This window comes from Cucumis melo, chromosome 1 (assembly GCF_025177605.1).
Source record: "Cucumis melo cultivar AY chromosome 1, USDA_Cmelo_AY_1.0, whole genome shotgun sequence".
In the NCBI taxonomy this organism is placed as follows: Eukaryota; Viridiplantae; Streptophyta; class Magnoliopsida; order Cucurbitales; family Cucurbitaceae; genus Cucumis; species Cucumis melo.
This window is the reverse complement of record NC_066857.1, coordinates 17,028,950-17,100,387: the sequence shown is the minus strand read 5'-3', so window position 1 is coordinate 17,100,387 and position 71,438 is coordinate 17,028,950. Positions and strand designations below refer to the sequence as shown.

At 34.6% G+C, this 71,438-nt stretch overlaps 5 protein-coding genes and 1 long non-coding RNA gene across 11 annotated transcripts in view; all 6 read left to right on the top strand.

Moving 5' to 3' along the window:
* Positions 1-14,012: 14,012 nt before the first annotated feature.
* LOC103490335 (bZIP transcription factor 29-like) lies at positions 14,013-18,655 on the top strand. Of its 3 annotated transcripts, none has more exons than XM_008449808.3 (5): positions 14,013-14,282; positions 14,429-15,826; positions 15,911-16,043; positions 16,140-16,224; positions 18,124-18,655. In XM_008449808.3, exons 2-5 carry the CDS (start codon positions 14,553-14,555, stop codon positions 18,324-18,326), a joined length of 1,695 nt encoding a protein of 564 aa, XP_008448030.1. In that variant the 5' UTR covers positions 14,013-14,282; positions 14,429-14,552; the 3' UTR covers positions 18,327-18,655. The 3 variants fall into 3 exon arrangements, with proteins under 3 accessions (XP_008448030.1, XP_050946580.1, XP_008448029.1); XM_051090623.1 differs by having other exon boundaries at positions 16,692-18,655; XM_008449807.3 differs by having other exon boundaries at positions 14,013-15,826.
* Positions 18,656-26,037: 7,382 nt separating this feature from the next.
* LOC103490334 (bZIP transcription factor 29) lies at positions 26,038-29,722 on the top strand. Of its 2 annotated transcripts, none has more exons than XM_008449805.3 (5): positions 26,038-26,357; positions 26,515-27,886; positions 27,970-28,102; positions 28,201-28,285; positions 29,202-29,722. In XM_008449805.3, the coding sequence occupies exons 2-5, from the start codon at positions 26,604-26,606 to the stop codon at positions 29,405-29,407; spliced, it is 1,707 nt and encodes a 568-aa protein (XP_008448027.1). In that variant the 5' UTR covers positions 26,038-26,357; positions 26,515-26,603; the 3' UTR covers positions 29,408-29,722. The 2 variants fall into 2 exon arrangements, with proteins under 2 accessions (XP_008448027.1, XP_008448028.1); XM_008449806.3 differs by having other exon boundaries at positions 26,041-26,357; positions 26,584-27,886.
* Positions 29,723-32,299: 2,577 nt separating this feature from the next.
* LOC103490332 (tRNA-dihydrouridine(47) synthase [NAD(P)(+)]-like) lies at positions 32,300-43,465 on the top strand. 2 transcript variants are annotated; one of them, XM_008449803.3, is made up of 10 exons: positions 32,300-32,693; positions 32,910-33,026; positions 33,138-33,374; positions 33,601-33,850; positions 33,972-34,228; positions 34,592-34,864; positions 41,090-41,371; positions 42,149-42,269; positions 42,825-42,994; positions 43,090-43,465. In XM_008449803.3, exons 1-10 carry the CDS (start codon positions 32,424-32,426, stop codon positions 43,186-43,188), a joined length of 2,076 nt encoding a protein of 691 aa, XP_008448025.1. In that variant the 5' UTR covers positions 32,300-32,423; the 3' UTR covers positions 43,189-43,465. The 2 variants fall into 2 exon arrangements, with proteins under 2 accessions (XP_008448025.1, XP_008448026.1); XM_008449804.3 differs by lacking the exons at positions 42,149-42,269; positions 42,825-42,994; positions 43,090-43,465 and adding an exon at positions 41,937-42,109 and having other exon boundaries at positions 32,317-32,693.
* A 2,443-nt stretch (positions 43,466-45,908) lies between these two features.
* On the top strand, positions 45,909-47,695 carry LOC127151178 (uncharacterized). The gene is made up of 5 exons (XM_051090603.1): positions 45,909-46,211; positions 46,300-46,365; positions 46,444-46,833; positions 46,921-47,016; positions 47,108-47,695. Exons 1-5 carry the CDS (start codon positions 45,909-45,911, stop codon positions 47,651-47,653), a joined length of 1,401 nt encoding a protein of 466 aa, XP_050946560.1. The 3' UTR covers positions 47,654-47,695.
* Positions 47,696-56,585: 8,890 nt separating this feature from the next.
* LOC103490331 (pentatricopeptide repeat-containing protein At2g36730) lies at positions 56,586-59,368 on the top strand. 2 transcript variants are annotated; one of them, XM_051090600.1, is made up of 2 exons: positions 56,591-58,429; positions 59,132-59,368. In XM_051090600.1, exons 1-2 carry the CDS (start codon positions 56,962-56,964, stop codon positions 59,194-59,196), a joined length of 1,533 nt encoding a protein of 510 aa, XP_050946557.1. In that variant the 5' UTR covers positions 56,591-56,961; the 3' UTR covers positions 59,197-59,368. The 2 variants fall into 2 exon arrangements, with proteins under 2 accessions (XP_008448023.2, XP_050946557.1); XM_008449801.3 differs by lacking the exon at positions 59,132-59,368 and having other exon boundaries at positions 56,586-58,698.
* Positions 59,369-70,496: 11,128 nt separating this feature from the next.
* The window catches only part of LOC103490330 (uncharacterized), a 1,580-nt gene continuing 638 nt past the window's right edge, over positions 70,497-71,438 (top strand). Inside the window, exons 1-2 of the long non-coding RNA XR_001762727.2 lie at positions 70,497-70,694; positions 70,838-70,903. This is a non-coding gene — a long non-coding RNA (uncharacterized LOC103490330). The remainder of the gene's footprint in view (positions 70,695-70,837; positions 70,904-71,438) is intronic.

Here is a 71,438-nt window from a genome sequence, read left to right as displayed (position 1 = left end):
CATCGTCCTGCGAGATGTCAACTCCCTGGCTGTACACGGGCGGGAAGTCCTCGTTTCCATCCCCCATATCAAATCTGTCATATCCGCCACCTGGCTCGTTAGACCCCACGTCCGCAAATGTCTCAGCGAACCGACCGGTCGCCCTATCCCGACCAAATACATATGTAAGCTCGTCGTAATACGGGAATGGTTTGTTCAGGAGTCCTTTCGCTGCAGGATGCGACTGCGGGCAGAAAAAAAATATGACGTATGAGTACTAATTTAAAAATTGTTTACTAAATGTAAATTGTTAACGTTGTGTGACGTTTAAATTATATTCCATACCCTAACCCAATTATCGAATAATTCCTTCTCCGCAACAATGCATTTCTCTTCATCGTTCCACCCAAAGCCACTGCACGCTGGGCCCCGCATTTCGGCAATGGCCTGGAATGTTCACTTAAGTGTCTTGATCCTACAATCAATTACAGTTGTTGCTCGTACCTGACATCCAGGTAGTTTCTCTGCCATCATGCGTACCAACTGCGCAAGGTATCCTGGGCGAAATGTACCATTATCTGATTTCCAGCCCCCCATTGACACTAGCTCCATTAAACATTCGACAAGAGTCCCCTCCTCCTCCCTCGTCCAAACATGTCTCGGTGCACGATTTGAGGTTGACATACTGAGAATCAAAAATTAGAAAAAATACATGCAGTACATAAGTAATTTCACCATTAAACTCCAAAGTAAAATAGGCATGATACAAATTATGGCACGCGTACAATACATATGCAACAGCCCATATTAGTTTTTACAGTACATGTTAGAGACGATAGAATTGCGACGAAGTCATAAAAAACTTGTTATCTAAATATGTCTTAGCTAAGCGTTACGGAACTGCCAATCGGTGAACATCGATGCGGCTAGGTTGTCGCGCCACTGAGACCACTCGTTTGTTGTCTCAATGTACTGAATGTCTTCTGAAGCGGTGGTCGTTGCGTACGTGGAGTCCCCCTCGTCCTCGTCCTCAACGTCGTCGCAATATGTCATTTCCCTGTTGATCAAATTGTGAAGCAACGCACATGCTAGAATGGTGCGACACTGGACTTGCAGGGGATAATACGACTTTCCACGAAGAATGGCCCAACGACCCTTTAGAACACCGAACGCGCGCTCAATAACATTCCTTGCCGAGGAGTGCTTCATGTTGAAGTACTCCTTTGCATTTGTTGGCGCATTTGCAGCACCACGCCACTCTTGCAAATGGTACCGCTGGCCTCTGTACGGGGCGAGAAACCCCTCCGCGTTTGGATATCCAGCATCGCACAGATAATAATATCCTGTTATTAAATGGTTTGTTTATGAAGTTTAGATAGGTAAGTAAGAAGCGACGGTGTTTTATTATAAACATGATATACCCTTTGGCACTTGTAGTCCATTTTCTCGTGAAATCGCATCACGTAGGATCCGCGAGTCTGCTGCAGATCCTTCCCAACCGGCGAGGACATAAACGAAATCCCCTTTCGTGTCACAGACCCCAAGAACGTTTGTGGCAATTTCCCCCTTACGCGTTCTGAAAGTAGGCCGATCTCCTGCGGGGACGTTCACCTTTATGTACGTCCCGTCTAACGCGCCAAGGCAGTTCTGCAGGTTGAAAGGAACACAATGAATTAACTGCGATGTACCTAAAGGTCAATTATAGTGAACTTGTAGGATGCCCACCTCGAAACACTTCCAACGTTGATCATTGCAGTTACTTGTTACCGGAACAGGTCTTTTTATCAACTCCTCGTACAGTCGAAGAACAGCCAACAATACGATGTTGAAATGTCGCGATACTGTCTCACCGGAGCGTACAAATTCTCGTTGTATGACGCGGTTCTTCACGTCATGAGCGAGGACGTGCAAGAACATTGCTACCATTTCCTCAACATCGACAATTTCAGTTGAAGAAAGACCAGCGACATTTCTAAGTAAATGGCATAGAATTGCGAATGTTCGCCTATCCATCCGCGTGCTTTGCCGACACACAAGATCTGACTCGTGTATCATGCGAAAGTAAGCAAGCTCCCTAATTCTATGGCGTGTATCGGGCGGTGTATGTGGGAGACGCTTATTGTTGTTCATTAATAGCTCCAACGTTAGTAAAATCTGACGTTGGGCCAACGTGAATGCAGTTAGAACTCCAATAAGTGTTTGTTCATCCATTACAATGTATGTAAAGTTCCCTAAAAACATGTACTATTTAAAATTAGTACAATATCGATATATTGTAAAAAAATATGTAAACTTAGTAATATCCCTATTTAGTAAAACTATAAACATAGAACAAAAAAATTAGATTATTTGAACAATTTAAATCCAAACAATAAAGAAGGTTATTTCAACCATTTTTACAATCTATTTTAGTTCTAAAATAAGTATTTTAAAAATACAAATGAAATTTGTTGGAAAACAAAATTGAACGAAACATAAATAAGGTAAAAATAAAATAAAAAAGTATGTGGTCAAAACATATTAATAACTTTGTTGTTAAAATACAATTTCATACAAATGTGTGAGAATAAAATAACTTTATAAAAAATTGAAGTTTCATTACTTTGAAATTAAATATAAAAATTGGTATTTATTAAAATGAGGCTTAAGAACATTATAATCGAAAATGGGAAAAAAGTTTGAAAATCACCAACATTTTTTCTTTCTTTAACGTCACAATATGCTACATAACGTATTTTATTTTTTCTTTTTAGGAAAAAACGTATTTTCAATGTATATTTTTTTTTTAACCTAATTATTTCACAATATGCTACATAACCTAATTATTTAGAATGTATAGGAATTTTTTTATGACTTCTATATTCCTCATAATTACTAATCTCAACATTTGATCTTGAAATATAAATTAACAAAATACAAAATATTTTTTATCTCTATTTTCTCAAACTATGTCCATTTTATAGTTCTTACAAGTTTTGGCCACGAACTCTGAATTCTATATACAATAGTTTTTATTACACTTTGTAATTATTTGTTGGTAGAAAAATAAAAGTTATAATTTATGTTTAAAACGGTTTGGAATAAATTACGAAAAAAAAATGTGATTAAACGTTGGAACGTGTGTACTAAATTTTGAAAGCGTCAAACACATTTGTACAAACTTTATTACTATATAGAAAAAAAAATTGTTAAAAAACAGAAAATTAAAAGGATACATTATGTAACAAATTAACCGAATGTTCTATATACAAAATGTTTATTATAAAATTATACAAAACCGGAAATAAACGAAAAAAAAAAAAATACATTATCAAAGCCTACAAACGGCTATTACAAGAGTACCTCTTCAAATAATTTCGAACTCCTTCGTCGCAACGTCCTACATAAGAAAAGAATATGATTATTATTTCTAATTAAAACACAATAGAAAACGTATGAAAAAAAATTAAATATACATACCTTTTTAGGACGATAAATTTAACTCCAAATGAAGATTGAATCGGGAAACCGTAAAAACAAGATTCATTTTAATTTAGTAGCCTCAGAGTTTTGATTCCATTCCAAAAAAATGAATGGAATTCCATCATAGTTATAGGAAAATAAATAAAGGACAGAAATGTATAGAAAACATATAGCAAAAACCATAGACTAAAAAGACATGGAAGTTACAAACACATAGAGGGTACAAAAGATAAGTTACAAGCACATAGAGGGTACAAAAGACAAAGAAGAAGAGAACTTACAGAATGTAACTTAAAAGCACAGAGATGATACAAAGAGGAAGAAGAATGCAGTGAATGAAAAGAGGAAAGGTGCCAATATATAGGGGAAAGATGGGGCAAGTTGATAGGACTTAGAGGGAGGTCAACAAAAATATAAAGACCAACTGACATAAAGCATAGCATAGTCAAAGCCTATATACTAAAACCTATAACAGAAGCATACCCTACAAAAACATGGAAGAGACAACACTGGACAGAAAGGAAGAAGAGACAACACTGGACAGAAAGGAAGAAGAGACAACACTGGGCAGAAAGAATACAGAGAAGATTAAAATATATTTTGTAACAGAACAATTAAATAGAATAGAAGAGTCAAATTAATTTAGTAAGGAAATGTGAAGTCAAATCCATAGACTAAAAATACATGGAAGAGACAACAGAGAGCATATACAGAACAATAGATAGAAAGAATCCATAGACTAAAAATCCATATACAGAACAATAGAGAGCATAAAAATCCATAGACTAAAAATCCATAGAAAGAATACATATACAGAACAATAGAAGAATTGAAAATTAATGTAACAAATTTGAAATTGAACATTTGTACACAGAGAGCTAATACTAAAACAATTGTAAACAAAAAACAACAATTGTAAGAGTATTACAGAAATTTGAACTCATCATGGCCGGACAAAACAATACAGAAGACATAGGTAACAACAATTGTAAGAGTATTACAACAATAGAGCTCAACAATTGTACAGAAATTTGAACTCATCATGAACTCAACAATTGTAAGAGTATTACAACAATAGAGGTGAACAATACAGAACAACAGAGAACAATTGTAAGAGTATTACAACAATAGAGGTAAACAATACAGAACAACAGAGAACAATTGTAAGAGTATTACAACAATAGAGGTAAACAATACAGAACAACAGAGAACAATTGTAAGAGTATTACAACAATAGAGGTAAATAATACAGAACAACAGAGAACAATTGTAAGAGTATTACATAAGACATAGGTAACAATACAGAACACATAAGACATTGGTAAACAATAGAGAACAATTCAGCAAAAAATATTACTCATCATCGGCTTTAAAAAAAAGTGGATTGAGAACTCCAAACCTCCCTACCAAGCTCCAATGGGTACGTGAAGAATCTGTCCTATTGCCAATCGAAGGACCCGAGAGCATACAGAACACCACGGCGGCAAGAAGGTTTGTTCGGAGCCAAAAGCCACGATTCCAAAAAGGAAATCGTGTTCGGAGCCAACGAATTCGTCGGCTTCAACGAACACGGAAGCCCTTTCGGAGTGAGAGAGACGGATGAGAGAGATTTAGAGAGAGATTCGGCGTCACGAAATCCGGTTTCATCGCGAAAACGCAAGGGCATAATGGTTTAATCGAGGGAGAAGACGAAACCATCGAATGGATTAAAGGATTTCCACGGAAAAAACCCTAATCGACCGGACAAAATATTACGAACAGAAACGATACAAAACTTGAGGGAGAAACCCTTTCGGAACGAGTGTATTGGAGGATGAAAGGAAGAAAACAAAAATCGACCGGACATTAGTAAAATGTACAGAAACCCTAGAAGACATGAGGTAGAAGACGAAACGGTTCGTGGTTTCCATGCGGGAAATGACAGAAACAAAGAAAAAGGATGAATCGAATCGAGGAATTTGATGTTGAGAAGAAGATGAAATCGATTTCAACGAAAAATCGAAAACGGATTGCGCTGAAGGACGAAATGAAATCGGTTTGAGGATGAATCGAATCGAGGAATTTGATGTTGAGAAGAAGATGAGATCGATTTCAACGAAAAATCGAAGACGGATTGCGCTGAAGGACGAAATGAAATCGGTTTGAGAATGAATCGAAGACGGATTGCGCTGAAGGAGGAAACCGGATTCACGAACACGCGTTATCGGCGTTCGAAGGAGAAATGAAATCGTGTTAAGGAAACCCTAAAACTAGGGTTTCCTTAACACTGGGCCCAAACGGGGGTTAGGGTTGGGCTAACCCAACCCCACAGCCCAAACCCTAACCCCAAACGCCCCCTTACATTTTGCTACTTCAATTTAAATGATTTTTTCCAAGATTCTTTATACATGATCTTTTAAATTTTGCTATTTTTCGGTCGTTTAGATTTGATTACTCAAATTTAAATGACGTAAAAAAAAAGATTTTTTATACATAATATTTTAGATTTGGTTAGATGAAATAAATAGCAACGAGAAAGAGAAAATAAAATAAAATGACAAATTTGTAATATTTAAAAATGTCTGATTTTCACGTTGAAAAGATAAAAGTTAAAAAGTGTTTTTGTTTGTTTTTTTGAAGTTGTGGTTCAGTGGGTTGGGATCAAAGTTATGGTTTGTGTTATTTGATTGGAGGAAGAGATTTCAAAATAATATCTTCGTTAATAAGGAAGTAGAAAGTCAAAAGTTTTCTCTCTCTCTCTAAACCAAATTTCTTATGCCACTTTTCTTTTCTTTTTCCTTTTCCTTAAGAACAATATTTATTTTCTTTTGTTTTGTTTCTCTTTCCAAGGAATCAGAACTTTTCTACAAATTTATTTTATAAATTATAAAATAATTCAACATATCATTTAAACAACAACATATCATTAGGTTAAATTTCTATTTTTAGCTTTTGTTTTATTTTAATCACCATTGTTTTCAAATATTTCATTTTTATTACATCTTTTTATTTTTTTAATATAACAACAACAATGACAATAATAATAACAGTAATATTATTATTATTATTATTTTTATATATATAAGGATTTCTCTTTTTTAAAAAAGAAAAATCTCTAATTATTATTTATTGTTATTATTATTATTATTTTAAATATCACTTAATTATAGTTGGGAGTCAGTTAGCTTCTATTTTAATTTACACGTATTTTTTTATAATACATATTTATGTTTACTTTCCTTTTTAAGATGAAATGATTTTTTCTTCTCTCTACTTCTAATCTGTGATTTTAGTATTTCATCTTTTTCTTTATATTCTAACCTATGATTTGAAGTTATTATTATACGTTTTATTTGAATAATCCCATAATATTAAGAATCTTATTTTCTTCTTCTTTCTCTATTATTATTTTATATACCATTTTTCTTTTTAATGAGATTTCAATTTTCTATCTTTTAAGGGAACAACCAAAAATTAAAAACAAGTTCACAACAATATGTTTAAATGCATCATCGAAATTATCTTTAAATATAAACATTAAATAAAATCTAATAATAAAATAAAGTTCATGATTGTGAACATTCTATATATTAGTTTAAATTATCGTGAAAAAACTATATAATAAAATACCTATATATATATATATATATATGATTCTTGAATCTCACATGTTAGTCGCTTACCATTAAAGTTAGCCAAAGAAATAATTCAAATTATTTTATTAAAATTTAATCTAACCCCCTTCGGGAAACAAAAATGAATATATATATTGCTTTGCACGATTAACCAAAAAGAATCTGATTCTTTTATGAAGAGAAAAAAAAAACATGTTTTTAAAAATAGTAATATAAAAAAAATATTTTCCGATCATCGGAAAATTTCATAGGCAATTTTGTTACAAAGTATAAATATTTTGTCTATTTTTTTTTTTTTTTTTTTGTTAAGAATGACTTGTTATTAAATTGTTACCATTTTAAGTTACATATATTTTAACCTTTTGATGGTTACAAATTTCATGTTTAATATAATAGATGTGTTACGTACGTAAAATTGATTCGAGTGGAATGTTTTAATGCAACAGATTATTAGGAATAGGGTATTATGAGATTAGGATTAAGTTTGTTTTTTGTTATAAATAAAATATTTGTCATCCGGTACATTCAACAAAATTCTCCCATTTGGTATGCACTATATCTAAAATAATCTTCTACAACTTGAGAGAGAGATTTCTTTTTAGTGGTAGATTTTTTCTTTTGATCTCTTTTTTATATTTCTTCTTCGAGCATCTATCCATCTATGGATTATATTTCTTTATTTGGAAGCACGTTTGAATTGAGAGATTATATTAATCTTGGAGAGAAAATTGCATATGTGATTTAATTTATCATCGAGGTCGTATTGATTTTTGCTTTCAAGGTAGTGGATCTTCCAGGATAGAAGAACAATCAACATTTGATTTCCTATAATTTGAAAGCAAAAAATGAATCGGTTTATTCTATTTTCAAATGTCAATCAAATCTGAAAAATCCCAAAATGAAAACCATATCCGTACAATTCCTTCATAGAAGGGTTCAGTCAAGTTCAAGAAATCAACATCTAATTTGATGGCATTTGAATTTCACTCAAGTTTAAAAAATAACATCCAATTTGATAGCTTTTGACTCCTTCAAAGTAATAAAATAAAATTATGGATAAAAATATTATCACGATAGTAGCTAAGAAAATGTTATTAATTCAAATAAAATGAATGTTTTTAAATAATTTTAGAAACCAAATGATTACAAAGTATAACGATTGTAAAATTAAATATTTCGATAAATATACATTACAGAAAGAAAAAAACGAAATAACTAAATAAGTTTCTTCCCCTTTTCTCTCTCTAGACATATATAAACAATCTGGATACTCCCATTTGTCAAACACAAAAAAATGGAGATAGACTAAGTTAAGTTCCTGCTAACAATACCAATTTTGATATTTATTTATCCACTCTCTTTTTTCTTTTGTTGTAATTTTAATAAATTTCATTTTCTCCATTCAATCAAACCTTTGATTCTAAAAAACAATTTATTTACACAATCGTGGTGTGTTCGGTAAAAATGCAGTTTATACAATCAAAGTGTACTACAAAGATGAGATATATATCTAATATAATTGAAGAATACCAAGATGATCAAAAGAGAGTTATGACATTACAAAGGAACATGATATGGATTGCCATCCAAATACATAATGTGATTTTTTGGTGGAGCACATCTCTTTTGGTATCTTATAATGCAGCTAATTTTCATTGTAATTCACTTGAATTTTTTGCTTTTTCTTTTCGGTAGAATTTTCTTTCTACTTTGTGTGTTTATATAAACTATGAATTAATTTTAGTTTTTTTAGTTCAAATTTTACGAGTTATAAAAGGAAAATCAATCGAATTTTATTTAGAAATGTTACCAAAATAATTTTGGTTATAATATCGAGATGTTAACAACAAATTAATATGTGTACTAAATATTTGATTCAAACTCTATAGAAAAAAAAATTATATCTTATGCAATCTAATTACTTTTAGAAAAGAAAAAAAAAATACTGATATATATTCTTAACTAGATTATAACCCTACAAATACATATGATTATGATAAAATAAAATAAAATAAAATAAACCTAATTTTAGATGCACTCTCGAAATTAAAATTATTAATGATTATTCTAAAAAGATAAAGTTATATATAATTTGAAGGTAAATTTAGTTTCATTCAAATTTTTACTAATGTAACAATGGTGGATGTAGAATTGAACTATCGACTTTTATGATGGAAGTTAAGGTCATGCCAACAATCAATAAATTAACTAAACTCCTTTGGCCCTTTCGTGATAGTTGTCAAACAAGGTTTTTTTTATAATATATTATATATAAATTTACTAAAATTATAATGCATTTAATCTTCATGGTAGTTAAATCTCGGTGATATTAAAATTCCACAAATTCTTTGATAAACGAAAAATGATAGGGTTTCTAAAATTGTCTAAATAATGCATAACTAGCACCTGTATGTACTCGAGGACAAGAGGTCTTAGGTTTAAATCCTCCACCTTTAGAAAAAAAAAATTCATCATGATGGTTACATCTATAGAATATTAAAGTGCCACAAATCATTTGTTAAACAAAAAATTATAGAGTTGATAGTCCAAATAAATCAGCGAACATAATAGAAAAATTGTTGATAGAACATAAGGAACTAAATTCAAAATGTTAAAATCATATAGACTAATTTTTTAAAAAATTGAAACATTAGAGAACTAGGGGTCTAAAAATAACCTGGACCATCCAACCCAACCCGAATTAATAATATATTTTGGTCTTTTAAAAAATATAACAAAGCCGTTGATAAAATATTCACTGTAGAACAATTTCAAAAACGGGAAAAGCTCATACAAAAAATGTCATATCAACCGTAATATATTTGGTACACGATCGTTTAGATTTGGCTATTGTTTGGTACATGATCATTTAGATTTACGATTTATTTTTTCAATTTCATCGTTTTATTTAGTTAGACCATAGTTTAGATTTGATTGTTTTTTTTATCAAAATTTAGTGCACGATCGTTTAGATTTGGCTAAACAAATTTTTTTTTAATTCTTTTAGTACACGATCATTTAAATTTGGCTACCCAATTTAAACGATTTTTTTCAAGATTCTTTATACACGATCATTTAGATTTGACTATTTTTTGTACACAATCGTTTAAATTTTGGTAGCCAAATCTAAACGACGTTTTTTTTCAAGTCTACACGATCTTGAACAGCCAAATAACAGTTTGAAAAAAAAAAGACTATAGAAAGAAATCGCAATAAAGAGGAGAATAAAGATGGATAGACAAACCTTTAATATTTAAAAAATGACCAACTTCATGGGCCGTAAATATTTTAGTAGTTTGTTTTATTTTTTAAGATTTCCTTTATATATAAACGATCGCGTAAGAAGGTAAACGAGTATAGAAAGCTAAACGATTGTTATTTTTCGGTTCTTTTAATTATTGAACTCGTAGATGTTCTCCAATATATAATTGCTTTAAACTAAGCACACTTAATTTTAAAGTTCCTATGATCGACCCACCGAAAAGTAGGGTGCACCTTGTTGGTATAGGTAGTAACTTTTAATTTTTTTAAGTTTTTCTTAACCTTACTTTCATTTCCTCGAGATCCATATGTGATACCAACTTATTCATGTTCCCCTCCTAAACTTGGGACGTTACAACACTGTATTTTTTCTTTTTCTTTTTGGGGTTATAGAAAATTAGTTTGAATTTATGTATTTTTGAAACTTTGAACTTATAAATATTGAACAAGGTACAACAATTTTAAACTTTACAAACATTAGTAACGAAAAAAAAATACAATACAACATGACAACCCAACCCAATCCATATTTTACGTGTTAGATTGGGATGGATTGGAAAATTAATTTCGATTATTTGGGTTGACAACCCAACCAACCTGAAAAATATGGATTGGGTTGAGAATGTCTCGCAATCCAACCCAACTCATTTACAAAATATATATAGTTAACTTTAAGTCATTGGTAAAAGTAAGGGATAGTTGCAAATGTAGCAATTATATTCAAAATAATTAAGTATATAGCAAAATTTTAAAAGAATTGCAAATATAGCAAAATCTGTCAAAATCTATCAATGATAGGAGTCTATCGCTGATAAACTATAAGAGTCTATCACTCATAGACTTTGCTATATTTACAATTTTTTTAAAATATTACTACATACTTAATAATTATTCTAAAAATTGCTACTTATTATAATTACCCTAAAAGGAATATATTGAATAAAGTTTCAAGTAAATATTCAAATATTAAAAATTCAAATTTTAAATATATTGCATGTGTAGTTTAAAATGTATCAACTCAACCCTATGTCATTTTTCTTCAAATTAACTCAAGGATCGTTTAAAAACATTTTCCTAATCATGGGGTTTAAAATGTTTATTTTGAAACTTTAGAGATTATAAGATAGTAACATCAAATCTCACGAACAAAAAATGCATTTTATCCATATATTTTAAAGAAATACGTAAATTTTAACTAAATTTTAACTTAGTACGGCTTAATTTTACGATATCAAATGATTATAAGTGAAAGGGCTATGGATGAAATTTAAGAGAAAAAGAATTATAACTTTTTTTTTTGTTTTGTTTTTTCAAATTTTAGTCTCTTTTTCATTTTATCAACACAATTTCATATTTATAAAAAATAAAAAACCAATAAAAATAGAAAATTACATGTGTTTTTAAGAAAGATGAAAATATAAGAAAATTTATTAGAAAATAAGTATTAATTTTAAAAAACCTTAATAGCCATTTTATTGATTGATTATTAAAAATTAAGCTTCCAACCACCCTTTCCACAAGAAAATGACAAAAAAACGACCCAGTTTAAACTTTACATTTTAAAAGTAGCGAACGTGTAAAATGTTTACATTTTGTTTTTCTTCAAACAATATCGACTGGAATTGACCCTGAGATACAATGTTTTGTTTTTGAAATTCAAAATAAAGAATATGTTCAAATTACCAAAATACTCTTGTTTTCCCAAATGTTTGATATACACTTTCGCCAAAACAAGTTTCTCATTCCAGTTGAGTTTGAACGTTTTGCTCTCAAGATTGACTGATTTTTACACATGTAATTAACTTTGAACCGTTCGATGGTTCAAGGCTTTGTTTTGAGTTTAGGGTTTAAGATTATTTGAGAAATCTGAGGCGGATGAGTTATTTGTGAAATATGCAGTTGTTGGAGTTTTTTTTGTATTTGGTTTTAATTTAATGCATATGGTTTCGTTCGACGAATTTCAACAATTTCATCAATCTAGGGTCGTATAGATGATGAGTCTCGACTTAGATTGATGAAATTGCCAATTGTTAAATGAGTTTCAAGATTTGTTGCATTTTATTTGCATTATGTGAGGTCCTGGATGTCGAATTTGGCCGAGCTTAACTCAAGATACATTTTAATTATGCCACAAGAAAAATCATCTAATGAATTTTGTTCATATATATATATATATATATATATATATATATATATTTAAAGATTTGGTTTAATTAAAAAATTAGATAAAAATTTGCATAACATTAAAAAAATTAAAAGATTGTGTAATATCATTTATGAAAATTAACATAATAAGATATTTAACGTCACCTTAACTACCAAATCAATTTTCATCTTTCAATTTGAAACAAGTTTAAAATTGAATGATGTTTTTCTAAATCAGATTCAAAAGTTTAAAAAGGAAAGTAACAATTTTCCAAAGTTTTAAAGAATGTTAATAATAATACTATCATATTAGAATCAAAATTATTAAAATTTAAATAACCAAAACTCATAGTCTAAGTAAAATATATAAAATTTAGAAGTTTAAACATAAAATTTGAAAATCTAAATAGTATAAACAAATATGTAAATTTAATTAATTAAAATAACATTCAAACATTCTTAGTCCCATTTTCACTTCTTATCGTTACAAGATTTTCAAAGGTGATCTCATGCTTAACAAACGGTTATAGATCGTCATTAACCTAATATTTCCTTTACATATCATGAATTAAATTCTTTTGACTTATTAGTAGTATTTTTAATATCACTAATTATTGTTTTTCATAAAAAAGAAGAAGAAGAAAATATTATTATTTAAGTTGTTTTTTAGCATTTATGTATGTTGACCCTCCTCAGTCCAATTCCCTGACACTAATTAGCACCTTATAATAGTGAAAAACCTAGTTTGAAGGTAAATTTATTAAATAAACATTCTAATTAACCAGATTTGATAAAATTAATCGAAGAAAAATGTGTATTTCATTTATAATATATACGTATTTCAAAAAAAGATAAAAAATTCAGATTATAATAATCTCCATCCCAAACACATATTATATCGGTACAACTATAATAATTTATACTTCAAACACAGATTATAATAACACAATTTGCATCCTAAGTACATACTATTTATTTATTTATTATCGTAGTTATTAGTATTATTTAAGATAAGTAGGTAACCAAACCCTAGAATTTAAATTGTAAAAAAAAAAGAAAAGAAGAAAAGAAAAGTAGAAATTATAAATGCAAGGTTAAAATGAATTCAGCGTATTAAAAACAAAAGGAAAAAAATTCGGTTGTATATTTAATAATATTAAGTGTAAAAAATTGAAGTAAATTTTTTAAAATAATGAAATTTCCAAATTTGGTCACCACTCTTTGATTTTTTATTTGCTTATAAAATGGAAAATTCCAACTAGAAAAGAAAAAGAAAAATTTAATACATGAAAGGAAAAAGGGATACAATCTTAATTTTCATTTCATTTTTGTATTTTCCTTTTTTTAAAAAAAAAATTAATAATATTTTAATTACCTTATCCCGACATATGTAATCTTCATGGAATTTAATCCCAATAATTTAAATGAAATCTGGCCGATAACAAAAGAAAGAAAAAAAATGCCGAAATGCGGTCGGAATGAAATTGAAATGCAAAACAAATTCAAATTCGGGTGAAATGCAAATTCTTATTAAATTCACGCGTACGCCTCATGAAAATCGGTGTACTACCAGGAGGAAGGTCGTCATCGTCATCGTGGAGAGAGAGAGAGAAAGAGAAATCGCCGGCGTTTTCTCGGGATTCCCGCCGGAAATTTAGTTTAAAGCTTTGCTGCAAGTTTTTGACCGGAAATGCTTCTTCTTCTTCTAGAAATGGCTGGGAATTATTAAGAGACCTTCAAGTCTTGCTGTTCCAACGAAACGTCGTTGGCTTCCTTCTCTGGGACGCCATTATTGTTGAGTTTCTTTTTACTGGCTAGGAGGTATAGTTAACGACCGTGAAGTGCCCATTATCGTCAATGAAGAGTCGTTGCTTTACATTTGAACGTTTTGTAACTGGTTAAATTGTTCCAGTGATTGTTTAGGTTCAGTTCATGAATTTTTTTTTTCTTTGTATAATTTGTGGCAGATTGAATGGGTGATTGATCGTGGTTGTGATTGGAATTCAATTTTCGTGGCTGTGTGAAGTGGTGATTTTGGTTTTTTTATTTCCTCGTTTGAGCATTATTGTTCTAGTGTTTGTTTGAGGCGAAATGGGTGATACTGAAGATGCTCGTACTGATAACTTACGAAATCTTCAATGTTCGTTTGGAACATCTTCATCTTCTGCTTTAAAGTATCATTTCTCTATGGATCAACTTAAAATTTCTCAAATGACCTGCTCTCAAGGCCGTCCACAGCATTTCCAGTCGAATTTTCTTGGGGATAATAATAGACGAATTGGGATACCTCCTTGTCCTAACTCGCCGCAGGTCCCACCAATCTCACCGTATTCTCAGATCCCTGTATCCCGTCCGATGAACCAACAGAGTTATAACTCAGTTCCTACTCATTCTCGATCGTTATCTCAGCCTTCTTTTTTCTCTCTCGATTCTTTGCCCCCTTTAAGTCCGGCCCCATTTCGTGACTCCCCATCTACGTCGAATTCAGATCAGGTTTCTGCCGATACGTCAATGGAGGATAGGGATGCCAGTTCTCATTCTTTGTTGCCTCCTTCACCTTATACGAGGGCCAATTCTTCGAAGATGGGTGATGCTTTACCTCCTCGTAAAGCCCATAGGCGGTCTAACAGTGATATTCCATTTGGATTATCTTCGATGATTCAGTCACCTCCTGTTCTCCCTTTTAGTGGCTCAGGTGGATTGGAGCGATCAACAAGTAGCAAAGAGAATGCGGGAATATTTAAGCAAGCCAGCCAGTTTGTTAAAAGGGAACCTAGTTTGGAGAAAAGCATTGATAACCATTTGGAAGGAATGGGTGAAAAGAAGTCTGAAGGGGACACTGTGGATGATTTGTTCTCTGCTTATATGAATTTGGATAATATTGATTTGTTCAACTCCTCAGGGACTAACGACAAGAATGGTCATGAGAATCGGGAGGATTTGGATAGTAGAGGCAGTGGCACAAAGACAGGGGGTGAGAGCAGTGATAATGAAGCAGAAAGCAGTGTTAACGAAAGTGGGGATAACTCTCAAATGCCTGGATTGAATTCGTCTGCCGAGAAGAGGGAAGGAATTAAACGGACTGCTGGGGGAGATATTGCTCCAAATAACAGACATTACCGGAGTATCTCTATGGATAGCTTCATGGGCAAGTTGCAGTTTGGTGATGAGTCACCCAAAATGCCTCCTACACCACCCGGCATTCGTCCGGGGCAACTTTCTTCAAACAACCTAGCTGACGGTAATTCAACTCCATTCAGCTTGGAATTTGGTAATGGTGAGTTCAGTGGGGCTGAACTGAAGAAAATTATGGCAAATGACAAACTAGCTGAGATTGCACTAACTGATCCTAAACGTGCAAAGAGGTATATGCAAATTGTGTCATCAACTGATTTACTAACATGACTTCATCCATTGGCTAATAATCTCGAATTACTGATTTGCTTCAGGATCTTGGCAAACCGTCAATCTGCTGCTCGATCAAAAGAACGAAAAATGCGGTATATATCTGAGTTGGAACACAAGGTTCAGACGCTTCAGACAGAAGCTACCACGCTGTCTGCCCAACTCACACTTCTGCAGGTAGAGATTTTGAGTTCTGAGTGATGACAATTATATTTAACTTTCATTTTTCTATGCCTAAATCTTCCTGTGTTACTGTGACTATTTTATATTCAGCGAGACTCAGTTGGACTTACAAACCAGAATAATGAGCTGAAGTTCCGTCTCCAAGCCATGGAACAGCAAGCACAACTGCGGGATGGTATTGACATTTTTTCTCTTAATTATTTTCCTTCATTGTCCAATGGAAAGGCTTTTCATCAAAAAGCATTGAATCGTGAATTATATTTTTCTTTGTTAGCCTAATATTTCTGGTACGTGATTTTATATGTATATTTTTGTAGCATTTTTCAGGTTATTTCTTTGAAAACCATGTCTTTTAGTCTTGTACTCTTTATATGAACCATGAGTCCTTCTCCCTGGCATTTCCTCAAATTGTCAATACAATAAAATTCATTCCTCTCTTTAGTACATTATTGTGAGATGTTACCCATTATGATGGTTTGAAGAGTTTCCAATTTTAATCATTAGATACTGGTGGTACACTTTAGTTGACCATAGGCGCACTGTAGGTAGTGGCTAGGCTAACTACCAGGTCACTCTCTCCTCTTTCATTGAACATTTAGCCTGGCTTTGTTCTCTGAATCCACTCTCACTTATTTTCTTCAGATCTCATACCATCATCCCACCTCCCCTTCTGGGACTTGAATTTCATCTATTACAGAGTCTATCATTCAAGAAAGCATCTGCTCAAGCAGTTAGAACTTGATGCTTTTGGGAGGAGGTTACTTCTAGAGTCTGGCAAGTGAGAATATGTAAAGTTGGTACCTTTTCTGATGGCTTTAATGGAAGCAGGTTCCTCCATTCAACCTGACCGTTCACCCTCAGTGTTACCTTTTCAACACTTGCTCATAAAATAGATCAAACACCTCAATGCAAGAATATGTGCTGCTCACTTTGTTGTTCCAACTTCCCCCCTAATTCTCTTTCAGTATTTCAGAATTGATTCTTTCCATTGTGTCTTCCCCTTATAACCTAATTTTCATGGAAGAATATTAGAGGCTTGGGGCTGATATGGCTTTCCTACCATTCTCATTTGGTATATCAGAAGATTGGGAGCCTTGAAGGGATGTGAGAATTGGTGATCCTTACTTGCCCGTTTGTTTGGTTATTCTACAGAAAATAGAACTTCCATCTATTAGTTTATAAATTCTACTTGGAGATATCGAGTTATCGATTGGGCTTTTCTGGACTCAATTGGTCCCTTCAATGTATCCTCATTCTTTGGAAGGAATCTCTCTGTCAGGAGGAGAAATCGGAAGTTGAGTTTTTCTTTGTGGAATCTATATTTAGGAAACATCACCAGTCAAAATAGACTCCTGAGAAGTTAACCCACGGCCATGGCTTGTGTCTTCTCCAAACCAACTTTGCAAATCTGATGCATTCTTTTTCTGTCCTTTTACTTAGGCCCGATTTGTTACATTTGGTTTTTTTGCTTTTAAAAATTAACCCTATAGATACCAATTTGACCTCTAAATTTTTTAGATTTTTATCTACCATCAAATTTTGAGAACTAAGAAAAGTAGACTTTGATTTTTTTAACTTTAATTTTAATTTAAGTTTTTCTTTTTTAATTTGGTTAAAATTTTAATGCTTGTATTTAGGAAAGATACCGTTTTTGTAAGAAACGGAGAGTAAATAGGTTTAACTTTCAAAAACTAAAAACGAAATGGTTACCAAACGGAAACTTTAGCAATTCTAAAAGTTTGTTTTTAACGTATCCTACCTGCTCATTCTCCTCTTTTAGATGCTGACAGTAATCATTAGCTCACTTTTAGTGAGGGCATTTACTTGGTCCTTATTGTGTGAGATGAATAGTGAAGCCTTCTAGCGGTGAAGAATTGCCAATTGCTTCTTTTCTTCCCGTTAGTTTAAACTTCTAGGACAACTAGTAATTTAATCAAATTAATTGGAAGCGCTTTCTAAAATTTGGGTTAATAGTGGTTTAACAATGCTAATTGGAAAACCTTTCTAAATTTTACTTAGCACGAGTTCTTCATTTTCTACATGTCATTGACCGTTGTTATCACATATGTGACAGCTCTAAATGAAGCGTTAACTGCTGAGGTTCAGAGATTGAAACTTGCTACAACCGATATAAACGCACAATCTCATCCCTCAAATGGGGTAATGGCTCAATCTTCTATGAACCGCCATGGACTCCAGCTTCAGCAGCAGCACCAACAACAGCAACATATGCAGCAGAATGGGAGTGCAACCACAAAACCAGAATCCAACCAATAATTTATATATATATATTTTCTTGTGGAAGATATAGATGAGTTTCATCGTCTCTTTGATCATCTTGTTCATTTATAGAAATATATTCATTGTTGTAAGCTAGCTTATTACTATTATTATTATTATTATTTGCATTTGTCAAATATCCACCCCCAACACAGTCTTTCCAAAGTTGTGTAAATCACACTCTTCTATAATTTTATATGCTTTAATCTTGCAATTGTTTAGAGAGTCTAGGCAAATCTTGTTACCAAAAAGAGAGGTGTACTTGATGATTAATTACTTTATATGATATTTTAGAATGGGAATTCCCTTTCTTCTCCTTCTGTCAAGTAGTGATTCCAACAAATATAATTCACTTCATCTGACCTTTATACTTAACAATCTAAATTATGTTGTTTGATTTGATTTCTAGATATTTTACAGGTGATTTGGTATTCCAAACTGTTGGTGGTTCTTGGGGGAGAGCCTCTTCATTGATTCCACCAACCAATGGAGCATTGTTTCCACTGTTTGAGCATCCCATTTGGATGGTAAATGGATCTGATTCTATTTTCATTTTTTTAGCATTATCTTAACTTGATGATATGATGGTTAAATATTTAATGTTTTGTTTGCTTCATCACATTAAGGGTTTAGATGCTCCAATTTATCTGAGTTCATTTTACATTATTGTATTAAGTAGTATTATATAACTCAAATTAGATGACCTAAATTATAACATTTAAAACCTAGTAGGGTAAAGATAAGTTGACTAATTGACATACACTCGGCTCTCTTATATTTAAAAAATAAAAAAGATGTTTAGTTAATATGAAAAAATTTCAATTTCATATCAATTAGAATTTAACTCGACGTCAAAGTGTTTTTGAATCGGTATTTATTTGGTTAATTTGTACAATATCAAATTAGATATAATAAAGCATATGAAATGCCTTAAAGTATCTTAAGAGCGCATCCGAAAGATTTTAGGTTAAAGGTCAAGAATGTAATCAATTTTCACATAAAATAAAAATCATTAATTTATTAATTTTTTTTTTACTAACATTAAGATTAGAAACAAATTATTTTACGTTGCATTATATCTATTAATACTTTGAATTTGATTGATATATTTGGACCCGACCCAAAATCTTTATACTTCCCAATATTTTAATTGTTGCCTTTAATACTCATAATCGTCACAAATTACTCCTCAAAAAATGTACAAACAAAACGATCCGATATCTTAACTTCTTTCTTCGTTGGGAATAGGATAACATTTAAAACTTAATATAAATTCATATTTGTCAATCCAAATGACTTTTAGTAGACCCACACTTCAAATAGAAACAAAATGTCATGTCACAAAGTTTATATTAACAGATAAACTAACTATATAGTGATAATAGGAGAATGATAATGAAATTGATCCAAAATTTGAATCATAATCATTAGATTCACATACTAAGTTTATTAGAATGCATGCATAAAGTTTTTGTCCACATGAATTGACAAAGGATGCTTCTTATTCCAACTGTGACACATTCATGAATTGTACATCTTCCACTTGTTGCTTTATTCAAATTCACTATGCTTTTATGTTTCTTAATTAATTATTTCTTTAGTTTTTCTCCATGTTGATGTGTTTTAAACATGGTTTTTTTTTTTTTTAGATTTTTCTTTTTTTATTCTTTTAAAAATAGAGGTGGATTGTACTCATCTTTAGTCGTCTTTAGTTTGCACATCTTGTCTAGGCTCGTTTGATAGATAACAAGTTTGATTTTAGTTTTTAGTTTATTTTTTCATTTGTTTTCTTATACTCATAAAATGATGTTTTGTTATTTACTTTTAAAAAATCAAATTGGATAGTTTTTTTTTTTTTTTTTTTTTTTTTTTTTTTTTGGGTTTCTTTCTCATAATAATGCATTTTGGGTAGGAAGCCTATAGGGATAGGGTGAAAGTATATGAGCAACAATTTCACATTTTAATTTGAAAGGTTGATTATTGTTAAATTATGAGCTTCATTTATTGGGTTTATTTTTTTATTCTTTTATTTTTCATTTTATAATACCCATTTATTGCTTTTCTCATCTACAATTGATTGAACTTCAAGCAAAATAATGTCATGAGTGATAATATTAATTAGGGTTTTTTTTTCCCTTTTTTTTTTTTTTTTTTTTTTTGTCTCATTCCCATCATAAACCATTGATATTAAATAACAATAATTGAAGCTTCAATTAACACTGTTTTTATGTATTAGAAAAAAGGTTTTGGGATGATCTTATTTCTAGTTTCTAAATTTAAAAAATCAAGCCCCTTAATGTTAGCTAGTCTACTTCTACCTAAAAAAGCCATTTTGTTGTAAAATGTAGGTACAAACAGAACATAAATATCATACAAATAATGTTAAAAACAAAATAAAACAACAAAATAGGAAGTGATTTCTCTAAATTTCTTCCTTATTTTCAGAAAAATTTTGGATTCCTCTTCAATGTGTGTTCCCTCAACATCCACCAAATGCTTCTACTTATAAACAAAATGGCAGGTGGTAAGGTGGTGAGGTGTCCATTTAAACTGCAAATCGAATCGTTTCTTAAAACCAAATCGAAAACTTAGTGAAACCAAAAAATTGTGGTTCAATCGGGTAAAAAGAATTTTCGAAACTGAATCAAAGTGTGTTTTTAACTACAATATGTATTTATTTTTATGTTTATATATTTTAAAAAATAAATTTAAAATTTAAGTGCTTCTAATTTAAATAACAAAACCAAATTTAAAACCGAATATAAATACAGTTTGATTTGAACCAATAAATAAGTTTGGTTCGTTTTCATATATAGAAATTTTACAATTTTCAGTTCGATTCAATTTGGCCACAAAATCGAACCGAATTGTTTCCACCCCTAAAGGTATAATAATTTGGACATAATTGATGTGTATTTACAAGACACGTCGTCAACATGACACGGAAGATAGAAGTGTGACACATGTTCTATTAGGACAATGACATCTAAATCACACATAATTTAACATATTTATAATATTCTCTCTCGAATGCCTATTATGTATGAAATATATCTCGTTAATTATAACTTTACTACGGGAAAACTCATTGGAAAAAAAGTCTTAGCGATGAAAAAAATACATATTACATACGATCTGAACTTGCTCCTCTGATAAAAATATTACTTGATATCTCTTATCGCTACATTATGACGTTGTGTACCAATATTTCAAAGGGTATGGTTGGTAAAAATTTGTAATTAAGTTTGTCGTGTTATCTTTTAAACAATATTTTTTTCTATAGTAATGTCACAAATTTCTTCAAGATTACGAGTGTAGAAAAGTTTTAGTGAAATATTCTTCATCTATCTCTTTTAATATGCTCTTATTTGATTTGAGTTGTACACATGTTGTATTATCCTCGTATAATTTGTTGGAAGAATTTTACTCGAAGACAAACCATATGTTCCACAAATATGTTGAGTCATTGATCTTTGTCATACATATTCTCGACTTGACTCGAGAATTGCAAGAATTTCAGCATTAATCTAGGAAATAACTGTTATGGTTTGTTTCACTAATAACTATGATATAGCGATTTCTTCACATGTGAATAGGTAACCTGTTTGAGATATAGTTTTGTGTGTATCAAATAAATATCCAAAATCTATACAACCAACTTAGATCATAATTTTATTTATTTGAATAAAATAAATTCATATCCATCTTTCTTATGAAAATAGATGTTTAATTTCTTTCTAATGTCTTTTTTGTGGGAAAGAAATTGCACGTAGCTAACAAAATTTACTAAAAACGTAATATTTGGTCTTGTATATATTATTAACAAGATACATAAATACATTAATTGCACTATGTTATGGTTCTTTAGGATCAAGAAATTCATTATTATCATATCAAGGTCGAAATATATCTTTCTTTGCGTCCAAAATGAACTTTTATTGGATTGTTCAATGTATGTGTGGTTTGTCCATACAAAATATTTTCAAAAATTTTATTATATAAGTTGACTAACGAAAAAATATCTCATTTGCTAAATGCTTAATTTGTAAACCAAGACAAAATTTTATTTTCCTGAAAATCTTTCATTTCCCATTCTTTTATAAAATATTCTATTGCCTTTTAAAACTTTTCAAGATTTTAATTTCAATCATATCTAAGTCACCAACATGTACGGTTATAATATTAAATCCTCTTTGTTATTTCTTTATAAATACACGTGCAAATATTAGATTATATATGTTGATATCCTTCTTTCAACAAATATTTAATTACCTAGGTGATTGTATCACATTCATTTGGATTGTTTCAATCCATATAGTAATCTTTGTAATTTTATTGAATAAAATTCTCAACTTTTTTTTATTTATATGTTTTATGTATATCTTATGTCCTTTTGGGATTCTTATATAATTGTCGTTATCAAGAGATTTATATAAATGTTGCGACTGTATCCATAAAATGCATGTCCAGATTTTTGTACATAGTTAAATTAAACATCTTAATGTAATTTTATCACCATCGAAGAATATGTCTCATCATAATAAACATCAAATCTTTGTGAAAACCTTTATGCAACTAGTGTTGCATTATATCTTTAAACCTCGTTATTTTCATTTCTTTTTCTCATAAATATTCATAGTATCAAAGTAGGCAGCCTCAACAAAAGATCTAGTGGGTCCTCTTCGTAGTGTTCAAATTAAATTTATCGAAAGGGAACATACATTTAGGGACAAAATCGAGTTTAATTAAAAGTGTAAGGTTTTTGAAATGGATGGACAAAATTAAATTCATTTAATTACTTAGTATTGTTGTGTTTATGCTAAATGGTTTTAGGCTCCAATCTATGCATACATAAGCATTTCATAACCATATAATTAATTGATTTCCATATGGGCTTAGACTTTGATTATTAGGTGATGTGTTAATTTGTTGAGATGTTATTTATTGACTCTATAAAATTGGGATGACAAGACTCCAACTTCTAGATTCTATTTATAGTTAATGGGATGAACTTCTTGTATTGGAAAAGGACAATACATTACATTAGAATATATATATATATATATATATATATATATATATATATATATATATATATATATATATAATATATATATATAATATAAGAAACATGGGTGATATTTATAGTGACATATCATAAAGCAAAATTGAAAAGAAATATATTTATAAAGTTTGTAAAATTTGGATTACATATAACTACAATACTTATAACAAATTAACTCAAGAAGTAAATAAATATTCCAATTATGGAGAGTAACAACATTTTACAAGCTGCCTTAGAGATGTCAAACTCATACCCAATTTTATTACTCTTTTTTCTTTAGTCATCATAATTGTGGGGAAAAAGAAATGTAAGAAATATAGAATCTAACCTAAATTTGATTTTCCATATTTAAAAGGAAAGATATAATATATATTTAGTTTAGCAACCACTTCAATGCCCTCTAAGTCATTCTAAAATATATTAAATGAAAAATTACTTTTTTTTAATCAAATACATTTTTAGTCACTATGTCCGTAAAAATAGACACATTTGGTCCTTGAGTTTTTAAAATGTATCTTTTTAGTCTATTGATTTTTTCAAAATAGGTTTAAAAGGTCTCTTAAATAATTTTATACTTTTATTTTAAACAATTATATGATAAAATTACTTAAAAAAAAAAAGATCAAAAGTAAAATACTTTTAAGACCTTATAAACCTAATTTAAAAAATTAAGGGACTAAAAATGTCCATTTTAAAAACTTAGAAATCTAAAAGGTCTTACTTTTATAAACCAGTAAAAAATGTTCATTTTTACATTTTTAGAATTGATAGACGATATGATATACAATAGTTAGAAACAAAACTTAAATAGAGTTGATAAACATATGATATACAATTGTGATACATTTAAACTTAATGTTCTTTGATACATATACATAGTTGACACATTTACATTTCATACCATTTGATATATCAATATGTACTCGATATTCTTCAATACACTTTGAACTAAAATATGATGCACTTGTAAAAAAAGAAACTTGAAATTCTTTTTCTTTGAAAGTAGCCGACCCTTACACCCTTTTGTTCGATTTGAATGATGGTTTCCGAAACTAAATGACAAGTGCATGTTGGAATTAGATTATGTTCATAAATTCCCTGATCTCCACATAACCCATGAACCATAGACACATAAATCCAACCATCATGAACCTCCCCGATCTTTTAAGTTATAGTTGATCAATTAAGGTTGTACAATCTCAAAATCCCATCATAATTCATCATTAATTTCCTTTTCTTACCAAATCATATAATTTCTAGCATTGAATTGTGTAATATGGTTTCGAAATGTTATTTTGGAGTTATCACATGGAGAAGAACTCAGGAGACGATCAACGAATCAAAAGAAAACGAAAGGATAAAAAGAGAAAAATGCTTAAAAAAAAAAAAAAACAAAAATTGTTCCAGGACTATTTTGAAATAAAAAATGAGTGGATTTCTGGAACTAAGATTTTGCTATATATGCAAATATAAAAGTCATGCTTGCAAAATTTCATTATGAAATAGTCATCCATTCTAATTTTTCAAAATCGATGCTCCGTTTGGTAATTATTTCAAATTTTTTATTTTTATTTTTTACGTATTTTTAAATTTTTACTTATTAAAAGGAAAAACCATATATGATTGGTAATTGATTTTGTTTTATGCTTTTGATAACATAAAGTGTATTTTTAAATTTTTTTTTTTTCATTTTCAATTTTAGAAACAAGTTTCTTATTTATTTTTTTAAAAAAGTGAATTGGTTACTGAATACAATTCTTTTAAATCAATTTTAAAAAAACTAAAAAAATAAATGGGTTACTGAATAAGTCTTAAATGACTAAATTATTAATTTCATCATGGCTAAAATTGTTGTTCCGTTTAGTACTTCCATTTTCCATTTTAATTTCTAACACTTACAAATATTCAGTGTCAATCTAACTGTTTTCAATAAATCTTAAATATAGTATGTAAAAGTCAATTTTATAACCTAACAATAATAATTTTCATATAAAAATACAATACAATAGCTTTCAAAATTTATAGTAAAAATACTAATATAAAGGAATTAACAATAAATTAATTATACACCCAAGAATAGATATTGATCAAGTATATAATTATAAGGGACATTCTTAAATATAACAAAATGAACCGTATATCATGAATAAAATTTAAAATTTTAGTATATTTGGTAAATATTTAGGTGGTTTTTTTTTTTATTTTATATTTGCAATAATTTTACAAAAGACCGAAACTAAAATGATATTTAAGGGACCATGTTATTATTATTGGGTTGGGTTATGGTAATCTAACCCTTATTTGGAAGAAGAGTTACCATAATTCTTGTTTTAGGGTTATCATAACTCATCTTCCCTCTCTCTCATTCTTCTAAAACCTTTTTCAACATCACATAATCTATCTCTTTAAGTTTCGAAGTAATTAAAGAGAGGATTAGGACATATACATATATATATATATATAAGAATCTAATGTAATGTATTGTTGGAGAAATTAAGTGGTAAATAATGAACTCATGTGAAAATTTAGGGAGGAGAGTCAAAAGTCGAAATGCGGTCGGAATGAAATTGAAATGCAAGCGAAATTCAAATTCGACTGAAATGCAAATTCTTATTAAATTCACGCGTACGCGTAATGAAAATCGGTGTACCATTAGTCCTCGTCATCGTCATCCTCGTCGTGAATGAGAGAGAGAGAGAGAAAGAAAGAAAGAAAGTGCCGAAGCAACTTCTAGAGAGAGAGAGAGAGAAATCGCCGGCGTCCTCGTGATTCCCGCCGGCGGGCGGATTACTTTATAAAAACCTCACTGCTAATTCTGGACGGAAATGCTTCTCCTCTCAATGCCTGACAATTAAGGTTACTTCTTCTTCGGTCTCTCCCGCCGTTGTCGGAGGGAGTGTGGCTAACTTCCGGCGAGGGCATTGTCGACCTTCCGCCCCGTTGGATTGATTATTTCCTATGAGGTATTTCTAACAGCTGTGGAATGCGTCTGATATTGTCAATGATGAGTCATTGCTTTACTTTTGAATGTTCTGTAGCTCTCTTTTATGTTGTTTTAGTGATAGTTTAGGTTTTGTATGTGAGGGTTTTTTTTTTTTTTTTGGTTTTAATATATTGCAGATTGTGATAATGGAGTTTTGGAACTCAATTGGGGTTGGAGTTGCTTAACTTTGTGAAGTGGCGATTTAGGCTTTTTTGTTCTCGGCGAAATGGGTGATACTGAAGATGTTAACACTGAGAACATGCGAAATCATCTTCAATGTTCATATGGAGTATCGTCTTCTTCAGCTGGAAATCTTCCTTTCTCGATGGATCAACTTAAAATTTCCCAAATGAACTCTTCACAAATCCGTCCACCGCACTTTCATTCAAATTTTCTTGGGGATAATAGTAGAAGGATTGGGATACCTCCTAGTCCCAACTCACCGCAGATCCCACCAATTTCACCGTATTCTCAGATCCCGATCTCGCGTCCGATGAATCAGCAAAATTATAACCCAGTACCTACTCATTCTCGGTCGTTGTCTCAGCCTTCTTTTTTCTCTCTTGATTCTTTGCCCCCTTTAAGCCCATCTCCATTTCGTGAATCCCCAACTACGTCGAATTCAGATCAGGTTTCTGCAGATACATCAATGGAGGATAGGGATAATAATAGTTCACATTCTTTGTTGCCCCCCTCACCTTATATGAGAGTCAATTCTTCTAAGATGGGAGATTCTTTACCTCCTCGTAAAGCTCATAGGCGGTCTAATAGTGATATTCCATTTGGATTATCTTCAATGATTCAGCCATCTCCTCTTCTCCCATTCAATAGCTCTGGTGGATTGGAACGATCAACAAGTAGTAAAGAGAATGCTGGCTTATTAAAGCCCGGTAGCCAGTTTGTTAAAAGAGAACCTAGTTTGGAGAAAAGCGTTGACAACAATTTAGAAGGAATGGGTGAGAGGAAATCCGATGGGGACAGTGTGGACGACTTATTTTCTGCTTATATGAATTTGGATCATATTGATTTGTTCAACTCTTCTGGGACTAACGACAAGAATGGTCATGAGAATCGAGAGGATTTGGATAGTAGGGGTAGTGGAACAAAGACAAATGGTGGTGAGAGCAGTGATAATGAAGCAGAAAGCAGTGTAAATGAAAGCGGGGATAGTGCTCAAATGCCTGGATTGAATTCGTCTGCTGAGAAGAGGGAAGGGATCAAACGGACCGCAGGGGGAGATATTGCTCCGACTACCAGACATTATCGAAGTGTCTCCATGGATAGTTTCATGGGCAAGTTGCAGTTTGGTGATGAGTCCCCCAAAATGCCTCCTACACCACCTGGCGTTCGTCCAGGACAACTTTCTTCAAACAACTTAGTTGATGGTAATTCTGCTCCATTCAGCTTGGAGTTTGGTAATGGTGAGTTCAGTGGGGCTGAATTGAAGAAAATTATGGCAAATGACAAACTTGCCGAGATTGCTTTGACTGATCCCAAGCGTGCGAAGAGGTCTGTGCGCATTATCAATTGACTGATTTACTAAAATTACTTTGTTTATTGATTTTTAATCTTGAGCAACGAATTTACTTCAGGATCTTGGCAAACCGTCAATCTGCTGCTCGATCAAAAGAACGTAAGATGCGGTATATATCTGAGTTGGAACACAAGGTTCAGACTCTTCAGACAGAAGCTACCACACTGTCTGCCCAACTCACACTTTTGCAGGTAGAAACCTTGATTCTTGAGTATTGCCAATAATTTTCTATTTCCATTTCTGCTGCTGAGTTCTTGGTTTTCTTTTGCCATAATTTCCCTGTATCCAGAGAGATTCAGTTGGACTTACGAACCAGAATAATGAACTGAAGTTTCGTCTCCAAGCCATGGAACAACAAGCACAACTACGGGATGGTATTGACACTTCTCTTTACTTCTTTCCTCTTATATGTCTCTGAAAAGATTGTCAAGTAAAGCATCAACTAAAACTGTGGTAGCCATTTATTTCTTGAAATGACCTTAACTATGCTCATCTTATCGCATTTATTAGTTCAGATCTCTGAAAACCCCATCATGGGGTTCTGCATTTGGTAGTTTGGGTTTTATTCACTTCCTAGGCCTTAGTTATCAGATGGTATAAATGTCGATCCGTGTTGATCTGTAATGTTACTTACTGGTATTGTCGTACCAGTTAAGAATTTTTATTAAGAAATTTTTGTACATATTAGCGGGCCCTTGGCTTCCTGGACTTCATGGCTAACTCCTAAGGCCCTTGCTCTTCCTTTATATTGTTCATCTTAACTTGAAGCTTTTGTCAGCATCCTCTGTCACTGAATTTTATTTGGAAACTAGACAAGCTCCTTACTCCTCTTCTCTCTATCTCGTAGGCTTAGTCCATGCTTTGAAGTGATTTTGAAATTGTCATATTCAAAATCACTCAGAAACATGCTTATAATCATTCAAAACCATTTTATAAACATTTGTAAGAATGATTTTGAAAACGACTAAAGTAATTTAATCACTTTAGAATCAATCCCTAAGCATACTCTTATTTTTTGGATAAAATGTAAACTCAAGTTACGGACTGCTTGGGGGGTTCGACTAATACCAATGTGTAGTTGGCTTCAGGGTTTGGTTAAAAACCTTACAAATATCGAATCATTAAGAAGTGTGTGAATTCAAGTTTTCTGACTAATACTCACCATTTACATTCTCAAATCTTGACTACGTGGTAAGGCTTGATGCAAGGTTGATACTCCTTTTTAGAGCATGAACATGGAATTCACTCATACTTCTGCTTTTATTTATTTTTCTTTATCAAATGTGACAGCTCTTAACGAAGCCTTAACTGCGGAGGTTCAGAGATTGAAACTCGCTACGACTGAGCTAAACGCTCAGTCTCATCCCTCTAATGGGGTAATGTCCCAACCTGCCATCAATCACCATAGCCTCCAGCTTCAACTTCAGCATCACCAACAACAGCAACAGATGCAACAGAATGGAAGTACAACCACAAAACCTGAATCCAACCAATAATAATTTGTTGAAGATGGATGAGCTTCATTGTCTCTTTGATCACCTTGTCCATCAGCATTAGAGTAAGCAAATCTCCTTATTATTATTGGCATTTGGCAAATGGTAATTCTGTAATCCATTCAATAGTCTTTTTAAAGTTGTGTAAATCACACAGTTTAACCTTATGCTTTGTTTAAATTAAATACTTTAGTGAATGTAGGCAAACTTGTTACCACAAAAACAAAAAAAAAAAAAAAAGAGAGAGAGAGAAGTGTTCATTGGGTGCTAATTATTACTTTATATTATATTGTAGCATTTGAAAGCTTCTTTTCTTCCCTTCCCTGGCCCAAGGCTCCCTAATCTCACATTAGCGTATTACTCAGGTCACTCATCAGTGGACTTTGTTTTTATTTAAAAACGGCTAAATTATAGAGATATTCTTGGACTTTTCCATTTGTTTAAAAAATTACATCTTCTTTTTCTTTCCAAAAGTTGTAATATTACTCGTTAACCTCGGAGAAAAATCAATACGTGAAATGATTGTGGTGATCTAGAATGGTATGCTTTGTGCTGAGATTTCCATTTTAATTTCAAGTTTGAAGTCATCACGAGATCATTCCCGGTCTTAACATTGTTCATGTTTTTTTACTTCAAAGGTTATTTGTATTGTTTAATTTTGAAAGTACATTGGTGTTCTTTGGAGGACAAAGTTTTTGATAATTGGTAAGTTAGTGTCTTAGGAGTCTACATTAAACAAGCTTAACACAAATACAATACGTCCAATTATTTGTCCTAATCAATTCAAGTTTCAAAGAAGCTTCTAATCATAAGAAGCTTCTTTGATTTGGATTGAGTTGTTAGTGTTTATATTTAATATATTTGAATACATGTGACCAACTGTCTTAAACCAATAAATATAATAGACAAAAAGACAATTGGACTTATTATATTCATGCCCTAGTCCAAATTGTGAACTGAGGATGACAAAATCTTCAAACAAATCTTTGGGTAAATACTAATGAAAATATCCTTCTTCTTTTTTTTTTTTTTCATTTTCTTATCTTAAAATTTTAATTTCGAGTGTTGCAATTTTTAACTTCTAATAAATCTTTTATTTGTGCACCTTAAAATTCAAAGATCTAATCCAATTATACAACCTATATCAAACTTAGTGCAAGTTACAAAGTTAAAATATTATTGAAGGTGTATCTTGAAACTTATTCCACTTTAGTAAATTCATTATGAAATTAATAAATTTTGCGATTAGTTGTAATTATTAGTTTGACATTGAGAATATATTTGTTGGAGTTTAACATTTAACCATGAAGCCATAAGTTTGATTCTTCTGTCGTACTTGCACATATTTTTTTTTTTATAAAAAAAAAAGCATAAACACAAATTGTAAAAAATAAACATGAACTTACACTAATACTAATCTAAATATACTTGCATATATATATATATATATATATATATATATATATATATATATATATATATATATATATATATATATATATATATATATATAGTTCACTACTTATATGACAATTAAATTAGCCTCTGTTGATTTTTTTTTATTATTGTTGAAATTAATCTAAAACTTTCGCAACACAGTGACTTGAAGTTTCAAATATACAAAAACATTAATTAAAAAAAAATCAAAAGTAAAAGAGTAAAATATTAAAATTTACAAGGACTCTCAAAACTCATACTAAACTATAACAATATGAAACTTGTGTATGTAAAATGAATGACTAAAGAATTGAGAAAAAAATGTCAAATGACTTGGATTTAAAAAATATATATAAATTTTCAAATCACCAATTAAATCCAAAAGCTTAAAGCTAATGGATAAAGGTAAATTTTATTATATCATTCAATGTCTCTACCTATGGGCTAGAAATACGAAAAGCACAAGTAGAAATCAATTTAAAGTGGGGAGAATAAAATAATGGAAGGGCTTGAATGCAAAACCTCCCTAAGAATGACAAAAAATTCTGCAAATACCTGTCCGTTCGAGAAAATCCCCTGGTTGACCGAGAATGAGGTCAAACCAGAACACCAATTGGATATTATCCCGACTCCCCAACAAAGGAATGAGTCGGGAACAAGGATGGAAAATGCCCCGCCCTGCCCCAATCTTATTGTCAACCTTCTACCTTCAATCCTAATACTATCTTAAATCATCAATTCAATAAAAAACTTAAGTTAGTAGGTGAAGGTAAATTTAATTCTATCATTCAACAATGTCAAAAGGTGTTGATGTCAAACTCAAGTGAAATTACCAAAATACACTTGCACGCACACGAAAAAGTAGTCTTGCTCTCGCTCTCTTACTCAAAATTAGTGTTGCTCTCGCTCACTCTGGCTCAATTTGGTGTTGCTCTTGTTAAAAATGGTGTTGTTCTCGTTTAAATTTGATGTCACTCGTCGCTAGTCTCGACCATCTCATGGTATTGCTCTCTATATTCTTGCCCTCCCACTCTCACCAACACATTCTTGCTCTCCCACTCCCTCACCAACAAATTCTTGCTCTCCCACTCTCCCACGAACACATTCTCACTCATCATTGAAGTTGCTCACTGAACTTCGACTTGATGTGTTAGAGAAGACGAAGAGGAGAAAAAAGGAAAAAAAAAGACGTGTGAGGGAGAAGAAGGGAATAGAAGAGGAAAAAGAAAAATGACAATATCATAAGTTCACGTAATTATAATTTTTTCTCGAAACATAGGACTATACGAGAATCACCTCAAATCTCGAAACATAAGTATAAAATTGTAGTAGTAATACTTTGAAATAGATAGAAAAAAAAAAAATTCCCAATAATTTCTATGAAGGAAAGTGTTTAAATAGAATTTATTTAAAATGGAAGTGAAAGTGAAGTAGAACCCTAGCAATTAGCAATTAGCAATTATTAGGATGGTTTAAGTCAAACGTCTTCAAAATCCTTCGACGTAACTTCCCACTTTTCCCAATTTCCATATCTTTCATTCAGTTACTCCTTCTCATTCGCCCTAGCACACACTCCTCACCAATGGAAGAAGACTCACTTACGGCCGTCTCCGAGCACCCTCTTTCTCACTCCGCCGACAACGGAACTCACTTCACGCCTCAACAACTGGTAGCCAAGGCCATAGCTCCCGTTAACCCGGACTTTCTTCGCCCTCCGCCTCTCAGGTCATCCTCTAACACCCTTAAGGATGCTACTTCCACTGCTAACAATGATGGTGATGATAAAGCTGGTCCCTCCACCTTGGTCAAGGAGAAGAAGTCCAAACGTCAATTGAAACGTGAACGCCGTCAGGTTAACTTCTCATTCATATCGCTTTTTCTTCTTGTATCATACTTTCGTTTTCTGGAAGTGATGCTTTACGGTTGATTTCAACAATGTGAAATACTTGCAAACGTTTTTGATGGGTATCACTGACTTCAACTCGGCCATGTACACGAATTATTCAAAGTATAAATTATAGTCTCTTCGATGAGTACAGATTATGAGTATCGTATTTGATCTTTACAGGAACAGAAGTCCACTCGTCACCTGTGTCCTGAAATAGCGAAGACAGGAGATGTTAATTCATGTCGGTATAGTGATAAATGCCGATTTAGTCATGATATTGAAGCCTTTAAATCTCAGGTAGTTTATTGTATATCTCACTTCTAGCCAACTTTTGGTCTAACAATTTTTCTTTTCTCAAAGTAATTCGTGATTTTACCTTCATTTTTGACTAGAGGTTTGTGATCTCAGAAACCAGCTGATCTCGAAGGAGAGTGTCCATTCAGTGGTGCTGAACAACTTTGCCCCTACGGTTTGGCGTGTAGATTTGCGGGGACCCACAAGGAAGGTGTTCCTGCGGGTTCTTCAGTTACTTTGAAGAGATGCTCTGAAATGAATGGATTGAATAAAGATATTCAGAAGCTCTTATGGAAAAATAAGATGAAATTTCCCAAAGCTGATTCCAAACTCAAAGAACTTGGGCTCTTGGTATTACCAGAAAGCATACTCTATCTTTTTTAGACCTTTTTCTTTTTCATGGGATCTGACACGCTATTTTGAGTTCTTACGACAAATCATGCATCATTTTGAGATAAGGGGTGAAGAGGCTACAGCTTTCAAGGAATAGACTCTAATGCATTTCTTAATCTATTACCCATAATGTAGTCTGTTTCCATTGCATAATTATTCATTGATGTAATTGTGGTGCTGCTAGGGGCATGGAAAGTCAAAATTAAGGGTCAAAGAAGATAAGGAAAATGCTGTATCGAATGACAGTGTGGTTGCAGATAGAACATGCTGCAGTGAAACGAACAATGACTTGGATGCTGACTTAGAGATCCCTGTGGAAGTGCCAGAAGAAAATGGGGAGAAAGAAGGAACATTTTCATCTGATGAATCTCGACCTCTGAAGAAATCAAAATCTTTGTCTTCAGGGAATTTTCATTCTGATCAAATTGACAATGGTGGTTTACATTTTATTTCTTTTTTCTGTTTATTTTCGTCCAGAGATGTTTAAGTTCAAGTAGTCCTTTTTTCTATAGTTTCATCTTCCTTTTGTTATTAATACTCTCATGTGTGCAACAGGGGCATGTATGATTGATGAAACTATCGGTGAGGGCCATGCACCAATTGAATCTGAAGTTATGAACGACATTGTACTTCTTGATAGTGATGCAAGTCTAAAACCACATCCCCGTGAAAAAAAGCTTATTGATTTTAGAGATAAGCTGTATCTCGCTCCTCTGACCACTGTTGGTAATCTTCCCTTCAGAAGAGTTTGCAAAGTTTTAGGAGCAGACGTGACATGCGGTGAAATGGCAATGTGTACAAATCTATTGCAGGTTGTGCTCCCTTGGGTCTGCAAAAATTAATATCAATAAAGGGTCCTTAATTGATTTGAATCAGCTAGCAACTGAGTTCCAAATTATTGGTTTTAAAAATAATTTGTATGTTCTTATACAATGAATCATTGTATGTTTATGATAAGGCCCACCGGTTTACCATTTAGTAGTCTTATGATAATATTCAAGTATAGTTCCAGATAGAGTTATGTCAAACATGGTTTGGTTTTTTTCATTTTAATCTAAAATACACCTTATTTAGCATGTTTCTGGTTTAATAATTTGTGATGATTTTTCCATTTCATTTTTGTTAGTACAGTTAAATTAAACCTTCTTTTTATATTATTTACTTATGTGGTATAGGGTCAAGCTTCAGAATGGGCATTGTTGAGACGACATTCTTCGGAAGATCTATTTGGTGTACAGATATGTGGTGCATATCCAGACACTGTTTCGCGTGCTGTAGAACTTATAGACAAAGAATGTGTGCTTGACTTCATTGACATAAACATGGGATGCCCAATTGATATTGTTGTGAATAAAGGTGCTGGATCAGCTCTTCTTACAAAGCCAATGCGAATGAAAACTGTTGTAGAAGCAGCTTCGGGAATTGTGGATACACCTATAACAATTAAGGTATTGAGTGTCCTTATGTACGTGTTTCATTTTCAATGGAATGACCAATATTGACTGGTGGAGTTGCTCTTAACTGAAGTTATGGGCAACCTCCTTACATTTCTCTTTTTCTTCCTTTGCCCTAAATTTATTGCATGAATTAGTGATGGTCTCATAGGAAAGTTTAGGAGAGAAAAGTTCAAACAGAAAATGAGATGGACAAACATTTTGGAAGATTTAAGAGGCTAAAGTTTAATGGAGGATTAGCATTTGTAATATGGGGGAAAATGTGAAATCATTCAATCATAAATTTACAAAGCATTGAGACGAAACCTGCAGTTAAATGGATGTCTGATAGACGTTCCCTCCTATCTATCAAAATTGGGACTTTTTTAGATAAACATTAAAAAAGAAGGCTATGATTGATTATTTGACAAACTTGTTTCACGTTCACAATATCATCAATTCTCCATGTATCAAAATTTGAGACTTTTCTAGATATGATTCAAAAAAGGCCACGATTGATGATTTGATGATAGGAGCCGTAATTCAAAAGGAAATTCCAGCAGCTTTTTATTGATGATTTGATGAAGGGATTGAATTGAGGAGATCTCAATTCAATCACAAGTTACAATCTCTCTTGCTTTCTTCTCTCAAGAAATGCAAGCCTAACTTCTCTACTCAAAAGTCTGCCTTTCTCTTATGCCTAAGCCCCTTTATATAGACTCTTCTCCTTCTAACTGCTCAACTAACTAACTACTGTAACTAATTCTAACAACTTTCTTAACAGTGATCATCTTATTACAATAATGCCCTACTGTTTCTAATTCTTTCTTTTATTTTTTCTGCTATATTGAAACAATATTGGAGGTCTAACATTACTCCTCCCTTCCAAACTCACCTTGTCCTCAAGGTGGAAGTTCGGGTATTTGTTAGCAATATCGTCATATTGTTCCCATGTTGCTTCGTGATTTGATAATCCCTCCCAACGTATCATAACTTCCCATTCTTTTGCCTTGTTCTGCCGATAATCTAGAGCTTCCACTGGGTGTGTTGTCCAAACAAAATTCTCATCCAGCTGTTGTACAGTTGGTTGTACGTTGATATGTTCTCCCACCAGCTTTTTTAATTGGGAAACATGGAAAACGGGATGGATTAATGTTCCCTCGGGTAGTTCCAGCTTATATGCGACTGGTCCAAATCTTTCCAGAATTTTATAAGGGCCAAAGTATTTGGCTGATAGTTTTTCATTCCTCTTTCGTCTCAATGATAGTTGACGGTATGGTCGTATCTTTAGAAAGACACGATCTCCCACCTCATACTCCACATCCCGTCTTTTTTTATCTGTCTGTTTCTTCATTTGATCTTGGGCTAATCGCAGATGTTCCCTTAATGATAGTATCATTTTATCTCGTTCTCTTAATTGTTCATCTAGGGTAGCATTAGAAGTGACTTGTGTTCCATAAGATAATAAGGGGGGAGGTTTCCGTCCATAAACAACTTGGAATGGTGTCATTCCTAATGCCCTTTGGAATGTGGTGTTGTACCAATATTCAGCCCATGCTATCCACTTGATCCACTCTTTGGGTTTATCATTACAGAGGCATCTCAAGTACATCTCAACTCCTCTATTCACTACTTCGGTTTGTCCATCGGACTGTGGGTGATATGCTGAGCTTCTGTTTAGTTTCGTACCGGCTAAGCGGAACATTTCTTTCCAGAAGTTGCTAAGGAACACCCGATCCCTATCCGATACAATAGAGGTAGGAAATCCGTGTAACCGAACTACCTCCTTGACGAACAAGTCTGCTACTGTTTTTGCTGAATATGGGTGTTTGAGTGGTAGGAAATGGGCATATTTACTTAATTGATCTACTACCACGAAAATGACTTCGAAACCTGCTGCCTTAGGTAGACCTTCCACGAAGTCCATAGATATGTCATTCCATATTAGCGTAGGAATGTTTAACGGAAGTAGTAGGCCTGCTGGTGATAGGCATAGTGTTTTATTCCGTTGACATATCAAACATTCAGCACAGTATTTCTTGATGACAGTTTTCATCCCTTTCCAATATAGTTCTCCCGCAATACGTTTGTATGTGCGAAGAAAACCTGAGTGCCCTCCCACTGCTGAATCATGATAACTATGCAACACTTGAGGTATCAATTTAGATGATTGTGGTATTACCAATCGATCTTTGTACTTTAGCATTCCATTGCATATGTTGAACTTGTTGTCTTGTTGGTCGTCATCACTGTTTAGTCCAGCTATGATTTTCATTAGCCTTGTATCTTTTTCCACTTCTTCCTTAATAACTTGCAAGTCAAGGGAGATTGGGGTTGTTACGGTGTGTGTTTGAATCGTGGGTGTTACTCTTGACAATGCATCAGCTGCTTTATTCTCAACTCCCGGTTTGTATTCCACGTCAAAAGTATAACCCAACAACTTAGCTAACCATCTTTGATATTGTGGTTGTACCACTCGTTGTTCTAATAAGAACTTCAATGATTTTTGATCCGTTCGCACCACGAATCGATTGCCCAACAGATAAGGGCGCCAACGCTGTACAGCTAATACCACAGCCATCAACTCCCGTTCATATACTGGTCTGCCTCTGTCTCTGTTGGCTAACGTATGGCTGTAAAACGCGATGGGGCGTTTATTTTGTATTAAGACAGCTCCTATTCCATATCCTGAAGCGTCCGTTTCGATTTCAAATGGTTTATCAAACATGGGTAGGGCTAATATTGGTAAGGCTATCATTGCTTCCTTGAGTTTCTCAAAGGCCTGTTCTGCTTCAGCATTCCATTTAAATCCTCCCTTCTTTAGTAGTTGGGTCAGTGGGGCTGCTAGAGTGCCATAATGATGTACGAATTTTCTATAGTATCCAGTCAACCCAAGGAAACCTCGAGTTTCTCGTACATTTGTTGGTTTAGGCCAATTGGTGATGGCTTTAATTTTCTCTGGATCTACTTCAACACCTTTGTTTGAGATGAGGTGCCCCAAATATTCTACTTTAGCTAACCCAAAACTGCATTTCTTCCGGTTTGCAAACAACTCGTGTTTTCGCAGCACCAAGAAAACAATCTCCATGTGTTTTAAATGATCTTCCCAATTTTGGCTGTAGATTAGTATGTCATCAAAGAAAACGAGGACAAATTTTCTTAAGTATGGCCTGAAGATCGAGTTCATTAAGGATTGGAAGGTGGCTGGTGCGTTAGTGAGTCCGAAGGGCATTACTAGGAATTCATAATGTCCTTCATGTGTTCGGAATGCTGTCTTCTCAATATCCCCGTCTACCATTCGGATTTGATGATACCCTGCTTTCAAATCGATCTTAGTAAAAAGTGAAGCTCCTCCCAATTCATCAAATAATTCTTCCACCACTGGGATCGGAAATTTATCTGGGACAGTGACATTATTCAAGGCTCGGTAATCGACACAGAATCTCCAGCTCCCATCCTTTTTTTTTACTAACAACACTGGGCTTGAGTAGGGACTCGCGCTTGGTCTTATGATTCCTGAAACTAGCATTTCGTTCACTAGTTTTTCCATCTCTTCTTTCTGATGATATGCATACCGGTATGGTCTGACATTCACTGGGTTGGTACCTTCTTTGAGATGTATTTGATGTTCTATGCTTCTTCTTGGTGGTAATTTCTCGGGCCATTCAAATACATCACTAAACTGATTTAATATTGGAATCAGTTTTTTTTTTGTTTCTTCCTTTTCTTCCTTATGGGAGGTTTTCAGTTCAGCCACTTCAACGGATCTGCATTCAATCAAGTAGCCGTGATCATGTTCTTCCCAAGTTTTCACTAGATTTTTCAAGCTTACTCTTGCCTTAGTGAGGCTTGGATCTCCCTTTATGCAAATCTGCTTTTCATTGTCATAGAATGTTAGTGTCAAGTTTTTCCAATCACATATTGTTACTCCTAATGAGTACAACCATTGCATTCCAAGGATCACATCGACGCCTCCAAGTTCTAGTGGCAGAAAATCTTCCTTTACTGTCCAGTTCTTCATTTGGATTTCTACTGATTCACAGATCCCCTTCCCTTGTATCGCTGTTCCGGATCCGAGGATTACTCCATAATGGGCTGTTTCTTTAATTGGTAATTGTAATGAGGTGACTATCTTTTCAGACACAAAATTATGTGTCGCACCGCAGTCAATCAATATCACAACTTCCTTGCCTTGTAATGATCCTTTGACCTTCATCGTTCCCGGATCATTCAATCCTACCACCGAATTAATTGACAACTCTACGTAAGTTGTCGTGTGTGGCTGTACTTCTGCAACTCTCATCTCAGCGTTTTCAGCTTCTGTTTCTTCAACGATCTCTAACTCCTCATTGTCATTTTTCACTACAAACATTTTAAGCTCCCTCTGTTCTTTCATTTTACACTTATGATCAGCAGAGTACTTCTCATTGCATTTGAAACAAAGCCCTTTTTCTTTTCTTAATTGGAATTCTGCATCTGGTAGTCTTTTTGAGGTTCCTTCCTTCCGTATTTCTCCAGGATTTGGACTTTTCAATGTAATTGTTCTTATCGGAAATGAAGCATTGGTTTTACTTTCTTTATTTTGCTGGTAGTAAGAGTGTTTCATACCTGTTGATGTGATCGCCGATTGTTTCCCGCCAATATAGCTATTCAAATTTGCCGCATTTCTCAAGATTTCTCTATCTTCTACCAGTTGAGCAGTGAGCATCTTTTCTGCCAATCCTTTTGGCTTGCAGAGAATGACTTCAGCTCTAATCCAAGGAAATAGGCCAGTCATAAACGTTTCTTCCACAACTCGATCTTCTAAGTCGGATAGAGGTGCGACTAATTTATCGAACCGGTTCCGATACTCCTCCACCGTTGTTTCTTGCTGGATTCTCAAAAATCGGCCGCAGACAGTGCCTTCTCTGGTCGATTGAAAGCGTACCAGCAATCTTTCCTTCAGATTCTTCCAACTCGCGAATTTCTCTCTTTCTTCCTGTGATCGGTACCAATTCAGTGCTGGTCCGTCGAAGCAAATCGTTGATACCAGCATTTTTTCCGATTCCGTCAACTTATGAATCTGGAAATATCTTTCTGCTCGGAATAACCACGACTCCGGGTCTTCTCCGGTGAATACCGGCATCTCAACTTTCTTGAATTTACTTCGGTCATTAGTGTTTTCGTCCGAATCGGTTTTTCTTTCCGCACTGGTCTCCCCGATATCGTGACTGGAAGACGCCTTGCCATTCTTCGATTTCGTTGCCGGTGAGTTCTGAATATCCGATTCGTTTATTCGTTCTCCGGCCATCGCTCTCTCTTTCGCATTTGCTTCCATGTATGATAGAATTGCTTGCTGTTGTTTTTCGGACTGTAGTCGCATCATTTCCATGTTTTTTGTTATTTCGATCAGCGTTGATTCGATCGCCGGCATCTTCATCAGTTCTTTCTTGATTCCGGCTATTTCTTGTTCGAAGAGTTCCATTCTCTCTTCAATTCTGGTCTGCACCATTCTTCCTCTGTTTTATGGATCGTTTTGGCTCTGATACCAATTTGATAGGAGCCGTAATTCAAAAGGAAATTCCAGCAGCTTTTTATTGATGATTTGATGAAGGGATTGAATTGAGGAGATCTCAATTCAATCATAAGTTACAATCTCTCTTGCTTTCTTCTCTCAAGAAATGCAAGCCTAACTTCTCTACTCAAAAGTCTGCCTTTCTCTTATGCCTAAGCCCCTTTATATAGACTCTTCTCCTTCTAACTGCTCAACTAACTAACTACTGTAACTAATTCTAACAACTTTCTTAACAGTGATCATCTTATTACAATAATGCCCTACTGTTTCTAATTCTTTCTTTTATTTTTTCTGCTATATTGAAACAATATTGGAGGTCTAACATTTGACAACCTTGTTTCACATTCACAGTATCATCAATTTGGTTTACCTCGAGCAACTAGGAATTGTTTTCTTTCTTTGCATTCATAAGATTGAATTCTAGGAATTGAGTTGAAGATCAACAAATGGCTTGAACTATCCTTGACTTTGGAAAGCTGACTCTTGTGTTGGTTTGCATTAGGAATTTATGATAAACAAAAAAATCAGTTCTGTATGGTATTGGATAGTGTATTGTTAAATTTGAACGACCAGCATGTCTCTTTTTGGGGAGAGGGGAAGGGGAACTGTTATTACTTAGGTTGGTAATCTACATTTTGGTTAATTTTCCTGTTCACCAAGTTTTTCTATTTGCATCATGTAACTAGGTTCGGACAGGCTACTATGAAGGGAAAAACCGTATCGATTCGCTTATTGCAGATATTGGTAACTGGGGAGCAAGTGCTGTAACTATTCATGGTCGGACTCGTCAGCAACGATACAGCAAGCTTGCTGACTGGGAATACATTAATCGGTGTTCCTCATTAGCTCCTGATTCTCTGCAAGTTATAGGAAACGGGGACGTATTTTCATATGCAGATTGGAATCAACACAAGGATGAATGCCCAAAGTTAGCCACATGCATGATCGCTAGAGGAGCACTAATTAAGGTTTGAAGTCAAGCTCTTTTGTTTATGACATATTTTCGTATGATTTTCTGTTTCAAAGCTTCAACTCAGTTGGGGAAGGATTAAAATATCAATATTTATGTCAATATCGAAATTTCAATTTTATGGCCTATCATTATCTACTGATATTTATCTAAATCATAAAAATGATTTATACTAATAAATAAGTTGTTTTGAATTCCAAACTAAGTTGTAGACCTTATTAATAGTATTTATAATTATTTTGGAATTAATAGATGGTGCTTTTTTAAAATTTTACTCTATGGTTATTTAGAAAAGATATCCCCTTTGATTTATGGATATATCAGATGGAATTTTTGAGATATCGACCAATATTTTCTATCCTTTTTGAAGCTAATGTTGAGGATTTAGTGTAAAAATAGGGTGGTTTTTGAAAATATTTGCAACAAAAAAGTGAGGTTCGAAAAATATTTGCAAAAATGGAGTTGATTTTTTGTGTTATTATATTCTGTCTTTTTAGAAGGTTAGACACAATCAAAGTCTTTCAAGAAGACTGAATTAGATCTTGCTAAACTGGTCGACGCAGATGTGGCAGAAGATTGATGAAGTGGCGATGAAGTGACAAGTCATACTGAGCAACAACGCAAGCATGCATAGATTATAAAATATATATAATTAAAAAAAACTAGAAGAATTTGTAAATGTTTTTCGAACCACTTGTTTTGCGAATATTCTCAAAAACCACCCCTATTTTCACACTAAATCCCTAATGTTGATATCATCTGTTGTCCTTTGCAGCCTTGGTTATTTACTGAAATTAAGGAACAGAGAAATTGGGACATCACTTCAGGGGAGCGGCTAAACATCTTGAAGGATTTTGTTCATTTTGGACTTGAGCATTGGGGATCCGACTCCAAAGGTATGTGTATGTCATTTATTGCTTGTTGCTCGTTATACTGATTTATACTTTTTATTCTACAAAAAGACTTAAACAGTGCATTCGGAAAGGAAAGTGTTTATCTTTATTTTTTTGCACTTGTAAACATTTTTTAAATACTTAAGTCTATCCAAACCGATACTAAGTTTCGGTTTGGGATTAAGAATGTTTATCCAAACCGGAAAGTGTTTATCTTTATTTTGGAGGCATTAAGAATGATTATATGAAGAATTTAACCGTTTTAGTGTTTGAAAGAAAATCATTTTTACAATTATATTGATTCATAATGTAGCTTTTGGGATTAAATTAACTTTTTAAGATTCTCATATCATCCCATTTTGTTCTACTTTTCTCTTTTAAAATCTTACCGAATCTTTATCTACTCCATATTACAATTAATTTTTTTTAAAAGCATACTCGACAACCATTAGTGCTATACTGTAGTCTCAAATTAAGAGTAAATCCTTCATTGTTACCGCGGGCTTCTACCTTTGATATTGATGCAACAATCATTTCATCGCTTTGTTAAATCTGCAGGTGTTGAGACGACAAGACATTTCTTATTGGAATGGCTTAGCTACACATGTAGATATATTCCCGTTGGTCTTCTGGAAGTTGTTCCCCAACGTCTAAACTGGCGACCACCATCCTATTTCGGTCGTGACGACCTTGAGACGCTCATGTCCTCTGACTCTGCAGCTGACTGGGTAACACTTTTACAACTCATAGTTAATACCCATTTCATTGCAAGGTGAGAAATCAAACCATCGAACTTGAATTTTGTACCCTCTCAATTTTGCAGATTAAGATCTCAGAGATGTTGCTTGGTAAAGTTCCTGATGGCTTCTCGTTCGCTCCGAAACACAAGTCCAACGCCTATGATCGAGCCGAAAATGGCTAATACACAGAATTCATCACCGTAAGGATATGAGATCGCTGCAATGCTGTTCTTGGTGCCAGCAAGGCCTTGCTGCCTACATCGCCAAGTTTAGTTCAGCGGTTGAAGAGTTGACTTAGATTTTTCCACAAATTATTTATATATTTATGTTCTGATTACGTCATAAATCTGATGCAGTAAGTAAAAAAAAAAGAAACAAAAAAGAAAGAAAAGATAAATCTTTTGTGCTGCCCTTTCTGCTGATTATTAAATTATTTATTGTTGTTTTTATTTGATAAAACTAGGTTTCTAGTCATCATTTTTATTAGTACATTTATTTTGTAGCAAAGGAAACAGAAATGAGCATGTTTTCTAGTTGCATAGGTTAGAGACGAGAGTTTGGCAAATTAACATTTTATAGAAAAATGGCATATGATACTTTTTTGGTCATTATTTAAAATTTAAAGTTTTTTCTTTTTAATTATTAAACTTTAAAATTTGTTATAAATCTTTGAAATTTTATTCACTCTATTAGGTTTTTAAATTTTAAACGTTTAATTAATAGCTTCTCTTATTCAAATTTTTAATCTACTATTAAATATTATGAAATTTAATGTCTAATAAGATAACTTTTTATTGTATACTTAATATATATTTTTTATACGAATGTTTATGTCAGTTTAGGTGGACAATGATTTTACAACATTTGGGTGTCGTAGAAAATTAACTAGACTATAGATTGAATTCATGATCTTTTATTTAGTTATTGAAATGATCACAAGTGAAATCTCTAAAATTTGATTTGTTAAAATACATTTTCGTTTTTTTTTTATTTTAAAAAGAAACATCAACTTTTAAAATTGAGAGATAAGTTTGTAGATTATTGCTGTATTTGAAAAATAAACTTGGGTAGAAATGAGTTTAAATTTGAGTAAGGGATCTAAAAAAGGAAAATAGTTCTAAATTTTATTTGAATTTGGAACAAAAGCATCTTAATTCGGCTTCTGCTTCTATCCAAAATTTCCATTCTTCTTCTCTATTCTCCTTTGCAAAATCCTTGGGAAATTGCCAAAAATAGGTTAAAAAAAGAGATTTAAATGAATTTTGGGACAAGTTTTCAAAAGAAAGACTTTTAGGACAATTTGGGTGTGAATAGACAAAAATGCCCTTCATTAAATTTCTATCGCTCTCTATTGATTGTTTCGCCTACCCACGTTCGCTTTCCCTTCTCTTTCGCATAGAACACCTGAAGTAAAAAAAAAAAACATCTCCTTTCTTTGGCTTTTCAAATTTCCCGCTCTGCTCTTCGAAGATACTCCGACTGTTCGTCTGTCGTCGGTCCTCCAGTTCATTTCGTCGCTTCTCCTTTTCGAACCTAAGAATCAACTTTGAGCGTGTTCTCTTATTTCAGTGAGTTTTATCTGTAACCCATTTTCAATATATTTGCTTTTTCTTGGCTTGAATCATGACATCGACTTCAACATCGACCGACGGACCCTTCTACAAGATTAATCCTTCCCATCATTTTTATTCCCTAGTAAGCTGTTTGTCTCATTTGGAAAAGACAACACATAATATTAAGGCCAAACTCAAACCCGATCAATTAGCCTTATTTAGGAAAACAAAGTTTGGGCACTTTTTGGACCTAAATATTGTCTTCAATGGGCCACTCATCCACTACTTACTGTTAAGGGAGGTGGAAGATGAAGGAAAGGATTCTATAAGTTTCCTACTAGGGGGCGTTGTTTGTACTTTCGGTAGGAGAGAGTTTAACATCGTAACTGGACTATGGGGTCCTAAAGAGGACTATATTCAGTTGGGTGGGAACAGTCGACTGTTGGAGAAGTTTTTCAAAGACAAGGACTGTGTTTACGTTAGCGACTTAGAAGATATATTTTTGGAATACGAGGGTGATGACGATGATATCGTCAAATTAGCTTTAGTCTACTTTATAGAGATATCTTTGTTGGGAAAAGATAGGCGAACCAAAGTGGACATTGGTTTTTTGAAGATTGCTGATGATTGGAATTCATTTAATAATTATGATTGGGGTCGGATTGTTTTTGTACGCACGCTAAGTGCATTGAAAAGAGCCTTGGACAAGCAATATGCCAAGGGAAAGAAGAAATCAACACAGACAAAAAAATATACTATCAATGGATTTCCGCATGCATTACAGGTATTTGACTTCTTACTTCTTACTTCAAAACTTTAAAAAGGTCGTTTAGTTATTTGAAACGATCGTTTAGTTATTTTAAACGATCGTTTAGTTATTTTAAACGATCGTTTAGTTATTTTAAACGATCGTTTAGTTATTTTAAACGATCGTTTAGTTATTTAAACGATCGTTTAGTTCGTTTTAACGATCGTTTAGTTATGTTAAATGATCGTATAGTTGTTTTCAAACGATTGTATAACCACTTGTTTATATATCTATATATATCTTGTGGCACTTTCTAAACTTGTTTGTCAAATGTGGAATAGGTTTGGGCATATGAGTCTATACCAACCATCATTGGATGTGGTGTAGATAAAGTAAACGATCATGCCATACCACGAATGCTGAGGTGGGTGTGCCAACAATCACCAAAGTCCCAAACTATAAGCCAGGTGTTTGACTCGCCAATGGTAAGTAGCAAGCAATAGTAACTTACTTAAGGATCGCGTGATTTTGTGCTTATTTCTTTGTCCTAAATACATTTGCCTTTTTCTATTTGCAGTTTATAATTAAGGCGGTCATTGAGATGACACCTGAAGAGGAGCAATTGAAAATTGCTTCAGGTGAACTTTTTGAAAACTTCCGCTCATCTACCATTATTCAGTCGAAGAATGGTGGTTCAAAAAGAGTACGAGAAGTTGTTAACGATGAAGATGAGTTGAAAAAGAGTAAGAAACAGAAGTCCAAGATTAAGATGAAAAAGGCTATTCGAAATCTCCAAGATCGAGTAGCGGTTGTTGAAGGCCAACTTAATACTATAAAATCCGATATTGACGAATTGAAGGGCCTGATGTCAACCATATTGAAGCACATTGGACTTCAAAGAAAGGTTAGGAATGAAACTGTTAAGTGTATTCACGTTAGTTGTTTCATATTTGGTAACCATGTTCTCGCTAATTCATTTTGAGGTTCCATAGGGTGACGAAGGGGACCACAAGGTGTCCGAAGGCTTGGAGGATGAACACATTGAAGTTAAAAAGAAGGTTTGGTTCCATGTTCATGCTAATATTGATGTTTAATTTCTATCATTATATACACTAATGCATTATGAGCTTCCATAGGGTGACGAAGATGTGTTGGAGAAGAAGGTTGATATTGGTTTAGAGGAGCCAATAGATGTCGTTGACGATGAGGACGTCATAGAGATAGAACCATTTCTCACTCAACGACCACACGTTCGGCCCGCCCGTAGGAAGCGTGCAAGTGTTTACCTATCAACCCCATTCACAACTCTACCTAAACGGTCTCTGACATCAACCACCAGCACCTCTGAGTCTGAAGCAATTGTTTATGATCCTATGCACAAAATACTTGACGTCCATTTAGATAGACTTCGAGCGTGGATTACAGACAAGCGTACAGACGATGAGCTGCGTGAAACCTTTCATGGGAAAAAATCGAAGGCTTTTTTCAGAGACTTGTTTATGTGTCGCCGGTGGTTGTCGGATGAGGTATGGGATTATCTTATCATTTATGCAATTATAATTTTATCATTGTTATGGTTCTATACATTTACTGCTTACTTTTGTTTGTATTAGCATTTGGATGCACTTTTTCTTTTCATTCGCTTGAAGATTAAGGCAGCCGGGATACCTTCTTCTCAGAACTTCACAACTGCGGACACAATCTTTATGGTTTGTAATCGTCTCGTTACTTTATGTATGTATTTGCGTTTGATATTTGTCTTTCGGTCTGATATTTGCGTTTGTATGTTTTTCTTTGCAGCGCATTTTAGTTTCGAAGTGGCCCCTATACAAAGAATGTATTAAAGAGAATCGCCCGTTTGACTGGGACGAAGAGTATAGGTTGGTTGACTATGTTGTCGGGTCAAAAGTGGACTTCCAAGATCCTTGGGCAAGTGTTGATTACGTTTACTCTCCATTCAATGTCCATGGCAACCATTGGGTTCTATTATGCTTGGATTTGGTAAGTTGTGAAGTGAAGGTATGGGATTCGCTTCCGTCACTTACAACTGCCGAAGAGATGACAAACATATTACTGCCCATTCGACAGTTGGTGCCAAAGTTGTTAGATAGTACTGGCTTCTTTGATAGGAGAGGTAGATCATCGACATACAAGGAACCTTGGCCAGTTGTCATTGTTGACCCAATTCCACTTCAACGAAATAATTGTGATTGTGGCGTATTCGCAATTAAGTATTTTGAGTACATAGCTGCTGGTGTTGGTTTAGATACATTATGTCAAGAAAACATGTCATACTTTAGAAAACAATTAGCATTTCAAGTATGGACCAACACTCCTATGTATTGAAATATTAACATAAATCACAAGTATCAATTGGCTGTTCTATTATTGTGTATGTTGCATTTCAATTAGTATCAATTGACATTTCAATTAGTAGTATCGATTATTCTCTATGTTGCAAAACTACTTGTAGCTAAACGATCGCTGAATTTTTTTATGATTTTAAGAATATCGTTTAGACTTTACCAAACGATCGTTTAGACTGTACCAAACGATCGTTTAGAATTTACCAAACGATCGTTTAGACATTACTAAACGATCGCTTAATATTTTGACGTTTATTAAGAAGATCGTTTAGACATCGTTTATTAAGAAGATCGTTTACACTTACCGAACGATCGTTTAGACTTTACCAAACGATCGTTTAGACTTTACTAAACGATCGCTTAATATTTTGACGTTTATTAAGAAGATCGTTTAGACATCGTTTATTAAGAAGATCGTTTATACATATGTGCGCGATGAGTATTTCTCTACACGAATATTTTGTGATATGTATCTAAACGAATACAAATATTAACTCAAATATTCTTTCTCAATTTTGGTCGCGTTTAATTGAAAATATCACAAAGTATTTATTTTATAACAAAGTTTAAAATTATAATATGTTATTCTCTCTATAAAAATTACATAAAAAAATGATATAAACGAATACAAATATTAACAAAAGTATTTATTGGCCCAAAGTTCCAGCACATATTGTTGTCTAAACAGTTTCATGTTTGGCACAGTTAGACAACCAAGGTCACTACCAGTTACAAGGCATTCAACAAATTTGGTACAGAAAATTCCACAATCCAATGAACGCCCTTTCTGTAATGTGGCCTTCGATCTGCGTATTGGCCAAGGGCCATATGTGAAACGATCTGAATGGAGGTTGACTCCAATTGCAATCGCGAGTGAGGCAATGCATCGTGCAGGCATTTGAAGAGCTTCATCAACAAGTTTCTGCTCAACATAATTTGGCATTGAGTCGAACACGTAGATCCTGCATTTTCTCATATCAGCTGCAATAGCCAACCAGTGTTCTTTTATGTTGATGCAGGTAATCACGTAGTTGACATCTCCCCACCCTGGTATGTCGTTGTAATCACCAACAGCAGTGTTGAAATAGTATTCGACATCTTTTTCTGTCCATATAGTTAGGTGTGCTGTTGGGTCTGTCCATTCAGCTTTCGTATTATCTGGTGTCACCAGATGAGTATCAAAAATGTGGTTCCAAACAATGCAGTCTGGTTTATTGATTCCAGTCTTCAAGAACAAGTCAAAATTTAATCAGAATATAATGATGCAGTTTAACTTGTATACAAAAAAAAAAATTAAAGAATAACAACTTACCAGAAAAGAGGAATGTAATATTCTAAAAGAACGCTTGCAATGGTGCTTGAGATGCAACATTTTATTCTGCAAGTGGGCTAATAGCAAATCCAATGTCTACAAAGAAAAAATAAACGATCGTTTAATGAATGAAAGGAGAGGATAAGCGATCGCATAAGAAATGTACATGTGATCGTTTACGTAGTAAGCGATCGTGTAATATTAACTTAACGATCGTTTAGTTAATAGAAGCGATCGTTTAGTTAATAGAAGCGATCGTCTATCAAATATAAGCGATCGTTTGGGAAGAGTACTTACGTCTCCATGTACCCATGTGTTTTCTTCAAGCTGTCTGAAAAAGTCTTTCTTTCTGGTTGTGGAGACTACTTTCCTTTCTTCATGGGTTGTTTTTCTTGATTTTTTCCATTGCAAGTATTCCTTCCATAATTTTGGATCCACTTTCCACATCGGATTATATGGATCTACTTCTCTGATTTCCACATCTGGGACAGGTGTTGTAGATACTGATATGATCTGAGCAGATGTTGTGGGTGGATTACCTTGTTCATCTTCATGTTGCACCTCTTTATTTGCTATTTTACATAGCTTTCTTCTCTTTATTGGTTTTTCTTCCACATCTTTATCAGGCACAGTTACTGGTTCTTTTTCAACCAAAGTAACTGCTTCATCATTTTTTTTCATCTCAACCTGTTTTTTTGTTGTTTCCTGCAATGTAATCGTATTAAACAAGTAACAAACTATTCATTCAAACGACTACAAATTTGTTGTGTATACATACCAGTTGAGATTCTTCATTTACAATTTGTACAGTTTGATCCATTGGAGCCAATTCACAAAGTGCAAGAGGTTGGCTCACATATGGAAGGGTAGTAATCATCTGTGGCAGGTCTGATTCTTTCTGAATTTGATGACTTAGACTATCCGATATATCTCTTATAGTCATTAGCAAGTCTGCATCCCTACCGTCTATGCTTATATCACTACCACGTTCCTCTTCATGTTCCCTAAACAAAATGAGAAGAAACATGAGAATAAGAAAAAAAAATACAATTGTTAGGTATTTATAAACTAGTAAACAATGAATGAAATGTTAACCTTTGGGTTTCCTCTTGACGTTCAGTATGTTGTTCTTCAGTAGGTTGTTGTTGAGTATGTTGTTCTTGAACAACATACTCATTGTCATTCTGATCAGTATGATCATTCCCTTGATTTTCAGTTTGATTCTAACAAACAAATAAAAACGAACATAAAATTAAAAAAATAATGTATTGTTAAACCATCGTGTATATAAAAGTAAACGATCGCGTAACTTTGATAAACGATCGTCTATCGAAGTTAAACGATCGAGTAACTTTGATAAACGATCGTCTATCAAAGTTATACGATCGTTTATCTAATGTATGATGAAAACAAATTTTACCTGGACCAATCTCTCCAGCATCTGCTTCATTTCATACAGCTCCAATGACTGCTTTGTGATTGTGTCATCCATCCTACAGACTATAGAAGTCAGTGTGGATAAATCCTTACGAACTTCTTTTATTTCCTTCTTCAGTTTCTTGTAGGATTTTGAATGACTTCGTTCTTCTTTGTCATTGGACTTCTTTGATCTGAAATGTTTCTTCTTGGTGATTGGATGCATTTCAGACTCCTCAGCCACTGTTTGACTTTGTTCCCTTTGGGGTGAGAGTTGTTCTCTTTGTGGAGATGAGTCTGATTGCTCCAATGATTTGTTGTTCATTGCTCCAATGGATTCATCCTCCTCCATTTGCATGTTATCATCCCCTCGAATTCGACTCTCCATGAAAGCCTTCTCTTGGGTTGACATCTTGAGTTTAGGTTGAACAACAGTCTGCAATGTAATTGTATTATTGGATTGTGTAATTATATTAAACGATGACTGACAGGTTTTACTTACATTTTTGTTGTCGAATATGTTATTCTGCAGCATTTTGTAAGATGGAGCTTGTGTACAATTCCATCTCAATATCCTTGGGATTAATCCCTTACTGTTTCTTGTGGCCAGGTGCTCATTTGCGGTTGAGAGTACTTCATAAGCCCACACCTACAACATTTAAACAAATATGTTAAACTTTGATGTTCAATTGGCATTTACTTAAAGTGTATGAAGAAATAAAAATCACCTGAAAAGCAAGGACGTAGCCTTTGATGTTATAGTATGACACTGCTTTGGAACTTCGTGTCTTCTTCAGCTCGTATGCTTCTTTTTTGCCTTGGAGACTTGTCTTTAAACTGTTGAGCAGACGAGTGTAGAAGAAAGTTGACCAATCGAAGCTTTTAAATGCTTCTTCATCATCAACTCTTCCCAAAATGTCCATGTCAAACTGTGTTTTCTTATCCTTCCCGACCATCACAGTTTCTATAAAGACGGCCAAGGCGACCTTCACAGCATCGTCATCATTTGTAAACTCAAAATTCTTGAAAATTTCCTCAATTTCCAAGCATGTTATTACTTTCTTATTTTCTGATCCGAATAGAAGACTTTGCAGTCGCTTGCTATCGCAATCTTTCTCCAATGGATTGTTTGTTGGCCACAATCCAGTTATGATGTTGAATTCCTTTTGGGTAAAACGGACGTTCTTCCCTAAAACCGAGAAACAGATTCCATCTGCGTTACCGTCTTCAGGTATCTGCCTCAGCAAGAAATGATGGATCAACTGGCCGTTGAATACCATGTTCACATTCAGCAATGGACCAAAAATTGTTTTTTCGAACATTTGCAGCTGGTCCTTGGTCAGTTTATCCTTAATAAGACTGCCGATCTTGTGCACTTGGCATGACACAGTGGCAGGGAAATACTTTTCGCTAGGTACAGCCATCCTGAAATGAATATAATATATTGAAGACAGAAGTCGAAAACCCGAAACCCTAAACGCTTCACAATAATAATATAAGAACACAATGATAGTTTTTGAAGACAGAAGTTGAAACGTTTGAAATATAAACAAAGGAAAAGTGTAACGTTATAGTAGGAAAAGTTCGGGAAAATACCTTTTAACGTTGACGAAAACTATGGACTGAGACAAAAATGGTCTGAGAGAACAATGGACTGAGAGAAAACGAAGGTGTGATCAGTGCGGTTGTGTATTGCGTAGTGACGAAAAACGAAAAGTGAGAAGGCGGAACGTATATATATATCGGTCGTTTTTAACAAAGGGGCAATATTGTAAATTCGCATACTTTTTTTGAAATGTTGAATCGCGGTTGTAAACAATTCGCGGGTGTCTTTCGTTGTTTCAAAAGATCGTTTAGTTTATGTAAACGATCGTTTAGTTTTTTATAGTCGATCGTTTAGTTAATTTCAAACGATCGATTGGTTGTTTTAAACGATCGTTTAGTTTTGTTCGACCAATCGTTTAGTTTTGTTTAACTGATCGTTTAGTTAATTTCAAGGTATCGATTGGTTGTTTTAAACGATCGTTTAGTTTTGTTTGACCAATCGTTTAGTTTTGTTTCACTGATCGTTTAGTTGTTTTCCAACGATCGATTGGTTGTTTTAAACGATCGTTTAGTTTTCTTCGACCAATCGATCGTTTAGTTTTGTTTAACCTATCGTTTAGTTGTTTTCAAACGATCGTTTGGTTGTTCTTAACCGATCGTTTAGTTATTTTTAAACGATCGTTTACATATTTTTAAACGAACATTTAGTTATTTTTAAACGATCATAAAACCAGTGTTTGTGTTCTTAAATGAATAAGTCAATCGTTATTTTCGTCTTCTTCATCCATTTGGAAGCACAGAAAGTAAGAATGTTGGGACAAATCATTAAGAAAACACATCATTAACAAACATTCATTAATTAGTGTAATACTTAGTACATTGGTAGGGAAATTTCTAATCTTGTATGCTCGACTTGTCGGTATATGAAATTGGATTGGTACACGTTAATCTGTTGTGACCTATTTGTTTACACCGACCACACTTATGCAATTTCGGAGCTTCACCAACACTTGGAATCCTCTTTTTCTTCGGTCGACCAACTCTTTTGACTACTTTTGGAGGTAAAACAGTCATATGTACGTAGTCTTCGCTTGTCTTCCAATCTGACTGATTCCCAACTGGGTAGACGGCCTCCGCATATGCAGCCAACAAACATTCATTAGTGTAATAATTAGCACATAAACTATAAACATTTATATTACGAACCCGTGCTGCAGCAATGGCATGTGAGCATGGTAGTTGCTCAGCTTGAAACTCCTTGCAAGTGCATTCTTTAGTCTGAAGGTTTACGACCTCCTCCTTATCTAAATCTTTGACATGAAATTGGTAACAGTCAATTGGGTTGACCTTCATTGTCAAAGCTCCTTCTTGTTTCTTTTGAATAACTAACTCTGCCCATTTGGTCAATGTAGACGTCACTTTAATGCCTTCTTCTCGACGCTCCCAAAACCAACGTTGTAGCAAAGCTCGAACATTTTCAAGGAATGAAGCAATAGGCAAATCTCTAGGTTCTTTCAGTATAGAATTCATGGACTCCGCTATATTTGTTGTCATCATGTTATACCGTCTTCCTGGGCAGTGAACACGAGACCATCGTGCTATTCCAACATCATTTAAATATTTCCCTGAACCATTAGGAAATGAAAGAAGATGTCTCCACGCTTCAACAAACGTTGATTCACGATATGTTCTCGATGCATTATAAAACAAAGTAGCAACCGTGTCATTCTTATATTTATCATGCAAATTTTGACTCAAATGTTGGACACAAAGGCCGTGGAATGCAGATGGGAAAACTGATGAAATACCCTTGGCGAAGCATGTTTTCCGATCTGTCACAAAGCCTAGATTAGGCACCTCCCCTATTGCACCTTTCAATTTTTCTAAGAACCACTGTATTGAGTCATCTGTTTCTCTATCAACTACTCCAAAGGCTAGAGGATAGATCTGATTGTTACCATCTAAACAAACGGCCACTATCAACTGACCCCGATATTTGTTCTTAAGAAATGTTCCGTCCATGACTATGACCGGTCTAATGCAATTTAAGAATCCTCTAACACATGCACCAACAGCCATAAAAAGATATTTAAAGAAACGATCATCTTCGAGTTCCATGTGAAATATTGTACCTGAATTTGTAAATTTGAGTGCTTCACCATATCTACGCAAAAGATTATATGACTCTTCAGGAGACCCTCGCACTCGTTCATATGCATTTTCTCTGGCACGCCATGCTTTCTCATAACTCATATTTATGCCATAGTCTTGCCTCATGTCTTCTATGATATCACGTGGTTTGTATATGCGACCGGGCCCCTTGAATTTGGACTTGATTAATTCTCCAACAACCCAAGATTTTGCTTGCCTATGGTCACGATTCAAAAACTCAAGAGAACATGAATGAACTTTCACATACTTTTTAATCTTGAATATATTTGAATCCTTCAGTCTAACCGCTCGCAATCTCCAACCACACTTGTTGTCGATGCATCTAACGAAAAGAACCTCTTTTGTAGACTTTTTTACTACAAACTGAAAATTTTTTTTCATTGCCAACACACTTAATCTCATTGACAAATCTCTCTTGCAAAAAAATATTTGTCCTACATCCAACTCTTCACTTGTAGAGCTTTCTTCCGACCAGCCACTTCCTTTTGTCTTCAACTTCCGACTAGAGGACCTGTAGTCAACTTTACCTTTTCCTTTGCAATCTTTTGTAGGAGCATCTCTTTGTTCTGGGATGTCAAACAATTCATTGTACATCTCAACTGACTCCAATGTAAAAGTATCATCTATTGAATGATATGACTCATATGATTCCCATATAGCCGAATTGGTCCCTATCATGTTATGACACAAGCCACCCTCGACTTCACCAATATCAACTTCATTCTCATCTAATCTATCCATTCCAATTGGAGGAGGATGAGGGTTTAAATTTTGAACTTGGTTGCTCCCAGATACTGAATTGTAATCTTTGTTTAACACTTTCATGCTTCGATTGCTTGTAGGCTCAAACGATAGGTATAGGGGGACCTCCAATGGATTTTCACTAAGAATATAAAACTTCAAATCACGGTCATTGCTTAACTCAAATGGAGGAGCTTCCTTTTCCCCTTTGATCTCATATATACATCTTATCTTTATGTCAAACTTTGTAGGGTCAACTTCTGCAAGGTCATATAGTTCAGACTGTAAATCTTTGTGTGTTATTTCTTTAGGGACAACAATGCCTTTTAACACTCCTCCTTCATATTTTCTTCGTCCCTCATCCCATTCACCACCGTGACGCACTAAAATCCGAACATGTGCCATCCTTAAACTACCTTAAGTACTTTTGTATCTTAAAAAATTGATTTGAACTTAAGAACCTACAAAATGCGTGCAAGATGTAAAGAAATGAATTAGGAGGTGTACCAATTTGATTTTGAAATAAATAGTGGAAGTTTGGAACGTGCGAGATGTGTGCGAGATGTGTGCGAGATACGTGCGAGATGTGTGCGAGATACGTGCGAGATAAAGCATGAGGGCCTAAGAGAGTTACTAAACATGCAAAGAATAGCTCTAAATGGATTAGGAGGTGTACCAAGTTGATTTTCAAATAAATAGTGAAAGTTCGGAACGTGCGAGATGTGTGCGAGATACGTGCGAGATACGTGCGAGATAAAGCATGAGGGCCTAAGAGAGTTACTAAACATGCAAAGAATAGCTCTAAATGGATTAGGAGGTGTACAAAGTTGATTTTGAAATAAATAGTGAAAGTTCGGAACGTGCGAGATGTGTGCGAGATACGTGCGAGATGTGTGCGAGATACGTGCGAGATAAAGCATGAGGGCCTAAGAGAGTTACTAAACATGCAAAGAATAGCTCTAAATGGATTAGGAGGTGTACCAAGTTGATTTTGAAATAAATAGTGAAAGTTTGGAACGTGCGAGATACGTGCGAGATAAGTGCGAGATAAAAAAAAAAACCTTAATTCCTTCTATTCCTATTGCTTACTCCTCCTCTATTTGATCCAACTAAATCCTCATCCTCTAGTTCAATTCATTTTTCACTAGCCATTGAACATTGAACTTTCTAAGAACCTAAAACCAAAATTTGACTAAACTAATTTACGGCAAATAAGTCCAATTCCAAAAACCAGACAATTACGGATGAAAATAGCACCAAATACCCTAACAAACATTTACTTACAGCAGATAAATTGAAAATCGGTTATACATGAAACTCACCTAAATAAGACGCTCGAAGTTGATTGAATGGTCCGAATAGGAGCGACGAAATGCACTGGACAACGACCGACGAAGGGCAAGCGACGAAGGGCAAGCGACGAAGGGCAAACGACGATGGGCAAGCGACGATGGGCAAGCGACGATGGGCAAGTGACGATGAACAACTGACGATGGCCGGAGTAGGTCCAGGTGTTCTACACGAAAGAAAAGAGAAGGGAAACGGAACTATACGCGAAAGAGAACGAATCGATGGTGGAGAGAAGCAACGTGGAAGAGGGAAAGGAAAGGAAGGGCATTTTTGTCTATTCACACCCAAATTGTCCTAAAAGTCTTTCTTTTGAAAACTTGTCCCAAAATTCATTTAAATCTCTTTTTTTAACCTATTTTTGGCAATTTCCCAAAATCCTTTGATGGCGCTTCCTCCCGGCCCTTATTCTCTGGAACCACCATTCTCGCTTTCGTATGCTTTTCTTGCTTTCCCATCGTTTTCATGTTCATCTATCCCGATCCTTGGCAGCTTGCTCGTGCTTCGGCATTCTCTGTTAGACTTTTCTACGGAACCCTCAAGCTCAAGTACCTTTAAGTTCGTTGGTTTCGGATTATTCCGTTGTTAGTGTCTCTAAATTCTCATTTCTGATTGCTCATTCCTGCAAAGAGTATCGTAGTGTTATGAGCTATGAACTGTCGCATTCCAGATATGGGATATATTTTTAGAGCATAGTTTAACGCTTAATCCACAACCATGGGCAACCATTGAGCTCGTTGAAATCCGTAAGCCGCATGGTTCGACCCTGGATCTCTGCCGTCCATCAATTTTTTCCTATTAACGCCCACAGTTATATTTCAAAACCCAAATTTCTCTCTACAAAGCACCAATTCCTTTCCCTTCTCAAGCACTGTTCCTCAACGAATCACCTATTTGAAATCCACGCACAAATCCTCGTCTCTGGCCGTCAAAATGACTCATTTCTCACCACTGAACTCCTCCGCGTCGCTGCTCTATCACCCTCCAGAAATCTCAGCTATGGCTGCTCTCTCCTCTTCCATTGCCACTTTCATTCCGCCACTTTGCCATGGAATCTTATCATCAGGGGATATTCATCGAGTGATTCTCCACGAGAGGCCATTTCGTTATTTGGGGAAATGCGAAGACGTGGAGTCATACCCAATAACCTCACTTTCCCTTTCCTTCTCAAGGCCTGTGCAACACTTGCGACACTCCAAGAAGGTAAGCAGTTTCATGCTATTGTCATAAAGTGCGGTTTAGATTTAGATGTATATGTTCGGAATACTCTGATTCATTTCTATGGGTCCTGCAAAAGAATGTCTGGTGCACGAAAGGTGTTCGATGAAATGACCGAAAGAACTTTAGTTTCATGGAATGCGGTTATTACAGCGTGTGTTGAGAATTTTTTCTTTGATGAAGCGATTGACTACTTTCTGAAAATGGGAAACCATGGTTTTGAGCCAGATGAGACTACGATGGTGGTGATATTATCAGCTTGTGCTGAGCTTGGTAATTTGAGCTTAGGGAGATGGGTTCATTCTCAAGTGGTGGGAAGAGGGATGGTTTTGAATATTCAATTGGGCACTGCCTTTGTCGATATGTATGCAAAATCCGGCGATGTGGGATGTGCTAGGCGAGTATTCAATTGTTTGAAACAGAAAAGTGTATGGACATGGAGTGCAATGATTTTGGGTCTAGCCCAACATGGATTTGCGAATGAAGCTATTGAACTTTTCACAAATATGAAGAGCTCCCCTATAGTTCCCAACTATGTCACCTTCGTTGGTGTCCTATGTGCTTGCAGCCATGCTGGATTGGTGGATAAAAGCTACCACTACTTCAACGTTATGGAGAGAGTTTACGGGATTAAGCCGATGATGATACATTATGGATTAATGGTGGATGTTTTAGGTCGTGCAGGTCAAGTCAAGGAAGCCTATGAGCTCATCATGAGCATGCCGGTGGAGCCTGATCCAGTTGTGTGGAGGACATTGCTGAGTGCGTGCAGTGGTCGTGACAACAATGGTGGGGCTGAGGTTGCAGAGGAGGCAAGGAAGAGATTGCTTGAGCTCGAGCCAAAGAGAGGCGGGAATGTGGTGATGGTTGCGAACAAGTTTGCTGAAGTTGGTATGTGGAAACAAGCAGCAGATTACCGGAGAACGATGAAAGATAGGGGAATAAAAAAGATGGCTGGGGAGAGTTGCATCGAATTAGGTGGCTCTTTGCGAAAATTCTTTTCAGGTTTTAATTCTCGAGCTGCTTCTGATGGCATTTACGATTTGCTTGATGGATTGAATCTGCATATGCAATTGACAAACTTCTAATGATGATTATATCTGTTTATTTAAAATGTTTATTTTTGGTCATCTAGGTTGCTTGACACAAGCATGATTATTTTTGTATCTAACTTGTAGGCTTCATCCTGCTGTTCTCTATCTCTTCGCAGGGGTATAAGACTTATAGCTACAACGCTTTTATTATACTTTATAACTTTATTATTTTTCTTTTTAGTCCCTTGTAGAATCTGCTCCCTTTGAGTACTAGGTTCCTAACAATATTTGTAACTTAGTAGGTCCAATATAATTGTTAACCATAATTAGATTAAGCACCTTTCACTTTTCAATCAGATTACATGATTTGCTTATAGAGTTTTAGGTGGATGGTTAAACAACAACAAAATTAATAACCGAGGCCTCACTTTTTATATATAGGACACTTGCAAATATAAAAAAATTCATTGACAATAGACTTCTAGACTTCTATGAATGTCTAATAGAGTCATCATGGTTTATCGCATATAGGTTAGAAGAGACTGAGTTATATTGTATTTTTTTAAAAAAATTTACTATACATTTGATTATTATCCTTAAAATTACTACATTAGTCTGCAAGTCATTATATTATTATTAATGGATTATCTTTTACTTCTTGTTAATTTGAAAGAGTTTTGGAGGTTTTTTTGTGGAAGGAATCAACAAACCAAGTCCTCACAAGAGCAGAGGACATGACCTTATGTGGCTGTTTTGAAGAGTTTGTTTTACTTGAGAGATTCATATATCTTTTGAATTTTGTTTGCTTTATTTTTCCCTTTGAAGGCTTTGGAAATTGTAACTGAAAGTAATGGTTACTATTGTTTTTCAAATTTATTAATTTTGTTATGAGATATCATTTTTATTCCAATTTGTTTTTAAATGTCTATTTACTCTCAATAATATCATTTTTATTCTTTCATTTTTTTGGTTCTACGAATTAATGACACGTTGGTGAGCATGATTCGTATTATTATATGCTTTTTTTTTAGTTTAGAAATTAAAATAGACATCTTACCATTTTTGAATTAAAATAGAATAAATTTATAAAAAAGAGAATTAGTATGGATGACAAAAGAAAAAAAAATTGTTTACAAGATATAGCAAAAGAAACTTAAAGGATGAATTTTGTTACCTTTTAAAAATAGTTTCAATATTTTGTTATTTTTTTAAAAAATCATATTTAAAAATTCACATAGCTAGGTTGGGTTGGAGACATTTTCAATCCAATCCACCAACCAATATTTTACGGTTAGGTTGGATTGTTGGGTTGAATTGTTTTTTTTTTTTTTTTTTTTTTCATTTCTAATATTTGTAAAGTTTAACTCTTTTTCTAATGAAGATGTCGTTATTCTATCATATTTTTGCACCATACAATCATTTAACTTTATATACTATCACCATTGTTTACCCTACAATCTCTTGCACGATCACTTAGATTTCTATATGATTGTTCACACGAGATTTCAGGAGAAATTTAATTCGTTGAATCGAACTTTGTATTGATTTATGTATTGCGGATACAATCTCTAATATTTACTCCTTTGATTCTTTCTCTCGGATACAAAAAGTAAAATTTAAAACTTCGTGGTCTTTGATCTTCAAGAAGTTGTAACTACAAGTCAATTCAAGCTTCAATCTTCTGGAATTCAAGGAAAGTTTGATCTCCCAAGTCTTCGATCTTTCAGAAGGTTGATTTTGAGGTTGATGATAACTTGCACGTCTTGAGAGTCTTCAGAAGTTTTTGTCTTCAATTCTTCAGAGCTTTGATTCTTCTCTCCAATCCAAGGTGCCCTCAAGATGAATGAGAAGGTCTCTATATTTATAGAGAATCTCGATGGGCTTTAGGTGGGCTTGGGCCCATTTGCTTGTTGGGCGGGCTTAGGCCTGGGCCCATCTGCTTGTTGGGTTTGGGCCTGGACCCATCTGCTTGTTGGGCTTGAGCTTGGACCTGTTTTCTTGACAGGCTTGGGCTCGGACCCATTTGCTCGATCGATTTGGGCTTGGATCCATTTGCTTGGTGGGCTCGAACTCGGCCCACTTATTTGCGCAAGCTCGGGTCCATTATTTCTTTGGCGCAATTTTTTTTAGGGCCTTGAACTAGGTTGGGTATGAGAAAACTTGACTACCCAAATCCAATCAAATTATAATTATCTCAATTTTGCTGTGATGACGTGGCGTGATTTAATTGGTCAAAATTTCCTGTTCAACAAATGCCCCCTTTTCGAGATTTGTACACGTGTATGGGTGGATGAATCTCGAAAATGATAAGCTGAAACAAAAAATACAAGTGATCTTGTTCTTGACTTTTGCTCCAGTTAATATGTCGAATTAATCAAACTATGTGTTTGGACATAAGTTTGATTAAAAATGAAGTTTTGATACAGCCCAATATCAAATTTGTAGTGAATTTTGATTTTAATTCACAATTTATTTATTTATTTTGGAATATAGCCAAAACTTGAATGAAATTGAACTTTTTCTTTTTTTACCAATGAATTTAATGGAAAAATTGAGACTTAACATTTATAAAATTGGAATATTGCCAATTCATCAAAATATGAATTTAAGTCAAAGCTTCGATTGATTTTTTTTTTTTTTGCATAATCTCCTAATTTGAATTTTTAGCAAAACTTGTGTTATTTGAATCGTTCCAAGCTTAAAGTTTACCAGTTTTTTTTTTTTTTAATTATTTTGGATTTGAAATGAATTTATGATTTTTTTTAAAAAATAATTTCCAACAAAAAAAAATCTAAATGATTTGAGGATTTTTTTTTTCAATCGTTGTTGGTTCAATCATGGATTTAATTAGGAGAATGAGTTGAGATTTATAGACAATAAAATCAATCGATTCTTTTTTTTTTTTTTTTTTAATTTAGAATAGATTTATGATTTGAAAAGTATCTAAAAAGAGAGAAAAAGAATGACGAGTTTTTTTTTTTTTTTTTTTTTTTGCTTTTTTTAGAGAGAAATTCTTAGAGGGATGACGAGAAATTTTTTTTTTTCACTTAATTTTGAGGAAAATATATTTTTTTTCTATAAATATAATTTCTTATAAATAAGAGAAACTAAAAAAAATCATTTGACCTTAGAGTTCCAATTTCAAAAGAAAAATCCCAACTTCTAAATCTCAACCTCCTTAATTTGTTGAGACTTTCAACTCAGCCTCAATCTCAACTACTTTAATTTGTTAGAGAATTTTGATACTTTTCCCTCTCTTATAAATAGGAAAGAAAGATTAAAGAAAAGAATATCAAGCCACTTCCTTTAGTTCGCTCCTGATAGAGTAGGACAGCAGCGAAAAGAGTGATTTTTTTTTTTTGTGAGGAAACTTAAATCTTTCCCACTTCCCTTCAATTTTTTTTAGCTCTTCCTCTTTGCATTTTGTGTGCACTTTCATATTTTTGAGTTTTTTTTCATTATTTTAGTGTAGATGCACTTCTTTTCTTCTTTCTTTTTTCTTTCTTTCTTTTTTTTTTTATGCGGCAGATGTAGTTCTTTTTTTTTCTCTTTTTTCTTTTTTTATCGTTTTCCTTTTCTTTTATTACCGTTTATCTTTTCTTTTTCCATTTTTCTTTCCTTTTTTTTATTATCTTTTTCTTGTTCTTTTTTTTTTTTTCATTTTTTTCAATTTTTTTCAATTTTTTTCAAATTTTTTCAATTTTTTCAATTTTTTCTTTTTTTATTATCTTTCTCTTTCTTTCTTTTTTTTTCTACAATTTTGTTAAAAAGAAAATTCAACCATTTTGTCCCCATTTTTCCAAACTTTTTCTTTTGCAATTTTTTTTTTACCCCAATGTTTTTTAACAATTTTTTTTTTACTTACTTACCCTTCTTTTTCATAGGAGTGAAGCTAAACCTTTTTTTTTTCAATTCTTTTACTCCAATTTTTTTCCACAAATTCTTTTTTTTCATACGAGTGAAGTGTGTAGATGATGCGCTTGAACAAATTTGAGGATCGAGATGCCGCTTGAACAAATTTGAGGATGGATTGCCGCTTGAACAAATTTGAGGATGATTGTTCTATCGACTACACCGCATGGAGACAATGATGATTGTTCTATCAACTACACCGCATGGAGACGATGATGATTGTTCTATCAACTACACCGCATGGAGACGACGATGATTGTTCTATTGACTACACTGCATGGAGACGACGAGGATTGTTCTATCCATTACACTGCATAGAGACGAGAGACAACGATGATTGTTCTATCAACTACACTGCATGGAGACGACGATGATTGTTCTATTGACTACACTGCATGGAGACGACGATGATTGTTCTATCCATTACACTGCATAGAGACGAGAGACGACGATGATTGTTCTATCAACTACACTGCATGGAGACGACGATGATTGTTCTATCAACTACACTGCATGGAGACGACGATGATTGTTCTATCAACTACACTGCATGGAGACGACGATGATTGTTCTATCGACTACACCGCATGAGACGACGATGATTGTTCTATCGACTACACCGCATGGAGACGACGATGATTGTTCTATCGACTACACCGCATGGAGACGACGACGATTGTTCTATCGACTACACCGCATGGAGACGACGACGATTGTTCTATCGACTACACCGCATGGAGACGACGACGATTGTTCTATCGACTACACCGCATGGAGACGACGACGATTGTTCTATCGACTACACCGCATGGAGACGACGACGATTGTTCTATCGACTACACCGCATGGAGACGACGACGATTGTTCTATCGACTACACCGCATGGAGACGACGACGATTGTTCTATCGACTACACCGCATGGAGACGACGACGATTGTTCTATCGACTACACTGCATGGAGACGACGACGATTGTTCTATCGACTACACCGCATGGAGACGACGACGATTGTTCTATCGACTACACCGCATGGAGACGACGACGATTGTTCTATCGACTACACCGCATGGAGACGACGACGATTGTTCTATCGACTACACCGCATGGAGACGACGACGATTGTTCTATCGACTACACCGCATGGAGACGACGACGATTGTTCTATCGACTACACCGCATGGAGACGACGACGATTGTTCTATCGACTACACCGCATGGAGACGACGAAGATTGTTTTATCGACTGCACCGCATGGAGACGACGAAGATTGTTTTATCGACTGCACCGCATGGAGACGACGACGATTTTTCTATCGACTACACCGCATGGAGACGACGATGATTATTCTGTAGACGACGATTTTTCTATCGAGTACACCGCATGGAGACGACGATGATTATTCTGTAGACGACGATTTTTCTATCGACTACACCGCATGGAGACGACGATGATTATTCTGTAGACGACGATGATTTATCGAGTGTGCCGCATTGAAGATGGAGTTGATGATGATTTCGCTGCGCTGCCTTGAAGATGAAGATGATGATGGTTTCGCTGCACTGCTTTGAAGATGAAGATGATGATGATGAAGATCCTCTCGGCAACATATGTGAGATGAAGATGATGATGAAGATCCTCTCGGCTGCAACATATGTGAGATGAAGATGATGATGAAGATCCTCTCGGCTGCAACATATGTGAGATGAAGATGATGATCTCTCGGCTGCAATATATGTGAGATGAAGATGATGATGAAGATCCTCTCGGCTGCAATATATGTGAGATGAAGATGATGATGAAGATCCTCTCGGCTGCAACATATGTAAGATGAAGATGATGATGAAGATCCTCTCGGCTGCAACATATATGAGATGAAGATGATGATCAAGATCCTCTCGACTGCAATATATGTGAGATGAAGATGATGATGAAGATCCTCTCCGCTGCAACATATGTGAGAAGATGAACATGATGATGAAGATCCTCTCGACTGCAACATAGGTGAGAAGATGAAAATGATGATGAAGATCCTCTCGGCTACAACATATGTGAGAAGATGAAAATGAGATGATGATCCTCTTGACTGCAACATATGTGAGAAGATGAAAATGATGATGATGATCCTCTCGGCTGCAACATATATGAGAAGATGAAGACGATGATCCTCTCGGCTGCAACATATGTGAGAAGATGAAGATGATGATTTTCTCGGCTACAACATTTGTGAGAAGATCAAGTTGATGATTTCCTCCGCTACAACACATTGAAGATGAAGATGATGATCCTCTCTGTTGCAACACATTGAAGATGATGATGATGGTGAAGATCCTCCCAGCTGCAACATATGTGAGAAGATGAACATAATGCTGAAGATCCTCTCGGCTGCAACATATGTGAGAAGATGAAAATGATGATGAAGATCCTCTCGGCTGCAACATATGTGAGATGAAGATGATGATGAAGATCCTCTCGGCTGCAACATTTGTGAGATGAAGATGATGATGAAGATCCTCTCGGCTGCAACATATGTGAGATGAAGATGATGATGAAGATCCTCTCGGCTGCAACATATGTGAGATGAAGATGATGATGAAGATCCTCTCGGCTGCAACATATGTGAGATGAAGATGATGATGAAGATCCTCTCGGCTGCAACATGTGTGAGATGAAGATGATGATGAAGATCCTCTCGGCTGCAACATGTGTGAGATGAAGATGATGATGAAGATCCTCTCAGCTGCAACATATGTGAGAAGATGAACATGATGATGAAGATCCTCTCGGCTGCAACATATGTGAGAAGATGAAAATGATGGTGAAGATCCTCTCGGCTACAACATATGTGAGAAGATGAAAATGAGATGATGATCCTCTCGACTGCAACATATGTGAGAAGATGAAAATGATGATGATGATCCTCTCGGCTGCAACATATATGAGAAGATGAAGATGATGATCCTCTCGGCTGCAACATATGTGAGAAGATGAAGATGATGATTTTCTCGACTGCAACATTTGTGAGAAGATGAAGTTGATGATTTCCTCCGCTACAACACATTGAAGATGAAGATGATGATCCTCTCTGTTGCAACACATTGAAGATGATGATGATGGTGAAGATCCTCCCAGCTGCAACATATGTGAGAAGATGAACATAATGCTGAAGATCCTCTCGGCTGCAACATATGTGAGAAGATGAAAATGATGATGAAGATCCTCTCGGCTGCAACATATGTGTGATGAAGTGATGATGAAGATCCTCTCGGCTGCAACATATGTGAGATGAAGATGATGATGAAGATCCTCTCGGCTGCAACATATGTGAGATGAAGATGATGATGAAGATCCTTTCGGCTGCAACATATGTGAGATGAAGATGAAGATGATGATCCTCTCGGCTGCAACATATGTGAGATGAAGATGATGATGAAGATCCTCTCAGCTGCAACATATGTGAGAAGATGAACATGATGATGAAGATCCTCTCGGCTGCAACATATGTGAGAAGATGAAAATGATGGTGAAGATCCTCTCGGCTGCAACATATGTGAGAAGATGAAAATGAGATGATGATCCTCTCGACTGCAACATATGTGAGAAGATGAAAATGATGATGATGATCCTCTCGGCTGCAACATATGTGAGAAGATGAAGATGATGATTTTCTCGACTGCAACATTTGTGAGAAGATGAAGATGATGATTTTCTCGACTGCAACATTTGTGAGAAGATGAAGTTGAAGATCCTCTTGGTCGTAACGCATGGAAAGATCCTTGTCTGCAACACATCGAAGAGGAGTAGAGTTCGCTGGTCAACATTTTGGAGAAGAGGCGAACGCACCTTACGAAGGTAGACAATTAAACATCTCTGTTGTCACAAAAGAGGCCACCGAGGCGCTAGCTACGGTTCAAAAGAGCCTGAACGCTGCACGCGAAGAATTTAAGAACTTCAAGTGGAGGCTTTAACTTTGCCCCCTTTGCCCCCATTCTTTTTTTTTCTTTAGTTGTATTCTTGTAAATACAAGAATTTGTTGAATGGTGATGAGAATGTTCTTATTCTGGTGTGACTGCTCCTGAATTTCATTCTATATTGTTTACGCATCATTTACTATGCGCTTACATCATCACAATGAAGAATAATATTTTTTTTTTACGTGCGACTGAACTTAAAGTGGACTTTAAGCTGCCTACGTACCCTTTTTATAACATAGGGATCAAGTCATAACGTAGTTCAACTTTTTTTTTTTTTTTTGCCATTCACCTTTTAATCTCTTGTGGGCTAGGAGCACCATGCAGTTTAGGCTCTTGCAATAAGGAGCTTTTCATATTTAACAGCTTTTATTTTCAACAAGAATTTGTTCATCTCCTTCGTTTGTAGGATTGGTGAAGATAATAAATCTTGGTTTCACAGTCAAGGAACCTTATGTATTTATGTCAACAAACAACTTCCTCTTCATGGGTGACGGGACACAACTGTGAATCTTATCGTCATCATTTTCTTCACGAAATGGTTTTGCCTTCGAAGATTTCATCTCTCTTTGTTGTTGATCATTTGTCATCTTTAGACGATCAAAAGAAGATGTTGAAGGTCGATCTTTCTTCGATGTGGAGATACTCAGCCTTTTGAAAGTTGAAGTTCGAGTGTAAATAAACGTTGGACATTGGTTTTCCTCTTCTTTCGTGGCCATACTCAATCTTTGAAAGACCGAAGATCGAGTCGTTGAAGGCTTGATACGATCAAAGACAGAGGTCCTTTGATTAATTTCATTTGAATTGTTGACTTCTTTAGAAGATCAATAATTGTTGTCGACTTCTACTATGCTGGCAGCATGACATGCAGTGACTTCAAGTATTTCTTCTGGATGATCCTCAAGGAAACTTCTTGGGAGGAATTCTGCCAAAGTTATCGATCGTCGAAGTTGGAGGAAGTCCTCATCTTTTCCTTTTATGGGCTTAGGATTCCACATCTTCTTGTTCCTTCTTCCTTTCTTTTTATAGGAGATGCTTCCTTTTGCATACTTTTGATGGAATCGCGACTCCTTTTGAATGGAATTTGGTTGTCTCCCTTTTTTGACGAGTGACTGTTATCCATCCTTCGCCATCATCTTTACCATGCGCTTCTTTATTTTGGGAGTTTATCGTCACGATCCTTTGTTGGAATAGAACAAGTATAGGTGCAGAAGTCCCAAATTAAATCAAGTTTTTTCTTTGATCATCAAGTTGTGTTAATGGCGGAACATTTGAAGTCATCTCGATCGCAACATGATTCGTCTGAGCTACTTCATCAATATCTAGCTCGATCTTCTTTTCACGAGCCAACTTTAGAATTAGCTCTTTCAACACGAAACACTTTTCAACAGGGTGACTAATGACCCGATGATACTTGCAATAGTTAGGATCATCTACTTTTTCTGCTTGTTCTGGTCGTTTGCATTCTGGCAACTGAATAAGTTGGTTCTCTAGCAACTGCTCTAACATGTCTGCAACATCAGAGTCAGGAAATGGATAAACTTTTTCCTGTCTTTCTTTAAGAGTTGACTGTCGCTTTTCATCGTCATCATGCTTTCTTTCAATTTTTGTTTCTTTTCTTTTAGAGAAAGATTTCAAAGGAGTTGCATGAACAACCATTGACTCTTTTATGACACTATTTGCAATCTTTTTAGTGTCATCAAGTTCATTCTTGTCACTCCTCGATTTTGGAATCAAGAAATCTTTTGCTCCTCTATTGGCGATACTCAATTCCATATCATGGGCACGAGTCGCCAACTCTTCGAATGTGCGAGGTTTTATTCCCTGTAAAATATAAAGAAGTCCCCAATGCATGCCTTGGGTGCACATCTCCACTGCAGACAGTTCGGTGAGTCGATCCTTACAGTCAAGACTCAGAGCTCTCCATCGGTTGATGTAGTTGATGACTAGTTCTCCCTTTTGTTGTCTTGTGTTTGTCAACTCCATCATGCTGACGATACGTCGGGTGCTATAGAAACGGTTGAGAAAGTCCCTCTCAAGTTGCTCCCAATTATCAATGGATTCAGGCTCCAGATCGATGTACCAGTCGAAGGCATTTCCTTTGAGAGTTCGAACGAACTGTTTGACCAATAAATCTCCTCGCGTACCAGCAGTTTCACATGTTTCGATGAAGTGAGCAACATGTTGTTTTGGGTTGCCTTTTCCATCAAATTGTTGGAACTTGGGAGGTTGGTATCCATTCGGCATTCTGAGATTGTCGATCCTCTTCGTATATGGTTTGGAGTACAAGGAGAAAGTTTGAGCAGGTCCACCATATTGCGTTTTGATGGAGCTTGCAATCATCTCCTGTAATTGTTGAACAGACAACGATGCAATTGAGGTCGAATTTTGTGGTTGACTTTCTTGCATAACTGCCTTCCCTTTGTCAGTATTCTTGACAATATGTTTATGACTTGATTCAGCAGCATCACGACTTTCAATGTGATTCTTTAGAAATGCAATCTCATAATCCCTTTCTTCCACCACCTTCATGAGCATGTTCACCTTCTTTTCAAGCTCTGCCATTCTATTTTCACTTGTATCCACGTTAGTTACCATAACTGACATTATATTTGGGTGAGACATTTCCTCACTTGAGGGTTTAGAGGACGAGTAGTGTTCGTCAATCGCATGATTTTCTTTGATTACAATTCCACCTTTTGGTGGCTTGGAGATTTGCTCCCAAATATTCTTTGCAACTTCAAAAGGTGGCATATCTTCAAATGACTGAATCTCCCTTGAACGGCTACGAGTGTTTGGCCGTTTGCCGATGTCACTGAGAGCTTTGGAAGTGTTGCCTTGAGATGTTATGATTTGGATGTTCTTCAAAAAGAGAAAGAGATGAAAGGTAGAGATGGTCCCACCGGGCGTGCCAAATTGTTCACACGAGATTTCAGGAGAAATTTAATTCGTGGAATCGAACTTTGTATTGATTTATGTATTGCGGATACAATCTCTAACATTTACTCCTTTCAGGAGTAAATGTTAGAGATTGTTCACACGAGATTTCAGGAGAAATTTAATTCGTGGAATCGAACTTTGTATTGATTTATGTATTGCGGATACAATCTCTAACATTTACTCCTTTGATTCTTTCTCTCGGATACAAAAAGTAAAATTTAAAACTTCGTGGTCTTTGATCTGAAGTTGTAACTACAAGTCAATTCAAGCTTCAATCTTCTGGAATTCAAGGAAAGTTTGATCTCCCAAGTCTTCGATCTTTCAGAAGGTTGATTTTGAGGTTGATGATAACTTGCACGTCTTGAGAGTCTTCAGAAGTTTTTGTCTTCAATTCTTCAGAGCTTTGATTCTTCTCTCCAATCCAAGGTGCCCTCAAGATGAATGAGAAGGTCTCTATTTATAGAGAATCTCGATGGGCTTTAGGTGGGCTTGGGCCCATTTGCTTGTTGGGCGGGCTTAGGCCTGGGCCCATCTGCTTGTTGGGTTTGGGCTTGGACCCATCTGCTTGTTGGGCTTGAGCTTGGACCTGTTTTCTTGACAGGCTTGGGCTCGGACCCATTTGCTCGATCGATTTGGGCTTGGATCCATTTGCTTGGTGGGCTCGAACTCGGCCCACTTATTTGCGCAAGCTCGGGTCCATTATTTCTTTGGCGCAATTTTTTTTAGGGCCTTGAACTAGGTTGGGTATGAGAAAACTTGACTACCCAAATCCAATCAAATTATAATTATCTCAATTTTGCTGTGATGACGTGGCGTGATTTAATTGGTCAAAATTTCCTGTTCAACAATGATCATTCAACTTCTTACACAATTGTTTAGCTTTATAAACGATCGTTTATCATCTTATGCGATCTCTTAGCTTTCAATCTTCAAACGATCGTTTACTTCTTCCACGATCGATTAACTTTTTATACAATCATTTACCCTACAACCTCCTACAAGATCAATTAACAAAATGCTCCTCAATTTACTTTTATTAAATAAATAATAAAAGTATATAATATAAATAAATAAATATATATTGTTAATTTAGGTTAGGTTGGGTTGAAACGTATTTTTCAACCCCAATGAAGACCCAACCCAACTTGGCAAAAAAATAGAAATTTTCGATTATTTTGGATAATTTAAAAAAAAAAAAAGAAAAAGAAAAACTAAAGTGGACCGGAGCCGTCGATGTCATTGGACTAAAAGTGGAGAGAGTGTGAAGCTTCAAATTCCTAGGGCTCCTCTCTTCTTCAAATCGGCTTCTACTTCTAACATAATTTTCATTCTTTCTTCTTCTCTATTTTCCTTTGCAAAATCCTTTGATGGCACTTCCTCCAGGCCCCTATTCTGGAACTAGCACCCTCGCTTTGGTATGTTTTTCTTTATTTCCCATCCTTTTCATGCAATTTTCGGTCTATACATTTCATTTTCAAATTGCTATTCGTGGATCTGACTTTGGATTCAATACTCGAAATTAATGTTCATATTCAACCTTCTTTTTTATCCTTCACAGGTTGCTCGTGCTTCGGCGTTCTCTGTTGGGCTTGTCTACGGAAGCCTCAAGCTCAAGTACCTTCAGGTTTGTTCATCTGGGTTCTATTTCTGCTTGCTTGTTTTTGTCGACTATCTTGGATTTGTTTCGATTACAGATGTAGATGCAGGATATATTTTTAGGGCTATTTGTAATTTTCAATTTGAATGTCCCTGTGCTTTGAGATTAGTTTCAAGTGTATTCTTGAAGAGTTTTTATTACTACCCTTAAGCCTTGAAGCCCTTAAATTGATTCAAGTATGCCCATTGAGAATTTTACCGTTAAAAAGAGTTATGAAAATTGATGTGGTCTTGCTGCTTAGTTGTTAGTGTAAATTCGCAGACATGGCTTTTATAAAAACGAAGGTCCACAATGTAGTTTGAACAAATGACGGTCTTGATTAATTTATCATTTTGAAATTTATATTTTGAACATTTTTTCCTTGAAGCACAATTCCTCTATTTATGTTTGCATAATAGTTGATAATTATATTAAAATAGATTATTTGGTCTAAATGTCTAATGCCATGAAAGGATCAATTGTTTTTAATGGGCTGTCAAATTTCTTTGAACATGGAATGAAA

What these genes read in the sequence shown, in the direction of transcription:
- LOC103490335 (XM_008449808.3), top strand. Translation starts at nt 14,553, where the DNA reads ATGGGTGATACTGAAGATGCTCGTACTGATAACTTACGAAATCTTCAA. An exon ending in GATCCTAAACGTGCAAAGAG is followed by an intron (nt 15,827 to 15,910) that starts GTATATGCAAAT and finishes GATTTGCTTCAG; the next exon opens with GATCTTGGCAAACCGTCAAT. An exon ending in GCAAGCACAACTGCGGGATG is followed by an intron (nt 16,225 to 18,123) that starts GTATTGACATTT and finishes CATATGTGACAG; the next exon opens with CTCTAAATGAAGCGTTAACT.
- LOC127151178 (XM_051090603.1), top strand. Translation starts at nt 45,909, where the DNA reads ATGACACCTGAAGAGGAGCAATTGAAAATTGCTTCAGGTGAACTTTTT. An exon ending in ACATTGAAGTTAAAAAGAAG is followed by an intron (nt 46,366 to 46,443) that starts GTTTGGTTCCAT and finishes GAGCTTCCATAG; the next exon opens with GGTGACGAAGATGTGTTGGA. An exon ending in GCCGGTGGTTGTCGGATGAG is followed by an intron (nt 46,834 to 46,920) that starts GTATGGGATTAT and finishes TGTTTGTATTAG; the next exon opens with CATTTGGATGCACTTTTTCT.
- LOC103490334 (XM_008449805.3), top strand. Translation starts at nt 26,604, where the DNA reads ATGGGTGATACTGAAGATGTTAACACTGAGAACATGCGAAATCATCTT. An exon ending in GATCCCAAGCGTGCGAAGAG is followed by an intron (nt 27,887 to 27,969) that starts GTCTGTGCGCAT and finishes AATTTACTTCAG; the next exon opens with GATCTTGGCAAACCGTCAAT. An exon ending in CCCAACTCACACTTTTGCAG is followed by an intron (nt 28,103 to 28,200) that starts GTAGAAACCTTG and finishes CCCTGTATCCAG; the next exon opens with AGAGATTCAGTTGGACTTAC.
- LOC103490332 (XM_008449803.3), top strand. Translation starts at nt 32,424, where the DNA reads ATGGAAGAAGACTCACTTACGGCCGTCTCCGAGCACCCTCTTTCTCAC. An exon ending in TTGAAGCCTTTAAATCTCAG is followed by an intron (nt 33,027 to 33,137) that starts GTAGTTTATTGT and finishes TTGTGATCTCAG; the next exon opens with AAACCAGCTGATCTCGAAGG. An exon ending in ATACACCTATAACAATTAAG is followed by an intron (nt 34,865 to 41,089) that starts GTATTGAGTGTC and finishes TCATGTAACTAG; the next exon opens with GTTCGGACAGGCTACTATGA.
- LOC103490331 (XM_008449801.3), top strand. Translation starts at nt 56,962, where the DNA reads ATGGTTCGACCCTGGATCTCTGCCGTCCATCAATTTTTTCCTATTAAC.